This window comes from Nelumbo nucifera, chromosome 2 (genome assembly GCF_055504915.1).
Source record: "Nelumbo nucifera cultivar China Antique chromosome 2, China Antique-T2T, whole genome shotgun sequence".
Taxonomy (NCBI): Eukaryota; Viridiplantae; Streptophyta; class Magnoliopsida; order Proteales; family Nelumbonaceae; genus Nelumbo; species Nelumbo nucifera.
Window position 1 is genome coordinate 3,964,616 of NC_142650.1, and position 71,628 is coordinate 4,036,243.

Below are 71,628 nucleotides of genomic sequence, written 5' to 3' on the forward strand. Positions count from 1 at the left end.
CCGCTGGTGATGGCTACGAACAAAGGGATCCTGCTTGGAGTCTGTAGCCAGGATCTTGAGCTGGTTCTCAAGGAGCGGGGCTTCAAACTTTGACTGCCAAGGTGATGTAGACCTGCCGAGCTGGGGTCGTCCCGACCTGACCGCTCGCGACAAGACCGGGGTAGCCAGTCTCTCTTGTCTGCCGCGGGAGGAGGCCTGGCTTTTAGGAGGGTTTTGAGGGGCTTCTCCTTGGCAAGAGGAGCGTTCGTCCTAGCGGCGAGACCTAGCTCGCTGTGAGGTTGGGTGCCGAGGCGGAAGCTGCGGCTGCTAAAGCTGAGGTTGAGGCAGCTGGGGGAACTGCTGTTGGTAGTGGTACTGGGAGACATGGTGCAGCACTTGCTGCTGATAGAGCTGGTGTTGTTGGAGTTGCTGCATTTGGGCTTGCATGACCCGCATGCATTGCACCAGGTCGTCGAGCTGGCTCTGGCCGGTTGCCAGAGGAACAACAGTTGGTTCAGCAAAGGTTGTTTCCACAGAGGAAGGAAGGGGAACACCCACAGGCGCCGTTGCTCGTGGTATGTTCAGGCTGGGGACTCCGTCCACCGAGAGAGGAATGGTGAACTGTCCTATGCAGACCGTGGGAACCTGGGGTTGTTCTCTGGAGTTATCCATCTCCATGCTTCGTCCAACGTTGCTTGAGAAAGCCATGAGTGTTGAATTTTTTCAAGGAAGAAAAGAACTGTGAAAGTTTAGAGAAAGGCCATTTGAAACGTTTCCCACAGACGATGCCAAAAGATGGTGCGCAATCCGTTTACTCCTAGCTGGCAATCGCGTGGCTTCCCAAGAGGTACTTGAAATGAGGAAGAAGAAGAATCCCCAAGGGGTTTGTCCGGTGGGAACGCTTCGACGATCAAGTCAGTATTTTGCGCAAGAAGCAAAGAGAGTATAAAGGCTAAGAGTGAGATAGCGCAAGAGATTTTTTGAGATACCTATTTCCTGAGAACAAAATCCTTATAGCAGAGTTCTGTTGCACCAGGCCTACTGGCCTATGACAGGGCAGGTATAACCGCCATTGTCAGCCTGCCACAACCGTTACAGACAGGGCTGAGGTGGGATGCGCGGGATCATCACTGCAAGGTACGTTCCTGTCAGGTATAGGACACCTTCTAGAGGCGGCAGGCACGACACTATATGACAAGGGACATGGCGGCTATCCCAGATCTGTCGGGTACGGTGGTCGAGTAGGAAGCCTTCTTGTGGTATGCTGAACTACCCTTCCAAGAATTACCTTTCGCCGGGCTGTCTCTTGAGTGACGGGCTGCCTGTAGCAAGTTATGCCGAGCTGCCTGGCCCGAGGTGTCTATGCCTCGGGGTGTCCAGAGATGGATCGGTGCATTCCTATCTGGGAGTGGCCCGAGATCCATTGGGAGGAGCTCGGGCCTCAAGAGAGGTCAGGGTGCCCCGAACTCGGGGCGCCCCGAAGTGCCTTAACCCCCGGGGGGAGGTTCAGGTAAGGCGGCTTTCGACGAGTAGCTTATTCGCCCAGTTGCCGAGCTGAACTCGGTGGGACCTTCCCTCCGAGTTGTGGTTGCATCCGTTGCGCTGTCACGCTGAGTCACTGTTTGAGCAAGGTCACGCCCACGTGTACCCGTGCTGCAAGGTCGGGCCAAATCACCCTCCTTCAATTGCCCCCCACTCCCTGCGCTGGCGGTGATGGCCCAGCGCGGGGAGGTCATGACACTCCAAGTGGATTTGGCGTCGGTACTTATGCCACTCCACTGTGCACTCCTTCCAGTAGGACCAGTTTGGTGCCCAGTTTGATTAAGAGAGACCCGAGTCGCGTCCAGTTTACGCGCGGACCTTACGCGATTTGGACTTTGCGGACGTCAAAAATGCGCTAAACTGTTTTCGCCTCGAGGACCCCGCTGCTGTGGCTATAAATAGGGGGGACCGTTGGCCATTTCTTCGCCACAAAGCTTTCGCTGTTGGTGCTTGAGCTCGCACTAGAGGTCTCTTAGCACGGGTCTTCCAGTTCGTCCTGTTCTCCCAGTCCGGTCGCGTTCCTTTGGTGAGTCCTCCCGAGCTTTCTTTTCCCTTCCAGTTTGTTATGTCGTCTAACGTAGATAGCCTTGTCGATGAGCCCGAGGTGGGTACTTCGGCTCCACCTTCCACCGTGGTCGGGTGCTAGATTAGTTCGGCATTTGAGGCAGGCTCTAGAGGCTGAGAAGTCATCCCGCACCGCCTATACCGAACTGAGGGTAGTTCGTGGTCAGGTCCACCGCCTGGAGAGTGACGCCTTGGCTCCGAAGAGCTTCATCGAGGTGCTAATGGCAGAGAAGGGCGAGCTGGCCCGAGACAAGGACAGGTTGAGGGTTGAGGTGAATGGGCTTAAGGTCGGCCAAGAGGCCTTGGGGCTCGAGGTGGACAACCTCAAGGCTGAGCGGGACGCCTTGAAGCTCGAGATGCAGGGCCTCAAGGAGGCAAAGGGGAAGTTGGAACGCGAGGTGGAGTGCCTCCAAGAAGATATTAAAGAGAAGACCGCGATCTTCGAGGATGCTCTCAAGGAGGCCAAAGCTCAGGCCGTCATCGACTATGTCAGCTCTTCAAGGTTTGACGATGTGATGACCGAGGCCTACCGCAAAGGCTTCAAGCTCAGTCGGTGGCTAATCAGGCACCTCTACCCCGACCTGGATACGAGCGCCATCACCACTTCGCGGATCACTGACGATATCGTGCGTCAGTCAAAGGATGATCCAGATTCTGAGGTTGAGGGCGCTGAAGATGAAGCAGAAGATGCTGGCCCAATTACCGCCCCCAATGAGGTCTCTGGCAAAGACAACGAGCCCCTGATATAGCTCGAGGCTCTGTACTTACATGCTTAGTCTTTTCTCTGTTTTTCTTGTAACAAACTTTTGTAACGACATTTACGTAATAAAAACCTTACTTTGTAGAGTATCTGAGCGAGTCTTTCGTTTATTTTCCGAAGTAATCGCTTTGTTCCGAACCGTTAGGCTATTTGGCTAATTGTGCAAAGCGGGAGTTTCTCAACTGCTGTGTTCCCGAACTGTACTCCATTACTTTAGTAGGGGTAGCCTTGTGTACACCGAGGTTAGCGACATAGTAGGGTATACGCTCGACCTGTTTGAACCTTGGGCGCTGCAAGTACCTAGTTCATGCTGAAGGAGTGACTAAGTCTTGTACGCTGCCGAGGTTTCTTTATTGGCTCGACGTTTCAACCCTTAGGCTGGAGGAGTGGCTTGTGGCCCACTCTCGAAGTCTGTCCATGCCATAGAGGCGACTGGGTCCTGTTGTGCCGAGGTCATGTTAGCTCAGTATTCTGGCCCTTAAGCTTTGGGGGTGTCTCGTGGCCTACCCAATTCTTATAGATAGTATTGTCTTAAGTTGACAATCTTCCATGCCCGAGATACTTGTTTCCCATCGAGGGTCTCAAGCTCGTACGTTCCTTCCCCAAGAACTCGTTTCACTCGGTAAGGACCTTCCCAGTTGGACCCGAGCTTGCCAGCGCCGGGCTCTGGTACCATAATTTTACGAAGGACCAGGTCGCCCACGCGGAGGTTCCGCTTCTTGACCCTGGTGTTATAGTACCGAGCTACTCTCTACTGGTAGGCTGCGGTCCTGATGTGCGCGAGGTCCCTTACTTCGTTGAGTAGATCGAGGTTGGTACGTAGCTCATCTTTATTTGTTTGATCACTATATGCTTCTAGTCGCAGCGTAGGTACTTTGATCTTTGCAGGGATCACTGCTTCGGTGTCGTAGGTGAGATTGAAGGGTGTTTCTCCCGTGGTGGTCTTCTCCGTGGTCCGGTAGGCCCATAGAACACTAGGTAGTTCATCTACCCATAATCCTTTAGCTCGGTCCAGCCGTGCCTTTAATCCGCGGAAGATGGCTCTGTTCATGACTTATGCCTGGCCGTTTGCTTGAGGGTGTGCAACTGAAGTAAAATTCTGTCGGATTCCCATGTCTTGTTACCAGTCTTGAAATTTGATGTCCTCAAACTGCTTGCCGTTGTCAGAAATCAATACCCGAGGTAATCCGAAGCGGCACACGTTGTTTTTCCAAAAGAAGTTATGAACATTTCGGGCTGTGATCGTTACAAGGGGTTCGACTTCTACCCACTTGGTAAAGTAGTCCACTGCTACTACTAAGAAATTTCTTCCACCCGTTGCTGGCGGGAATGGCCCGAGTAGATCGATGCCCCACTGTGCAAAGGGCCATGGGCTGGTGAGATACTTGAGGTCGACAGCGGGTTGGTGGTGAAAATTGGCATGTCTTTGGCATTTGTCACATTTCCTAACGAGTTCGATGGCGTCTGCTTTCATTGTTGGCCAATAATACCCCTGTCAGAGTGCTTTCTGGGCGAGGGCCCTACCGCCCAAGTGTCCGCCGCACAATCCCTCATGAGTGTTGCGGAGTACGAGCTTGGGTTTGGTAGGTCGCAAGCAACGCAGGTAGGGGAGAGTGTAGGATCTCTGGTATAGCCGTTCATCTATCATGACGTATTTGGCTGCCTAGTGCTGCACCCTTCTGGCTGCATTGCGATCTGCAGGGAGGGTCCCATGTAGCAAGAAGCTCGCGAGCGGGTCAATCCAGCTCGGCTTTGCTTGAATGATGGGAGCGACCTCCTCTGCCCCCCCAAGAATGCTAGGCCGAGGCAGGTCCTCTATGTACATGGTTCTCATAGTGACGTCGCTGGTGCTGGCTAACCTGGATAGGGCGTCGCCCTTAGCGTTCTCCGACCTAGGGATTTGCCTGATAAAGTGTGACTAGAAGTTGAGCAAGGCCTCTCTGACTTTGGCTAAGTAGGCGATCATGATTGGCTCGCGAGCTTCGTACTCGCCAGTGACCTGGTTGACCACGAGCTAGGAGTCGCTGCAGATAATGATGTGCTTGGCTTTTACTTCTCTGGCTAGAGCTAGTCCAGCTATCAACGCCTCGTACTCCGCTTCATTGTTAGATGCCGCAAACTCGAAGCGTAGCGCGTATTCCAGTTTCGTGCCACTTAGGCCGTGTAGAACTATTCCGGCACCGCTGCCCTGTTGGTTTGAGGAGCCATCTACGTGAAGGATCCGGGGCTCCTCATCCCAGCTCGCGCTTGGTCGAACTAGGAGAGATGCCACACTGGCTGCAACCTCACGGGGCTCGGACTCGACCGGCCTGGGAGCTTCGGGCTCACCCGAGCTGGGAGCCTCGTGCTCAATCGGCCTGGGGACTTCGGAGCTGAATGTGCACTCGGCGATGAAATTTGCTAAGGCTTGGGCCTTAATGGTAGTTTGCGGCTTGTACTGGAGGTCGTACTCGCTGAGCTCAACAGCTCACTTCATCAACCGACCAGAGACCTCGAGCTTAAGTAAGACTTGCCTCAGAGGCTTGTCGGTGAGAACGATAACAGTGTGAGCCTGGAAGTACGGGCGGAGCTTCCGAGCTGCAATTACCAGTGTGTATGCTAGCTTTTCTATCTCCGGATATCTCATCCGCTCCCTACAATATTTTACTAACATAATATATGGGTCGTTGGACCCGATCTACTTCCTTTATTAGTACCGAACTGACCACTTCGTCACTTGCCGAGAGGTACAGTTCCAAAACATCGCCCTCCTTGGGCTGGGTTAAGATCGGTACACTAGCAACGTATTTTTTGAGCTCGTCAAACGCGAGCTGGCAGTCTTGGGTCCACTCGAACCCTTTGCTCTTAATTGCCTTAAAGAATGACAGACATCGGTCCGCCAATTTGGACATGAAGCGGCTCAGGGCGGCTATGCGGCCATTCAACCTCTGAACCTCCTTTAACTTCCGGGGTGGTTACATATCTAAGATGGCCTTAACCTTATCCGGGTTGGCCTCGATGCCGCGCCGGTTAACGATGTATCCTAGGAACTTGCCCGAGGTCACACCGAATACACACTTGTTTGGGTTCAGCCTCTTATTAAATTTACGCAAAATTTCAAAAATAGAATGCAGGTCTTGTATTAATTCATGTGAAAATTGAGTTTTGACGACTATGTCGTCTACATAGCACTCTACTTTTCCGCCAATTAGTGGAACAAACAACTTATTTACAAGCCATTGAAAGGTTGCCCCTGCATTTTTCAACCCGAAGGGCATAACCTTGTAACAGTACAGACCGAACTCCGTGATGAAGGCAGTCTTTTCTTCGTCCGCCGGGTCTATCTTGATTTGGTTATAGCCCGAATAAGCATGCAAGAAACTTAGCAACTCGTGCCCTGAGGTCGCATCCACCAAGCGGTCAATTCTGGGGAGCGGGAAGCAGTCTTTTGGGTAGGCCCGGTTTAGGTCGGTGTAGTCGACGCACATGCTCCACTTGCCATTGGCCTTCTTCACCAAGACGGGGTTGACTACCCAGCTAGGGTAGTGGACTTCTCTTATGAAGTCAGCTGCGAGGAGCTTCTCGACCTCCTCGTCGACCGCTTTTCACCGCTCTGGGGCTAGGTTGCGTTTCTTCTGTCTAACGGGCCTAACTACAGGATCAGTATTCAGCTTGTGAGTTATGAGGTCGGGGTCTATACCGGGCATCTCTGCCGCGGACTATGCAAAAATATCTAAATTTTGAAGTAAGAAGCTTACCAGTTCGGATCGTAGAGGCTCCTGGACGGAAGCGCTGATCTAAAGCGTCCGAGCTGGGTCTGCCGCTAAGGTCGGGACTGCGACTGTTTCTTCCGTGGGCGCGGCTTGTTCTTTGCCTTGCTCCGTAGGCCACTCCAGTTCGAGGTCGTCGGCCACCTTGGTCTTTCCCTTCAAGGCGGTGACATAGCACTTGCGCGACTCAAGCTGGTCGCCCCGTGCTACCCCCACACCGAAGTCTGTTGGGAACTTCATAGCCAAATGGTAAGTGGAGACCACCGCTCGTAAGACATGGGTGATCAGTCGACCTATTATGGCATTGTAGGGGGAGGGGGTCGCGACCACCAGGAAGCCGTGTTTGAATCTGACCACACAAGGCCATGTGCCGACTTCCACAGGTTCTGTTATTTTCCCAAGGGGACAAACTTCTTCTCCGCTGAAGCCCACCAAAGGAGTGTCCGTAGGCTTCCGGTCGCTTCTCTGCAACTAAAGCTGGTCGAACGCAGCTTTGAAGAGGATGTCGGCCGAGTTGCCTGAGTCAACGAGTACGGGCCTGACCTCGAAGTCGTTGATTCTCAGCTTTATTACGAGTGCGTCATCGTGGGGATAGTGGACCCCTCACGCATCATCTTCTGTGAAGAAAATTGGCTCTTCTGTCCTCGGCCGCTTTGGGGGATTCTACTCTTCCCGGGCGGCCTCACGAACTGACATCCGAGCTGCTGCTGAAGTGAAACCCGCAACGATCGAGCCTTCCACTATCATGTGGATGGTCCCCCGAACTGGCCTCTCCTCCGGAGGCTGCCTCTGCGGCTGTTTGGCTAGCCTGTTGCTGGACTCGGGAGCATCCTAACCGTGCTCCCCTTGCCGACTTGTTTTATTACTATTGTTATTATTACTTTGTACAGAGTTTCTCAAATATCCGCGACGGATGAGCTCCTCTATCTCGTCGTGGAGGTTTTTACAACTCTTAGTATTATGACTGTGATCTTTGTGAAAGCTGCAATACATATTCTTATTTCTCTCATTGGGATTCCCCCTCAGACAGGGTGGCCACTTCACGTACGGGGCGTCCTTGATCGCCATCAGGATTTCGGCCCGCTTCGCGTTCAGTGGGGTGTAACCAGCTCGGTCCGCTATAGGAGCTTGAAACAATTGACCCGACTTTGCCCCCCGAGCTGTATCCTTTTTCCTTCAGTTGTCCCCTTGACTGAAAGGCTCTCCTTCCCTCTTTCTTTTTTCGGGCGCACCCTCGCCCTTTTGGTTGATCTCCTCTTCGGTGGCAATGAACCTGTTCGCGAGCTTCAGAAACTCGGTTATAGTCGCTGGTTGGTTGACGACCATGTGTCATTTGAACTCTTTGTGTGTCACGCCTTTCTTGGCTACTGCAAGGCGTACGGCAGGGTCCAGGCGTGGTATCTGCATACAAGCATCGTTGAACCGCTTGATATATCCCCGGATGGACTCTCCCTCTCTCTGCACTATGCTGAGCAGGCTTTCTTCAGTTCGCGGGCACCGTTTGCTGGTGACGAAGTGGGACGTGAAGGCCTGCGCGAATTGCGCCCAACTTCTTATCGATCCAGTTGCCAAGTTTCCGTACCATGTACGAGCTACTCCTCTGAAAGTAGTGGAGAAGGCCACGCATATGCACGACTCACTGGCTCTCGCCAGGTGCATCTGTGACTGGAAGGCATCTACGTGATCATTCGAGTCAAACGACCCGTCATACTTGTCGAGAGGGGGGAGCTTGAAGTCTTTAGGCATTGGGACTGCCAGGAGTTCGGGAGACAGGGGGGATGGGACTGAGAGGAGGGGAGCTTTGGCTTCAGCCGAGCTTACCTCTTCTCTGCCCCCGAGCTTGGGCAAATTGCAGGTGACAGATCGGTGAGTTCGGCGGCGGCGTCTCTACTTCTTGGTGGGCTCGGCATTTGTGCTGCTCACCTCTGTGCTGTCCGGAATGGTTTGTGCCGGAAGTAGCTCGGGCCGCTAGTGATGGTTGCGGACAGAGGGATCCTACTTAGAGTCTGTAGCCAGGATCTCTAACCGGTTCTCAAGGAGCAGGGCTTCAAACTTTGACTGCCGAGGTGATGTAGACCTGGCGAGCTGGGGTCCTCCCGACCTGACCACCCACGGCGAGACCGGGGTAGCCAGTCTCTATTGTCTGCCGCGGGAGGAGGCCTGGCTTTTAGGAGGGTTTGAGGGGCTTCTCCTTGGAAAGAGGGGCGTTCGTCCTAGCGGCGAGACCTAGCTCGCTGTGAGGTTGGGTGTCGAGGCAGAAGCTGCGGCTGCTGAAGTTGAGGTTGAGGCAGCTGGGGGAATTGATGCTGGTAGTGGTACTGAGAGACGTGGTGCAACACTTGCTGCTGATAGAGCTGGTGTTGTTGGAGCTGCTGCATTTGGGCTTGCATGGCCTGCATGCATTGCACTAGGTCGTCGAGCTGGCTCTGGCCGGTTGCCAGAGGAACAACAGTTGGTTCAGCAAAGGTTGTTTCCACAGAGGAAGGAAGGGGAACACCCACAGAAGCCATTGCTCGTGGCACGTTCAAGCTGGGGACTTCGTCCACCGAGAGAGGAATGGTGAACTGTCCTATGCAGATCATGGGAACCTGGGGTTGTTCCCTTGAGTTATCCATCTCCATGCTTCGTCCAACGTTGCTTGAGGAAGCCATGAGTGTTGAATTTTTTCAAGGAAGAAAAGAACTGTGAAAGTTTAGAGAAAGGCCTTTTGAAGCATTTCCCACAGACGTCGCCAAATGATGGTGCGCAATCCGGTCACTCCTAACTGGCACTCGCATGGCTTCCCAAGAGGAACCTGAAATGAGGAAGAAGAAGAATCCCCGAGGGGTTTGCTCGGCGGGAACGCTCTGATGATCAAGTCAGTATTCTGCGCAAGAAGCAAAGAGAGGATAAAGGCTAAGAGTGAGATAGCGCAAGAGATTTTTTGAGATACCTATTTCCTGAGAACAAAATCCTTATAGCAGAGTTCTGTTGCACCAGGCCTACTGGCCTCTGACAGGGCAGGTATAACCGCCACTGTCAGTCTGCCACAGCCGTTACGGACAGGGCTGAGGTGGCACGCGTGGGATCGTGACTGCAAGGTACGTTCCTGTCAGGTACAAGACACCTTCTAGAGGCGGCAGGCACGACACTATCTGACAAGGGACATGGTGGCTATCCTAGATCTGTCGGGTATGGTGGTCGAGTAGGAAGCCTTCTTGTGGTATGCCGAACTACCCTTCCAAGAATTACCTTTCGCCGGGCTGTCTCTTGAGTGACGGGCTGCCTGTAGCAAGTTATGCCGAGTTGGCTGGCCCGAGGTGTCTATGCCTCGGGGTGTCCAGAGATGGAGGGGCGCCTCGAAGTGCCTTAACCCCCGGGGGGGTTCAGGTAAGGTGGGTTTCAGCGAGTAGCTTATATGCCCAGTTGCTGAGCTGAACTCGATGGGTCCTTCCCTCTGAGTTGTGGTTGCATCCGTTGCGCTGTCACGCTGAGTCACTGTTTGAGCAAGGTCACGCCCACGTGTACCCGTGCTGCAAGGTCGGGCCAAATCACCCTCCATCAATTTGTATAATATAATAATATATTAAAACATATAAGATAATATATAAATAATGTATAGAATACACATATATAATATGTAAATAATATATAATATACAACATTTCATAACTATTAGATTGGTTCATGGTGGATCAGATCAACCTATATTCAAATTCGATCCATTCAGGATTTTATTTGTCCAATGTTGGCATGTGCAGCATACTAAGGCCATGTTTGGGAGTGCTTATGTTAAAAATAAGTGCTTAAAAACAAGTGCATATTTGAATAAGCACTTATTTGCATTTGACACCCAACTTTTTCAAGTGCTTATTTTCACTTATTTCATATTATGAGTTTGATAGTCTTTTTCTCCATTAAGCACTTAAATAAGCATTTTTGACTATTTTGCCCTTCACTTTCTTTCAAATTGTACGAAAGCACTTCTATAAAAATACTTGTACGAAAGTATTTTTATAAAAGCACTTTTACAGAAGTACTTTTACGAAAGTACTTTTAAAATCAAGTAGGGATAGTTTTATAAGTGGTATTTTAAAATTCAACTAGGGATAATTTTGGAAGAGAAAAATTGAATAAGTGCTTATTGTATAAGCACTTAAAAGGAAGCTTTAAATTTGGGCTTAAAAAAATAAGCACTTATTTTGGGTTTATTTTCCAAACACTAATAAATACTTGGTGGTGTGGTCCCGGCCCAAATAAGCACTTATTTTTAAGCACTCCCAAACATGGCCTAAGATACATAGGCACTTATTATATAAGCATTTAAAAGAAAGCTAGAAATTTGGGTTTAAAAAATAAGCCCTTATTTTTAAATAAGCACTTATTTTGGGATTATTTCCCAAACACCAATAAGTGCTTAATGGTGTGGTCCCAACCTAAATAAGCACCCACAAACATGGCCTTAAAACAAGTGTTTATTTTAAAAATAAGGGCTTATTTTTTAAGCCCAAAATTTCAGCTTCTTTTTTAGTGCTTATACAATAATCACTTATTCAATTATTTTCTTCCAAAATTATCCCTAGTTGAATTTTAAAATACCACTTGTGAAACTATCCCTAGTTGAATTTTATAAAAGTACTTTTATAAAATTATTTCTATGAAACTACTTTCATAAAAGTACTTTTATAAAAATGTTTTCATACAATTTGAAAGAAAATGAAGGACGAAATAGTCAAAAAAATTTTATTGAAGTGCTTAATGGAGAAAAAGACTATCAAATGCAAAAGATGAAATAAGTGTTTATTTTTTAAAGTAAGCACTTGAAAAAGTTAAGTACTTATTCAAATAAGCAGTTGTTTTTAAACACTTATTCAATAAACACTCCCAAACATGGCCTAAGATACATAGACATGCTATTTTAGAGAAATACAATCTGCTACCTTTTCAACCTGGACTCTTTTCTTATTTTATTAATAAAGAAAACTACCAAAGATAACGTGTGGGAGAGAATCGAGAGAAACTTGAGGGAAATGGTGAGGAGTTGCAAGGGTAAAAGGATGTAGAAACACCATGTCCTTTAAGCTAAGAATACACCACATGTCAAACTTTAAGTACCCTCCGTACATCTTTTATAAATAAGGAAAATTCCTGATAAGTATCTTGTACTTTAGTACTTTAGGTCGAGTGCTAATTTAATACCTGAACGTTAAAACTCGACAATCTAGTACCGAAACTTTTATTTTTGTGACAATTTAGTACCCGGCGTTAATCAGCCGTTAAGTGACATGTAAACAGACAAAAATGCCCTTCAAGTTTCATCTAATTTTCTTTATCAATCATCTGGTAAAACCAAACCGGACGCCTATTCATCGTCTCGTCTCTCCTCACTCTTTCCTCCTCTCCGCCCCTCTAATTTGTTAGTCTAAGAATGCTGCCATGGATTCCTTGCTTGGGTTGCTCCATGAGGATGATAAGAAGAACATCCTAATCGCTGTTGCACAGGGTGTGGTTCCGGTTCTTGTTCAGTTACTTGATTCAAGCTCCTTGAAAATAAAGGAGAAATCCGTTGCGGCGATTCTGAGTATTTCGGTTGCAGATTCTAGCAAGCATGTTTTGATTCCCGAAGGGGTTCTACTACTGAATCATCTGATTTGGGTTCTTGAATCGAGAAGTGGGTTTGCAAAGGAGAAGGCTTGCATTACCCTCTAAGGTCTAAGTTTCTTCTAGAAGAATGCGAGAGCCATTGGTTCTAGAGGTGGGATTTCTTCTCTTCTAGAAATTTTTCTGGCCGGGACACTTGGTTTTCAGGCCTTCATTACTGGGGTGTTGAGAAATCTTGCTACACTGGCCGGAATCAAGCAAAATTTTATCGAAGAGACTGCAGTGCCGGTTCTGTTTCAAAGAGAATAACTATTTGTTACTTTATTTACTCAGGCAAACCCTGTGGTTTCAGTTCGTTCGTGCTCTCTTGGGCGCCTTGATTCCATCTTACCTGTCGGGTTTTGTACGACAAAAATGGCTACTGCTGTCCCACCCGTCGGAGCTGTTAATAGGGCACTGGTACAACTCAATCTCCGGTGTCCATACTACACCCACTCAGAAAAATCCCCATATCATCAATCGCCTGTACCGATTACCTACATTCCCTGGCCGAGCAGTAGCACTCGAATACCACAACTGGGGTTTTGGGCTAGGGTGGATATGAAAATGGTTCTTCACTCTTGGCTTGTATCTGGTGGCGTTGATGGAGCTTCTACTCGACGAGTTGTGGCTTTTGCAACTACTGCTTAAGCTGGTGAAACTACAAGAAGAACTATGCTCCAAGGACTCTGATCTCGAATCGTAACGACTAAAATTCCGACTATCTTGATGGAATCCGGCCAACCCACTACCAGAGCTAACCGAGAGTCGTAAAGGTAGGATCTGGCCTTGAAAGAACACATAGTCGGCTCACACATTTCTGATTCTATGAAAAGAGAGGCACCCATGAACCAAACTTGAAATCCTCTTTGGCTTCAAGAGCTTTAATTTACTCATCTGAATTCTTCTCTCTCTTGATTTCCATAATCGATAGATTAGAGAGCGATAAGTCTGCTTCGTCCTGTTCTTCTTCTTCTTCACGAGAATTGAAGGCCACCCATTTTACCTCGCTACCTCTATTCGCCATCTCTAGAGCTGGAATTCTTTCAGTAGAAACACTTGTAGTTTCCTGCGAATATGCAAGTGGAAAAAGATGGGAAGAAAGATTGAAGAAATAGGGGAATTGAAGAAGGTAAGTTTTGGGTTCAATCAGCCAAAGTTTTCATCGGGAAACTTCAAGGTGGTTGCGGAAGCCAATGAATCAAAGCAGACCAACAAAGACAAATGGAGGGCCCTTGCTTATGACATATTCGATGACCAGCACGACATCACTAGAGGAAAGGGTATGGTGGATTCTCTCCCTCTTGTTTTCTCGTTTTTCCCCCCTCCCTCAACTGCGTAAAGAGCTGGCTTTGGCTCTATTTAGTTTTCTTGAGAAAGAAGATGGTAGGTACTAATTTGTCACAAAATGAAAGTTCAGGTACTAAATTGTCGCATTTTAAAGTTCGGGTACTAAATTGGCACTTGACCTAAAGTACAAAGTACCTATGGGGAATTTTCCCTTATAGATATGGCCCTGATAAAGCGTCCTCACAAGTCACAACTATGAGTTTCAATGGATCCGTTTTGTATTGGACTTGGACCTGTTCAAATCAAAATCAATTTGGATGGATTGGACAGATATGACATACTGAATTGGGACAGTCCACACTTAATGGTATAAAATATTTATTTGATTGCACTGGACCTGATTCATCGATAATGGATTTATATTGGATTGGGTGAGATTGGACCAATATCAATTCCATTGATAGAAAATAAGAATATAGGTGCCAATGGACCAGGTTTGCATTGGAGCAAATCTAAATTAAAATTGAACGGTCTAGATATTGAATTGGACCGGTCCAAATTGGCACAAAGTATTCACCAGATTGCATTGAACTTTGTCCGTTTGTAATAGATTCAGATTGGACCGAATTCGTTCCAATTGATACCCCTACTCAACAACATATCCTAGCAGCACATCGGTAACATCTCCCATAGCATACCCCATCGCAATACACGATGGGGTATGCTATGAGGTTGATGTGAGAAACACAATCGAGAGGATCAAATCCTGGTTCCTTCCTTTCTTAATAGATTTACGATAATTCTGCCAAAGGGATACATATTATTCATCTGATCCGGAAGGGATCTATTACCAACAAAACGCTTCCAATACTGTCCCAAGGCCACTACAGCTGACACGGGCAACATCTCCCTTGTCATTCATAGGAAGATGTCCCAAAGGGTAACAGTAATGACTTGTTGAGACCAAAGCATTTGTTGGGAAAGCAGTTGTTCAGTGATACTATTTTTACACCAAACCTAACATATGAAGAAACTGAATGAACACTCTAAGGTCTACCCAACTGTGTTAAGTTTAGGTCAGATTGGTGGGCCTGGTATTGGGTTGGAGTTCACCTCCTAGGGTTGGGCCTTGGTTGGCCATAATCGCAGTCCGTCCAAGTTGTACGCCTATATATGCTTTTTCTTGCATTTGGAAATGGCCACAGGAACTAAAATAACCTGCCAAAGTATATGAAAGGGTAACCCATAAAATCATGATGAATGATGATTAAGGAAAAAAAAAAAAAAAAACTTGGCAAATCGACATTAGGGATAGAATAAAAAATGGAGAATGATATAAGAGAGGAAATAACAGGAAAACAAAAAAAAGGCAAAGCCCGCTTAAAGATGAGAATAGTATCCATCTTCTGATTTCTTGCTTAATTGCTCATACTGATTTTTATTCCAGTTTAAAACTTTGAATGCTCTTCTTGTTGTCAAAGACTTAAACTTTACATGTTTATTGTAAAAAGGTGAAAATTACATACAAACATGGACGTTTGGAAACACTCCTATTCTTCTCGAACTTGTCAATTGTAGTATTTATGTTTTAAGGGAAGTCCCACCCCAACCCGGCTCAGTTTTGCATCCATTTATTTGTGGCTACGATTTGTATTTTTACCTAATATATAAAATTTGTACATATTTTCTCATTTACACTTGCTGGCAGTACAAATTTTGCATTGGGTAAAATTTCCTGCTACCTCAATTCTCCCTCATATAACTTAGTCCCAAAATCTAGCTCGGGCCTGGGCCCAGGCTATAGCCATTGTCATCAATGCCAAGCCAAGACAAGTTCAAATCAGCACCCCGCAAAACTGTCCCCCACAACGTGGTACATCCCTGCCATGTATTAGAAACATCTCCCAATGATAATATCAAGAATGATAATATTATTATTGGGAGATATTCCCAATATACGGTGAAGAAGATGTGCTGTAGAACGTTGTGGGGGGCTGATTCGGTCTCAGCCAAGCCCGGCCCATGATCATTCCCGATCTCCAATGGTAATGTTAAATCCAAATAATTATAAAAAATGTCTTAACAGATTTCTTCAGATTAGCTGAACGCAATAACTGACCACACTTACAGTGTAGCAGACCACATAGATACCACCTGGTTTTAACGTTATACAGCCAGTCAGCCACCCTGTTGTAACGGTGGGCGAAAAGGGCAGAAATGCGAAAACACCGTCTCCAATAAACGCATTATATATAATAATATATGTAGCTTTTTCTCTCCCCAACACAAACACCACTACCACACCAGAGCTCCATCCACGCAAATGATGATGGTGACATGAAAATGTAATTGGAGTTGGGTGCTTCTACACAGAACTCAACCACAGACACAGTCAGATTCCACGTACGTAGGAACTACGAAATGGAGGGTCTTCTGGCGTTCCCAAGCTAGCACAACAATAATCATCAAATTTGAGTCTGAAACGGAAGCCATTGTTGTTAATTAATTGCTTACTATCATCCCTCGTAATTAGCTACTTAGTTTTGTTTCTCTCTCTCTCACACACACATACAATTTATAGGCACTAATTTGATCTGTAATTCGTTAGTCAAGCGGTGCTCTGACTTTGCTAAAGGCTAAAGCTAATGAAAATCGTATTAAATTATTAATTAATTAGGAATGGGAATGCATGGATGGCATCGGGATCATTAGTTGAAGCCTAAACATTCGCAGGCAGGCGGCAGTTGCCGTCTACGTTTCAGTCGATCATTTGGTTTGGTAGAAAGATGAGGTCAAAACTCAAAATGCATGTGGGATATCTGCTTAATTAATTAGAAATGATCCATCTTTTTGAATTCGCAACAACAAGCATTTAATTAAGAAGGTGGTTTATAATTTGTACAGGAATACATCTTCTTTCTGTGTTGAGCGTTGAGTCTGTTGACCACACGAAATACTACGTAATACCTTTCTGCCACCTCATGAGAACGGATATGGGCTGAACTTGAATGGAACCCAGATTTCCTACTCACTTTTCTTACCCTCTCTCTCCATTTATTCGATTTATGGCTGGCATGGGATGTAATGATTGGTATCACACCACAGTCCGTCCAAAAGTATCAAGTTCAGCGAATCCACTCGCAACAAGTTCGTATGTTGGCATAATAAGGGTGGCAGGATGAGTCAGGACGACTCGCCAACATCCTACGATATATCACACACAGACAGAACAGAATACAGGATGACTCATGTCCAAAGTGCAACCTTCATCCTGTTCGCCGCGAGGGGCGCGCACTACAGTTAAACTGCAACCTTTTTTTATTTTTCAAACCTGGATGACTCATCTCCAAAGCGTAACCTTCATCCTGTTCCTGTTCGCCGCGCGCAAACTGTAAATTAACTAAACTTTTTTTCTTTTTGTTTGGTTTTTCAAACCACAAGTTTATATCGATTCTATATATTTGGCAGTGTATATATATATATATATATATATGTTTGGGTTTATCTAAAACATGAGTGATGAGTCGAGTTGGGTGACTCGGTGATGGAATGAACTTTAGCACTCTAATCCACGGATTAGCTTTCTTTAAAGGGTTTTAATTAAAATTAATGAACAGACAAAAGATTTTTGGCTTTGAAGCGATATCTTACTCTTAGGGGGGAACCCCTAGTTATGTGTCAACGATGTTCTAACGTGTCAAACCGATGACGTTCCAAAAAACTAGACTGTAGACAGAATTGAGAAAGTAAATGAAGAACCATCTTAATTATTTCAAATAAGCAGCTGAATCGACAATAAAGTAGACCAGATGGTACATGAATGCTGTTTGGGCTTGGTTGGACCATCCAAATCGAATGGTTCTGTTTTGTTGTCCATTTTCTGGTCTTTTAGGTTTAAAACTATCAGAGGTACGTACCCCTCTTTAATTTGCAAATCGAATCCATTTTTTGTTCTTTAAGTTGTTTTAAAAAGGATTATTTCATAATCCATTCTTTTGAATTAAGAAATTAAAGAAAGACAGTGGTTACAAACAGATGTGACTTCATCAACGTTTTCACATTGATTATAACAAGTAGAAAAAGAATTTGCAGAGAAATGAACAGAAAAAAAAAAAATAAAACCAATAAAATGGACTAAACTCATAGAGGTTATAATAAAACAGAGTTAATAATCGATTTGTATATGAAGCATAAGTTCAAGTTGAGTCTCTTAAATATTGAATGGGCCGGGAGATAATAGGATTAATTTGGGCTTAGGGGACGACGACCTTTCAAGGGTGATCATGGCACGAACCATTTCCCATCTCTCTCCCAAAGTCAACTCGTACCTTACTGTAATAATTAAAAGAAATAAAGAAAAAGAATTTAAGGGTAGTAGTGGGAAGACAGTGTGTTAAAAGTCTATGCTTGGACAAGCAGAGAATTATATTAAATATACAAAGAGGTAGCGTCAGTTCAACATCAGCAAGATAAATGACACAAAACTATATATGAGTTGCAGCAAACTTACATATCCTGAAAAGTTGAAACAGGAACCGCACTAGCTCGATAATGCATGTTGCATAGGCGCTGAGACGTCCCTCCCTTGTAACATTTCAGAAAAAAAAAAAAAAAGTATCAATTAATAATGCAGAGAAGACATTGTTTTGGACTACAATTCCTCTGGCGCTTGCATGATTCTTCGTTCGTAGTGGACTTCAGATGCATAAGGCCACTTGTTTTAAGGTGTTTATGAATGACAAATTAATTAAAAGAGAGGTTAGACAAAACTAGCTAGTGGAGTCCCTAGATTTGGATATATGAAGAAAGATGCTGTGTTGGAAATGGTTTTTGGTGCATGAACAGACTCGTATATAAACAGGAGCCATGCTTCTGTTTGACTTGCACAGAAGCTTTCGCTAGCTACCAAGCTATCTAAGACAGAATTTCTGGTGTTTTTGTGTTTGTCACATATATACATTTCCCATACAAACTAGCTACAGAGCCTATTCCTACAGTAGTGTGTCTACCGTCTAGGTGTTGGGGTTGGTCAAGATGAAAGACCAAGTGTCAAGCCAGTCACTTTTCTGTCGCCTATTCAACAAGGCAAAGCCTTTCTTGGCGGTGATCTTCCTGCAGCTCGGCCTTGCAGGTATGGCTATCATTGCTAAGATTGCTTTGGACCAGGGGCTCAGCCACTACACATTTGTTGTCTATCGTAATGCTGTTGCTACTTGTGTCATTGCTCCTTTTGCTATCACCTTGGAGAGGTCCGTTGCTTTCTCTCTCTCTCTCTCTCTCTCTCTCTCTCTCTCTCTCTGTGCTGTGCATTTCTAGCTATATAAGTATATATAATAAATGTCCACTTAACTAATGGGTTTCTCGGTTTACAAATTTTAACAGGAAAGTGAGGCCCAAGATGACATACTCAGTCTTCGCCAAGATAGCATTGCTAGGCTTATTGGAGTAACTATCTGAAGCTCGATCGTCATTGATGAAAGATATATAGAGCTGCTAGTATTATCTATCTAACCACAAACTTTTTTATTTTGTCGTCTCTACAGGCCGGTGATCGACCAAAACCTGTATTACGCGGGAATGAGTTACACTACAGCAACATTCACAGCTGCCATGTGCAATATTCTTCCTGCGTTAACCTTCCTGTTGGCTTTCGTTCTGAGGTATCTCTCTTTGCTTCATTAGTTGCCAGCATCCTTAATTAATTTCCACCCAACGCTACTAGATTAAATATTTATTCTCTCCATTAATCAATCGTTTCATGACATGCACATTTCAACCGATGAGATTAAACCCAGCTGCTGCTTCTTTGGATTATTTCACAGGCTTGAGAAGGTGAACATTAAGAACGTGCGTAGCCAAGCAAAGGTGGTGGGAACTCTAGTAACGGTTGGGGGAGCCATGCTCATGACACTAATCAAAGGCCCAACGATGGACCTGCCTTGGACAAAAGGAACAGTTAATAATACAAGCCAAACAGGTCATCCAGTCCAACAAGATCCGATTAAGGGTGCTCTTATGATCGCAACCGGTTGCTTCTGCTGGTCTTGTTTCATAATTTTACAGGTATTAATTAATTAAAGTGCGATCTTTCACATCATCATTGATCACTTGATAATAATTCATTGTTCCTCTGTATTTTTCTTTTGTTAAGTACGCCATGCAAATATGTTTGTTACAGGCAATCACACTCAAGGCATACCCAGCCGGACTCTCTCTCACTGCGTTGCTGTGCTTCATGGGAACAATAGAGGGTGCTGCTGTGGCGCTTGCCATGCAATGGGGAAACACTTCTTCCTGGGCCATTCATTGGGATGCCAAATTCCTCGCTGCTGTCTATGGTGTAAGTGATGAATTCAAAGGAACCCATCACAAAACTGTTACCTGTTCAGCTTGATTTTGATTAGTGATCAAGATTTCAGCAGTTCAATCTCAACAATGAATATTAATGATTCGATTTCCTTTGTTGTTTATGGGTTAATTTGACTTAATATGTAGTTAATTGTATTGAACCCATGACTTTATGTGTGTCATAGAAAAAAAAAAGTATAACCATATTATTGACATTTCAGCTTTCTTTAATTTATATGCTCATGCAAGAATCTGGATTGGATGCAGGGAATAATGTGTTCTGGAGTTGCCTATTACGTTCAAGGAGTGATAATGAAGGAAAGAGGTCCGGTGTTTGTCACCGCTTTCAGTCCCCTTTGCATGATTATCGTTGCCATATTGGGTTCCTTCATCTTAGCAGAAGAGATGTATCTAGGAAGGTATATATATATACATATCTTATTAATTATCCCTCTACTCTCCATAATCAAGGAGGAAATTAAATAAATAAAATTCATGATTTAATTCATAGCTAGCTTGCCTAAATTAAAACATTAATTTTTATGATGCATGTGCATGGTTACAGTGTAATTGGAGCAACCGTCATAGTGGTTGGCCTTTACCTTGTTGTGTGGGGTAAGAGCAAGGATCACATCCCCTCCTCCCCGTCTACCAACCAACAGATTGCACCAGTTGAACTAAAAGCAAGTTCCATCGACACTGGGAAAGGCAACCCCGATGATGATGAGTTTGTGGGAATCGATGCTGCAGCTGCGCAAGTGTAGGAGAAGGGGTTTGTTGATTTGATTTGCTGCGGCATTGATATGATTTGCACCAATTTAATCGAGGCATCTCTTCTCTGAAGAGTTGGAGAAAGGGTTTGTTTTTTCTCTTTCTTCTACTCACCAAGTTTCATGTTATCCGTATAGAGTATCGTCTTCGTTATTTGTTTTCCCAAAATTCTCTGCAAGAGAATGCAAAAGCTTGGCCTCCTTTTTTGCTATTAATGTAGCGGATCTTGTAAGTTGTAACCGTACCAGTACAGTTCTAACTAATAAAGTTGGTGTTAAGCATGGCTAATTAAAGACTTCACTTTTGTAAGTTGTGCTCATGGATTTTAAAACTGACCCGATGACCGAACCGGTCAGGGTCCCTTACCGGGTCGAATAGTCCGGTTTGTTCTGACACAAAAATAAAATATTTTAAAAAAATTTGAAAAACGGTCAAAACCATTACAAGCTTCAAATGACACAATTTCCTCTAAGAAAAGGAACAGCATTCCTCCGAAAAGAGGTGGTGGAGATACTCAACGCAGTTTCGCCAATAAATGAGCCACCTGATTTATTTTTCTTGAGATGTGGTTGAGTTGGTATGATGAGAACAATAGGAGAGACCTGCAATCCGCCATTAGACTTGTTAATTGCCAGGGAGAGGATTCCACTTTATCCAATAGGTACTTACCAACATTAGCTGCATCTCCTTCAAGGGCAACATTCTCAAGCTTCTGCTTCCTCTGGATTCATCTCAGATGAAGGGATAGTTTTGGAAAGCTACCAGCCAAGTCCAACTGCCTCGAACCTAGCAATTCCCGCACTGCCGTCTATATTTGTGTTTTAAAACAACCCTAGACCCATAGGGGAATCGAACTGATCTCAGGGCAAATAGTATGAATTCATCATGGTTAAGATCTGGACTCCGACCTCTGAACTTCAATGCAGTGTGAATCTCTTGCAACTTAGTATTGGCTGTCCAAATGAATTACTGAGTCTCGGTGCTTCCACATATGTTCAGTGATTCGCCAAATAAATAAGCTTTTGAGTTTTGCCTACTGGTACTGGGTGATGCGGAGCTGCTGTGGCAGGTGCTGACGCTATTAATGCCGAAAGCCCTTGCACACTTAGGGCCGTGGGTAGAAGTAGAGACTAGAACCAGCATGATCACGTATTCATGCTTGAAGGGATCAAATTCTCAATGAAGCCTGGAGGCTGGAGGCTGAGATTGGTTGGTTGGTTGGAAACTTGGAATACTTGCAATGCAAGCATGCAAAATGGTTGGAACCGCTAACAAAACGTTTCTTTGTATATTCTTTTGAGTAATTTAAGGGAGCAAGAAGCATAAACAGTAAAACAGCGTCGTTACATCCATTCAACCATTCAGGTCTCTTGTATTTTCAACTCCTACGTACCCAACTTTCAACTACTTCATTCTGAAAGAGAAAGTAAGGGGTAAATTCCAGGAGAAACTAAAACCAGAGCATCCACGGAAGAGAAGCCAATAACTCATTCTATATGACCACTATAAACTATGCAAAACATACACATTCAGTGCCTTGGAAGAGAGACCAGACATCTCCCTCTGTAGCTACAAGTGCAGCACAAACGCTCTTTTTAATTACATTGATAGTTGAAACTGAAGCACGAGGACAATCCATGTCTCAGCAAAACTCTATATGCATTAAAAGTGTGAGAAACATCACAATATCCCAAACCATTTCAATTTCCACACTGATTCGATAATACTGCCGGAACAAATGTTTCCTTCTATTCACAAAATTTAAGGATTATCCTACCTTATACTTTTTGCATAACGCACACCTAAAAGACTTCACTTTGAGATTGCTGTGCTTCATCCTTTCCAAAGATTCGTTGAAGCTCACGCGTTGCTGCTTCAAATGATGCTGAAAATAAAGGCAAATGAGCATGTGACTAAGTGAGAACAATGAAGAAAGCCATCTTTCTTAAAATAAGTGACCATATAAAATTTCTTTTAAACCAACAATGTAATCAAATAGGAGTTTCCATCACCTTTCCAGATACGGAAAGACTTCTGATTGATTGGGGAACCCGTCACAGTTTGAATTGCATCAAACAACAAGTTCTGTGGCGTACTCCTTAGCTCTTGGACTATCCCATAAATAGTCTTCCCATTATCAAAAAATATGTGATTATTTGGGTGTTTCGTTTTGCAACCAGCATGGCGCTCAAATTCATATGCATTCAGCACCTGAATGATCATTAAATCTGTAAATAATTGGCTGATAAATTTGTTCAAGAGGAATGGTAAAAACTGCTGTTGTAATCCTTTGAAATGGAAGCTACAATTACTGGCTTTTACCTTAGAGAAATTACATGATTGACAGCTGCACAAATATCCCGAACCTTTTATAACTCCACGAAGCTCCTTCTGACAGGAAGTTAAACAAACAAGTTATTAAACACAAACTAACATTAAGTTAAAAGTACACAAGAGTCACATTTTACCTCCCGTGACCAGGAAATATACTTCACATGGACTCCATCAAGCATACCCGTTGAAAGCAAGCTTTTGACATTTGAAGGGAAGTTATTTGGAGCAACCTTCTTTGACATTTTTATCTCCATCTTGTTCTTAGTAACAGTTTCAGTTACCCCAGATGTATTTTGAGCATTATTTACAAATACATCTACACTTGTATCAACTAATTCTTTTTCATTGACGGTCTCTGTCTCTGATGTTTGAATGGAAGATTGACTCATTAGCAAGTCATAGCTGCTTATAAGCCTGCCTGAGGGGTTTGTGTCAGTTTCTTCATGAAAGCCAGTGAAAGATATAGTAGTGGAATCACCCTTATTATAAGGATGACCCATTGAGATTATATTGTTATCCCCCTTGTTGAAGATGTGACCCATTGTTATTGTACCGTCATCTGCTTTGTTGTAGATGTGACCCATTGTCATAGTATTTTCATCCCCCTTGTAGGCATGAGTCATTGACATAGTATTCTGATCCTCCTTATTGTAGGCGTGGCCCATAGATATGGTATTATCATCACCTTTATTATATGCATGACTCATTGATATGGTATTCTCATCCCCTTTATTGTAGGTATGACCAATTGATATTGTATTCTCATCCCTCTTATCATAGGTGTGACCCATTGATATGGGATTGTCATCCCTCTTATCATAGGTGTGACCAATTGATATAGCATCGCCATCCCTCTTGTCATATGCATGACCCATTGAAATGGTATGGTCATCCCTCTTATCATAGGCATCACCTATTGACATGATATTGTTGTCTCCCCTATTGTATGCATGTCCCATTGACACAGATATGCCATTGTCAGAGTCCTTGACCTGATTAATTTTGACCTTTCTGATACCACCATAGCTGAGGCACGATGCAGGATCTTCCATTGTATGAGAAATAGACAAGCCAACAGAAGGATCATGTCCAAATTGGTCCTCAAAAACCTTTCTTCCCATATTGAGGTGCCCTGTATTGACAGAAAGTATGTTCCTAGCACCAAAGTTGATAGCCCTTGCTGGCTCAGATCCAAATAACCGGTCACCAAACTGGCTCGGCACTGATTGGAAACTTAAAGTGTTATCCCATGGAGAAACATTTATGTTTGAAATTCCCGAAATTGACTTACTGTTTGAAGCATCTATTGCTTGCTTCTTGTTGGGAAACAGTTCCGGTTCCGTAGGATCTACAAACCAAGGGTGAGCACGCTTTGGTTCAATTCTGGAAGAATTATCGTAAGTCATCTCACCATCATTTAAACACCCAGGACCTTTTGCCATCCAAAAGCCCTTGCTCTGGAAAGACTGGTATAAACAATTAATTAATAAAGGACCCACAAAAGACAAGTCACTTGATTACGGAACATAGCTAGTTTAAAAGAATACTGATAAGTCAATTATGTGGTCTAGTATCAAAATCCATCCTTAATCACTCCACCGACAATCCTGTTCATCCAAATGGATGAAGTGTCGCATGGACTCTCCTAAATGGATGAAGTGACAATATCATACATTTGTTAGATTTCAACAATCCAATGGACTCTTAAAGGATACTTCTATGTGACATTTTTCTTTTTCTCCTTGCTCATTGGTCATAAATGAACAGCTAATGTACACAATCAATGCCATTTTTCCTATAAAATATTATTAAGTAGCAAAGCTAATCTTTAGACCTTTTCCTACAGGGTTATAACAATAAAATTCAAGTAAATATGATGAACTAACTTAATAGTTTGTACTTATCTATACATGTTCACAAGTTCTTGTTTATTCATCTTAAAGGATCATACTCCTTGGCATCAGAATTTGGTTCCTGCATCTGCGTCCAAATTTGAAATAAAATTAACAATCCATATACTCATTTGAGAGTGTGCGGGATGGGCCATCCTGGCATCCAAAACCAGGAAGTCTACGCTTTCATATTATCTCTTTCCAAACCAACAAGGAAACACATAGGATTGGCATTGACTCTGCTTTTAGAAACCACTCCACTATGTAGTTCAAACTAGAAACTCTAAAACACTAAAACCCTCATTGAGGAGGGTACTGGCAACACCTGGAGGCTGCAAGGTAAACCCTTTGCATTTGTTCCATTATGCAACAATAAGTATCATTGAGAATTATAGTGCTCAAAGAGCAGATAACGAAGTTACCCTTCAAAGCAATCAATTCTTCAAGATCCATCCAGCCCTGCAAAAGCTTGATGAAGTGTAGGAGTATGTAGCTATGGATATTTATGATGCATAAGGCATTGTTCAGAAACACTATCTCTAGGACAGAGACTAACAGTTTGTATTTCATATAGATCAATGTAAATACTGTGACACTTCAAAATGCGAAGATTACTTGTATGAGATGCATAGACTTGAACATTTAATCATTCTGGTCAAGCACCATGAAACATCTTACCATTTATCTTTTCATACTTCCAAAAGATGGTGGCTCAGTATAGAATTCATTATGTCCCACTATAATTCTATCAGTATAGAATAAGATCAGGAGGCATCCCACTTTTAATACAGTCGAACTCATTCTAACACTCTGTACCCATCTCTTGGCATTCATATCTCTATGTATGGTGGCTCTGGTAGTGAATCCTCTTCTTGCTTGACTCTTCAAAACTAATCTACTTCTGGCTTGGGAACTATTGCACATCACCGATTCCTTTTACACAATAGCTAAAGACTCTTCAGAACCCAGTGGCAGGACTAATACCCAATCTATAGGTTATTTGTAGGATCACACTCAAACAACTTAATAGAGAGCTTTATCCTAGCTTCTCCTAGACCATTATTTTATTTTATTTTAATTTTTGAGTCAGCAACAACTATCAGAAAGATGTTATTGACCAGGGTGAGATAGAAAACGCCAACACTTAACTATGTGGCTCAAGATATGGAGACAAAAACATCATGAATGCTGACCACACAGCAAAAATAAATATAATGATACAATCACTATTTAGGTTCACTCATACAGCCTTCTACAATATGGCAAAAATCCTTCTGCTTTCTTGTCCAAAAAGAAATGAAAACATGGAAAAGGGAAAAAAAAATACAGAACAAAAAGATGGAAAAAAGTAATGCTCCTTATTTCCTTTCCTGGTGCATCCATCTTTCTTTGAAAACTTATTTGTTGTAAATAGTTCACATTGTTATGCATGTAAAACCATATCTTCCAAAATGTGGCCAAAATCCCCTCATTTCATAAAAGAGTGCAGGCGCCTAATGCAGTCTCAATGGCCTTAACTAATTTCCTTGTTATGTATGATGCCTCATAGCAGTCATTGATAAGGACATATTTGAGGTATAGAAAGCCACACTCCCATAACATGATCAAATTTCTTGCTTATGCAAAATGCAAGCTCTTAAGTGAATCTCATAACCCTAGATAACAATGAATTTCCACGTTGCGCAAAATTCCTCAATACCAAGACAAATTTCCAAAGAAAAAAGCTCCCTTGTGAAGGCTATTCTGATTAATTCCTTCTTTTCAATGGGTTGAAGAATCTAGTAACTATAAAAGTCATTAAGAGGTATTGACAACAGCAATGTTTCCAATAAAGGAGCTCAGCAAATGGAAGAGGTCCATACATAATCCTAACATTTAACTCCATTTTGCTTCTATACCAACATGTTGTCCACATCATGCAATCCAAAGAAACTCAAGCCTCTACTCTGTAGTCACCTGGACAGGCGCCTTTTTTCATACAAGTCATGGCATTCACTTCATGCCTAGATGAGGTAATTGACAACTATGGCAACTTACCTTTTTAGATATATATGGGACAATTAATCATTAAACAATTGAAGAGAAAGGAGAAAGTTATTGCCATGAAAGATAAGGATTAGTGGATACATAATAAAGTATCTTAATTAGAAAGCAAAAAGAATTTATAATGAGAAAGATACATAACCAAAAATCATCACCACCACCATAAAAATTTATGGACAAACAATGGACGACAAAATTAAAAAGAAAAAGAAAAAAAATCCAGTCCCCTTATCCCAAATATTGGAAGTCATCCCCTGTGGAATGTACTTGGTAGTTATTTCCCCTTAAATTCATGAATGAACGTTCTCAATGAAAGAATGCCAACCAAATCCACAGATTAGGGCACTGAGTTAAAGACTACTTTTGGAATTAAAAACAGGCAAAGCCAATAATCCAATCCAACTGAGTATTGCTAATCATGCATGATGTCAAACATCACATTCCTCATCAGCTGCTCAAAGAATCCATCAGGGCAATATGGTAAGAACTATCCCCACCAAAGTCTCTGGGAAATCAATAGTAGCTTCAGTCACCTCCAATGGAACTAACAATATGGTATTCAACAAGAAGAAATTGTCCAAATATATGCTTGTATATTTGCAAGCTAAACCCAAACTCCAAAAATGCTGACAACTTCAAGAGATAATACCATAAGAAGTCTAGAAGATCTAGGAACTGCTGAAGCGATTGCCCCTTCATGACACATTTTCTAAACCCCATGGATTGTATCTGCATTTTGTACTCCATGATCTTGTAATAGCAAAGGAGAGTTACTAAATAAAATATATAATAAGACACTTGAGAAGGAAACAAAATGTCCATCGGATTTAGAATTCATATTAAGCTCTACAGTTGTGAGTAGAAAATTTTTGGGCCACATGCATGGTGCATTCCACATGGACATGATAACATCAAAAGAACCATCTGAACCTTAATATTGAGTACAAAAAACTCCCTTGATCTAGAATTTCATACAGACACCATAACTACAACACAACATTTTCAAGAAAGAAAGCTTTAATTGTGTTATACCATTTTCACTATTTTGCTTCAAAGCGTGATTGGAACTCCAAACGGCACGATCAAATCAAGTTATGAACCTGGAGCTTTCCTTCGCCAGTCTACGACAAGGATAAGCAGATAAGTAAACACAAGCCCTCGGGTCAACACAGTCGCACTCCAGGACGACCGATGGAAACTCGAAAAATGAATTCGTTTAAGCTGTGAAGTTTTGTTGTAGTATGGGTTGCGCTTCGATAGTGTAAGTGCGGCCTGATAACCGCTACAGCCTCTACTAGAAGTCACTTGGACATCAGGATCGGAGCTTATTCTCGTCGAGATCACTGTTGAGCTTAGAGAATTGATCGAACTAGTGCCCGATCTTCCTTACTATCTACCCGTCACCTGCAAAAGCTAATCCATGCATGTAAATTCACCATTCCATTTTCAACTCGAACCAACTCGTTTTACTTCATGGCAGTAAGTTTTGAAGGGTTTATCGAATCATAGATGTCAGACGGCAGAGGAATTTTTAAGGATTGATTTATTTTATTTTTATTTTTTTGGAATAAAGTGGCAAGAGTAGTGATGCCCTAACCCTAAACGTGGAGAAACGGTGATATAGAAGAAAGAGAGTTTGTCGACCAACTGTACCTTCGATACAGGGCGGGTAATTTGAATAAATAGATAGTCTCCGGTTAGAGATTGAAGAACTTTTCCCTCCGCTCTTCACCGGCGAATTTGAACCGGAGCAAGTAAGTATCCTTGGATGCGAAATTGGAATGTGGGTTTTATTTGGGAGGAAAAGATATAAGATGGCACTCTCCACGACTACAATTAAGAGTTTCTAATCCAGACCGTACACGTATGCAAGACATTGATTCATCCGGACCATCCATTAGTCGTAAACGTACTGAATGGTGCACAGCGTCATAGCCCAATTATCATGCAGCGGATGGTGCAGGAAGGCAAGACTTCAGACCAATCTGCTCTATTTGGAAACTGGGAAATTGAGGTTATGACTTAGTTACGACAGGGATTAGGAACTGTTGGATGGGAATATTTGATAAGGTCTATTATTTATGTGCGTTACTGAAATTCGAGTAGCGAGTAGGGAGTAGCGACTAGCGACACATGGGAGAATCAGAAAACATCAGGACCTTTTTTTTAGTTTTTATTCACCAAGACCAAAGAAATCCTCGGTTTATTGTCGTTTTCAGATGTCATTGACAAAAATGTCCGTGAGTATTTTCGTATTACTCACGTACCAACTAGTAAGTAGTAACTCTATCTTCTTGGACAAATGATCAGAAGCTTCATTAGCTTCCCAATCATATGATGGTCTACGGTTCTGCTTGTAAATACTGGGTCCACGTGACGTCAGTTCTATCGAGCATGAGTCCCCCACTCGTTGGGCCCACCTATTGGGCTGATGCGGCCCTTGATGAGCGGTCAGTCTCATCAGATTCAGAATCTGGAGTCTAATGTTAATGTGGATCGGATTGGATTCGGTAAGGGCATATCCTATTCGATCCGTTAAGAAAATCCGACTGATCCAAATTCAATAAGGATCCATCGGATTTTTAAAAACATGATTTGAATTCGAATTCAACTAGAATTATATTTATATATTGATGGAGCGCAATCCGGTGGATCCTAGCTGCTAATGATCTTGCCTCTGACTGGAGCAAAAGGTGCCTGAAACGGGAAAGGAAGCGAATACTCTCCGGGGAGGAATCCGGTGAGAGTGCTCCGAAGCTCAAGTTAATATTTTCTCAAAGGCAAGATAAAAAACCAGATGGTACAAAGTTATCACGTACCTTCATTCTTGGGGGGAAGAGGGCCTTTTATAACCACTTCGCGCACTCACTCCCAAACTCCTGTCAGGTCAGGTATCATTACCTCTGCACTTCTTCCAGTTCGGGTGTCATCACCTCTGCACTTCTGCCAGTTCGGGTGTCATCACCTTTGCTGGGGCAGACAACCGTCACTGCTCTCTTTGTTGGAGCCGTCTCTGTAACTGGAGGTGGCGGTGGCAGGTGGCCGTTGAAGTGCGACTGTCAAGCATCAGATCCTAAGTCAGTCAGGCGCGCCGCCTCAAGATACGGACTCCTTTGGTGTCAGGTACGGTTTTTCAGTTCGACGGCCTGGAGACGAAGTGCCGGAGTGGTGTGCGAGGTGAAGTCTTGAATTCGGGTAGAAGTGTGGCCTAAACTGCCCTGGGGTGGGCCAGTTCGGGTTGCTGCCCTTTGCATTCCTCGTAAGGCTCGGGGTCAAAGGGAGAGTTCGGGCTCTTTTTGGGGAGCTCGGACCACGGGTTCCTCTTCTCGGAGCTCGTGCCTTGAGCGTACTGTCGTGCCAAGCTATCGCTTCTGCCAAGTCACTCTCGGTTGCTTCCATGTGTTGGGTGGCCAAGAGGTCGGGCCAAATCTCCCTCCATCAATTGCCCCCCACTCCTCGTGCTAGGGCAAGACCCTTAGCGCGGGGAGTTCGCGAGGTGACGGGTGGATTTGACCCATACTTCAAACCGGTTGACTGATAGCGTGAAGTGTACGTACGTCAGGAGATTTTCGGATTCCTCGAGCGCCAAAAAGTCAGAAAACGCGTCAATCCGTCTTTAAATGCTGGGAGACGTGACGACGGACGTTATTTCAAATTCAAAAAACGTGCCACTGCTGCCTTTAATGCTGGGAGATGTGCGTCGGCGCCGCTTCAATTTCCAAAGATGTGCGGCCAGTCACATCTCGGTCTTAGGAGGTGTGTAGTCAGCTTGATCGTGAGCTGTTGGATTTGCCTCGATCAGAGCCGGTGGTTTTCGGTCACTGTGGGTATAAATAGTGGGGGACCCCCAGTCGCTTTCCATCGCCATTCTCCTGCGTTCGCTTCTTGAGCTCACGTCCAAGTTTTAGCTCGCGTCAACCTTCCGTAGTTCGTTAGCTTTTTTCGGGTGAGTCAGTACTTTCTTCCTGGTTTTCCTTTCCTCCCGATGTCTAGCTCGGACAGCTTAGATATCTTCTTGAGGGGGTCAGATGCAGGTTCCACGAACCGAGTTGCATCCCCCGACAGCCTTAGTGAGCCCGAGGTAGAGCTCGGGGAGAGCTTGAGGAAGAGTTCGAACCTGTAGGCCGAGTCGCCTCGGGTAGTTTGGTGTCCTCCTCCCGTTGAGGTCGGACGTTAGACAAGTTCGGGTCCTCAACCATGATGCCTGAAGGGCTTTACTCCCTTATCACCCAGTTCAACATGCCCGGGGAGTATACTTACTTTATACCCTCGGGTGACTTCCCTTGGGAACACGGTCCTGATGAGATCATGATATTCCCGGAGCAGCTCGTCGTCGGGCTGCGCCTACCTTTCCACCCTTTTATCGTCGAGGTTATGAACCACTTCGGCATCACCGTCGGTCAGCTCCACCCGAATTCTATCCGCAATTTGGTTGGGACTATCTCCCTCTTTTGCGAACACATTTTGCCTTTAGACCTAGAGATCTTCTCTTCTATTCTCATGCTTAAGAAGCAAGCGGGTCCCCTCCCGGGCATAGGTGGGCGCACTACTTGTCTCCTCGCCCGGGGTTCAAGATTTTACACGATCTTCCCAACAAGGTCCCGGCGTGGAAACAGGACTACTTCGGGGTACGAAGTGCAACGGGGTGGCCGTTCCAAACCGGGTGGGGGTTGGCTGCCCCTAACCCCGGTGTTACGCTAGATAGGGAGACGGCGAAGGGCCTCCGAGACTGGGCCCGGCTCAGGCTAAAATGCCACCATTATCTGACGGAGGACAAGCTCATCCAGGCCGGCCTGAGTTCGGGTAGGTTCTTTGCTCAAAGGCTTGCCTTTGTTTTGCTTTCTATTCTTTCGTTTTCCTGATGTCGAGCTCTTTTTGCAGGTGTGATGGACGCAGAAAAGACTCGTGGTGGAAACCTGTTTCATGCTATGAAGAGGAGGAAGCGAGTTGCCAAACGGACTCGTGCCGAACTGCCTCGAGATGCGGAGCCCGAGGTACCGAGCTCTCCGCCAATGGATCCACCTAGAGAGCCTGAGATGGCCCCTCCAGTACAAGAAGCGGCAAGGGCCCCTTACGCCGAGGCTGCTTATACCCGGGTTGGGCCTTCAAGCTCGGGAGGCCAAGGCGAGTTCAGGAGCGTGCTGTCGCCGAACCATGCTCTTCAAAAAAGTAGGGAGGCCGTTTATCCTGAGGAGGTCGCGGCATGGGCCGAGCTTCCTTTGAACCACGTAGCCAGGTGTGCTGCCTCTTATGCCATGGTGGTAAGTCAGCGACTTCTTGTCGGGCTCCTTGTCATTACCTTTCTCGCTATTACTCTTTTAACATTGTCGTTATTTTTCTTTTTGGCAGGTGAACTCCTCCATCCATGCTTTAGCGGCCCAAGCGGAAAGGAGCTCGAGGCGGGCACGAGCTACCGAAGAGGCTTCCCGCGCTACTGAAGCGGCTTCTCGCGCTGCACAGGCCAGGCTGGTGAGGTCTCAGAGAGACACCGAGGCCATGGGAGTGGTGGTGAAGCACATGGCGGACCTGAGGCTGAACTTGTAGCATCAGGTCGAATACCTTCAAAAGGATATTAGGGAGAGGACTAAGATCTTTTCTCAGGTTATCGAGGATGCCAAGAAGAAGGCCGTCGATGACTATATCGCCTCGTTGCGCTTTGACGACCTGATGGTGGGCTCGTACAGAAGGGGTTTTAGACTGAGCCGATGGATGATTAGGAACACGTACCCCAAGCTCGACATCAGCGCCATAACCACTTTGTGCATTACTCAGGAGATGGCCAACACGGCTGACGGTGAACCGGATTCTGAGGACGAGGCAGGACCCTCGGGTATCGTTGAAGTGCCTTCCGAGGGTGAGGAAGATGTACCTCCGGGCCTGTGAGCTCACTTTTGTTGTGTTTTTTTTTTTTTTGGAATGTGAACAAAGTAATTTGTAATGAAATGTTCTTTTGGTTAAGTGTTGTCGTTTTCTCCTTCTTTGCCGAACTGACTATATTGTTTTGTCGAGAACCATACTCAGCTCGTTGTTAGCGCTTTGCCTCGTCAACGCTGAAATGAGATACCGAGGACCCTATCAGCTCGCTGTTAGCGCTTTGCCTCGTCATCTTGGTGCTAGCATTTTGCCTTTGCTTGCCCACGCCGAGGTCCTTGGTAACGACTTAGTCCACCTTGCTCGGTGATTTATAGGTAGTATCGTCTCAAGTTAATGACGTTCCACGCTCGGGGTACTTGTTTGCCCTCTAAGGTTTCGAGCTCGTATGCTCCCCCGAGCGCTCTCTTTACTCGGTAGGGCCCTTCCCAATTCGGTCCAAGTTTGCCCATGCCGGGCTCGGGTGCCATGATCTTACGGAGAACCAGGTCGCCGACACGGAAGTTCCGCTTTTTTACCCTGACATTGTAGTACCGAGCTACTCTTTGCTAGTATTCTGCGGTCCGGATGTATGCGAGATCTCTTATCTCGTTGAGTAGATTGAGGTTGGTACGTAGCTCGTCTCCGTTTGTCTGATCACCGTATGCTTCTAGTCGCAGTGTAGGTACTTCGATCTCCACCGGGATTACCGTTTCAGTGCCGTAGGTGAGGTTAAAGGGGGTCTCTCCCGTGGCGATTTTTTTCGTAGTTCGGTGAGCCCATAGAACACTTGGTAGCTCGTCCGCCCACAACCCTTTAGCTCGGTCCATTCGTGCTTTCATCCCGCGGAGGATAGCTCTGTTCATAACTTCTGCTTGACCGTTTTGCCTGCGGGTGCGTGACCGATGTGAAGTTCTGTCGAATCCCCATATCTTGGCACCATTTCTGAAATTTGATGTCCTCGTACTGTTTGCCATTGTCGGAGATCAGTACCCAAGGTAACCCGAAGCGACATACTATGTTCTTCCAAAAGAAGTTCTGTACATTTCGAGTTGTGACTATTGCGAGAGGTTCAGCTTCTACCCACTTTGTGAAGTAATCTATCGCCATCACTAGGAACTTCCTCCCACCTGTTGCTGACGGGAATGGCCCCAGGAGGTCGATGTCCCATTGCGCAAAGGGCCATGGACTAGTGAAATACTTGAGGTCGGCGGCAGGCTGATGGTGGATATTGGCATGCTTCTGACACTTGTTGCATTTTCTGACAAGCTCGATGGCTTCTGCCTTCATCGTTGGCCAGTAGTACCCTTGTCAAAGTGCCTTCTAGGCGAGGGCCCTGCCCCCCAAGTGTCCGCCGCACAGTCCTTCATGAGTGTCACGGAGTACGAGCTCGGCTTCGGCAGGTCGCAAGCAACGTAGGTAGGGGAGCGTGTAGGATCGTCGGTACAGCCGTTCTTCTATTATGACATATTTGGCTGCCTGGCGTTGCACCCTTCTGGCTGCATTGCGATCCGCAGGGAGGGTTCCGTGTAGCAAGAAGCTCGCGAGTGGGTCGATCCAGCTTGGCTCTGCTTCAAGGACGGGAGCGACCTCCTCTACCCCCCCGAGAATGCTAGGCCGAGGTAAGTCCTCTATGTACACGGTTCTCATGGCGTTGTGACTGGTGCTCGCTAATCGAGATAGGGCGTCGGCCTCAGTGTTCTCTGACCTCGGGATTTTCTTGATGAAGTGTGACTGGAAGTTGAGCAGAGCCTCCTTTACCTTTGCCAAGTAGGCGATCATAGTTAGCTCGCGTGCTTCGTATTCTCCTATAACCTGGTTGACCACAAGCTGGGAATCGCTGCAAATAACTATGTGTTTCGCTCTTACCTCTTGCGCTAGGGCTAGCCCGGCTATCAATGCCTCGTACTCTGCCTCGTTGTTGGTTGCCGCGAACTCAAAGCGTAGTGCGTATTCCAATTTCGTGTCACCCGGGCCGCGCAGGACTATTCCAGCCCCGCTGCCCTGTTGGTTCGGGGAGCCATCTACATGAAGGATCCAGGGCTCCTCATCCCCGTTCGCGTTTGGCCTAACTAGGAGAGGTGACACCCTGGCTGCTACCTCACGGGGTTCAGACTTTATTGGCCTGGGAGCTCTGGACGCACCTGAACTGGGGATCTCGAGCTCGATCGGCCTGGGGACTTTGGAGTTGAACGTGCACTCGGTGATGAAATCTGCTAAGGCTGGGGCTTTAATAGCAGTTCGTGGCTTATACTGGTGGTTGTACTCGCTGAGCTTGATGGCCCACTTCGTCAGCCGACCGGAAACGTCGGGCTTGAGTAAGACTTGCCTCAGAGGTTTGTTAGTCAAGACAATGACAATGTGAGCCTGGAAATATGGGCAGAGTTTCCAAGCTGCAATTATCAGTGCGTAAGAACTTTTCTATCTGCGGGTATCTCGTCTCCGCTCCCTGCAAAATTTTACTAACATAATAGACGGGTCGTTGGACCCGATCTACTTCTTTTATTAGTACCGAACTTACCACCTCGTCGCTTGTCAAGAGGTACAGTTCTAAGACATCGCCCTCCTCGGACCTGGTTAAGACCGGCACACTAGCGAGGTATTTTCTTTAGCTCATCGAACGCGAGCTGGCAGTCTCGGGTCCATTCGAACGCTTTGCCTTTAATTGCCTTAAAGAAAGGCAGGCAGCGGTCTGCCGACTTGGACATAAAGTGGCCCAGGGTGGCTATGCGGCCATTTAACCTTTGGACCTCCTTCAATTTCCGGGGCGGTCTCATGTCTATGATTGCCTTAATCTTGTCCATGTTGGCCTCAATGCCGCGCCAGTTAATGATGTTCCCTAGGAACTTGCCCGAAATGACACCGAAGATACATTTGTTCGGATTTAGTCTCATGTTGAATTGTCTCAGGATTTGAAATACAAAACACAAATCGTGTATTAATTCGTGCGAGAACTGTGTCTTGACGACCATGTGGTCTACATAGCACCCTATCTTTGTGCCAATTAAGGGTTGAAACAGCTTATTCACAAGCCTTTGAAAGGTTGCCCCAACATTTTTTAATCCGAAGGGCATAACCTTGTAACAGTATAGGCCGAACTCTATGATGAACGAGGTCTTTTTCTCGTCGGCCAAATTCATTCTGATTTGGTTATACCCCGAATAAGAATCTAAGAAGCTCAACAACTCGTGCCCCGAGGTCGCGTCTACCAAAAGGTCGATTCTGGGCAGTGGGAAGCAGTCTTTTGGGCAGGCCCGGTTCAGGTCGGTGTAGTCGATGCACATGCGCCACTTGTCGTTGGCCTTCTTTACCAGAACGAGGTTGGCTACCCAGCTCGAGTAATGGACTTCTCTCATGAAGTCGGCTACGAGAAGCTTCGCGACCTTCTCGTCGACTGCTTTCCATTGCTCCGGGGCTAGGTTGCATTTCTTCTATCTAACGGGCCTAACTTCAGGATCGGTATTAAGTTTGTGAGTTATAAGGATGGGGTCAATACCGGGCATATCGACCGCGGACCAGGCAAAAATATCTAAATTTTGAAGTAAGAAACTTACCAGTTCGAACCGTAAAGGTTCCTGGACGGAAGCACCGATCTGGGTCCGCAGCTGAAGTTGGGATCGCAACCGTTTCTTCTATGGGCACAACTCGTTCTTCGCCTTGCTCTGTAGGCCGCTCTAGTTCGAGGTCGTCGGCCACCTTGGTTTTTCCCTTCAGGGCGGCAACATAGCACTTGCGGGACTCGAGCTGGTCACCCCGCGCTACTCCCACACCGAAGTTTGTAGGAAACTTCATTGCCAAGTAGTAGGTGGAGACCACTGCCCGTAGGACATGAGTGATTGGCCGCCCTATTATGGCGTGGTATGGGGAGGGGGTTGCGACCACTAGGAAATCGTGGTTGAATCTGACCGCACAAGGCCATGTGCCGACTTCCACAGGTACTGTCACTTTCCCGAGGGGCCTAACTTCCTCTCTGCTGAAGCCCACCAGAGGAGTGTTTGCAGGCTTCAACTCGCTTCCCCATAACTGAAGCTGGTCAAACGCCGACTTGAAGAGAATGTTCGTCGAGCTGCCTGAAGAAAATCGGGGGGTAGTGAACCCCTCATGCATCGTCTTCCGTGAAGAAAATCGGTTCCTCTGCCTTTGGCCTCTTTGGAGGGTTCTGCTCTTCTCGGGCAGCTTCGCGAACTAACGCCCGGGCCGCTGCCGAAGTACAACCCTCTACTACCGAACCTCCTACTATCACGTGGATGGTTCCCCGAACTGGCCTCTCTTCCGGAGGCTGTCTTTGCAACTGTTCGACCGGCCAGCTGCTGGACTCGGGAGCATCCTTACCATGCTCCCCTTGCCGACCTGTCTTATTATTATTATTATTATTATTATTATTATTATTATTATTATTATTATTATTATTATTATGTTGTACAAAATTTCTTAAGTACCCGCGACGGATGAGTTCCTCTATCTTGTCGTGGAGATTATTACAATGTTCGGTACTATGACCGTGGTCTCTATGGAAACTGCAGTACAAGTTCTTGTTCCTCTTGTTTGGGTTCCCTTTTAGGCGAGGTGGCCATTTTACGTACGGGGCGTCTTTCATCGTCATCAAGATCTCAGCCCGCTTCGTGTTCAAGGGTGTGTAGTCTGTCCGACTTGCCATGGGAGCTTGCATTGGCTGGCTCGATTTCGGCGCTCGAGCTGGATCCTTCCAGTTGTCTCCTTGATTGGGGAGTTCTTCTCTCTTTCTTTTCTCAAACCCACCCCCAGTCCTTTGGCTGATCTCCTCCTTCGTTCGCATGAAATTGTCTGCGAGCTTAAGGAACTCAGCAATGGTCGCGGGCTGGTTGGCCACTATGTGCCACTTGAACTCCTTGTGTGTCACCCCCATCTTGGTCGCCGCGAGCTGAACTGCGGGGTCCGGGCATGGGATCTGTAGGCATGCGTCGTTAAACCGCTTGATGTAGCTGCGGATGGGCTCCCCTTCCTTTTGGACCATGCCGAGGAGGCTCTCCTCGGTTCGGGGGCACCGCTTGCTAGTGACGAAGTGCACGGTGAAAACCTGCACGAACTGGGCCCAGCTCCTTATTGACCTGGGGGCTAGGTTCCTGTACCAGGTGCGAGCCACTCCTTTGAAGGTGGTAGTGAAGGCTATGCACATACAGGACTCGCTGTCCTTAGCCAGGTGCATCTGGGACTGGAAGGCATCGACATGGTTGCTGGGGTCAAAGGACCCATCATACTTGTCGAGTGGGGGGAGTTTGAAGTCTCCGGGCGTAGGAACTACAAGGAGTTCTGATGACAGGGGGGAAGGGACTGAGAGGATAGGGGCAGCCTTTACCCTGTCCGAGCTCGCTTCTTTACCTCGGAGCTTGGACAGGACGCGGGTTGCAGAGTGGCGGCTTCGTCGGCGGCGCCTCTGCTGCTTGGAAGGCCCGGCGTTGGCACTGCTTGCCTCGGTGTTCCCGAGCTCGATGTGCCCGGACTGTTGGAGGTAGTCCGCGGCTGAGGCGCTGAATCGGTTTTCGGTGTGCAGGGGCCCATCCTGAGAGCGCCGAGGTGATACTAACTTGATGGATCGGGTTCCTGGTCCACCGGCACGTGGCGAGGCGGGGGCAACCGCTCTCTCTCTCCTGCTAGGGGATGAGGCATGGCTTCTAGAGGGGCTCCGAGCCTGGGAGGCCTGAGCTTGGGAAGTCTCCTGATGGGGGCGCCCGCTTTGAGGGGAGGGCTTGGCTCGCCTAACGGCGGGGTGTCGAGGTGGGAGTTGCGACTGATTTTGAGGCAGTTGAGGGAACTACTGCTGGTAATGGTATTGGGATACATGGTGCAGCATCTGCTGCTGGTAGATTTGATGTTGTTGAAGCTGCTACATTTGGGCTTGGATGGCCCGCATGCCATGCACCAGGTCATCAAGCTGGTTCTGGATAGTTGCCGGGGGAACAATGGTTGGTTCAGTAAAGGTGGTTCCAACGGAGGGAGGAAGGGGGACGTTTATGGCAGGAAGATTCATGGGCACCACTGTTCGTGGCGCATTCAGGCTGGAGATCCCATCCACCGAAAGGGGGATGGTGAACTGTCCGATGCACACCACGGGAACTTGTACTTGTTCCCCAGTGGCGTTCATCTCCGTGCTACGTCCGGCATTGCTGGAAGAAGCCATGGGTGCTGGGGTTTCTTGGAAAAAAGGTGCTATGAAAGTTTTAGAGGGAGGCTTTTAGAAGCGTTCCCACAGACGACGCCAATTGATGGAGCGCAATCTGGCCGGTCTTAGCTGCCAGCGATCTTGCCTCTGACTGGAGCAAAAGGTGCTTGAAACGGGGAAGGAAGCGAGTACTCTCCGGGGAGGAACCCGGTGAGAGTGCTCCGAAGCTCAAGTTAGTATTTTCTCAAAGGCAAGATAAAAAACCAGATGGCGCAAAGTTATGACGTACCTTCATTCTTGGGGGGAAGAGGGCCTTTTATAACCACTTCGCACACTCACTCCCAAGCTCCTGTCAGGTCAGGTATCATTACCTCTGCACTTCTGCTAGTTCAGGTGTCATCACCTCTGCACTTCTGCCAGCTCGGGTATCATCACATCTGCTGGGGCAGACAACCGCCACTGCTCTCTTTGTCGGAGTCGTCTCTGTAACTGGAGGTGACGGTGGCAGGTGGTCATTGAAGTGCGGCTGTCAAGCGTCAGATCCTAAGTCAGTCAGGCGCGCCGCCTCAGGATACAGACTCCTTTGGTGCCTGGTACGGTTGTTCAGTTCGACGGCCTAGAGACGAAGTGCTGGAGTGGTGTGTGAGGCGAAGTCTTGAGTTCGGGTAGAAGTGTGGCCCGAACTGCCCTGGGGTGGGCCAGTTCGGGTTACTGCCCTTTGCGTTCCTCGTAAGGCTCAGGGTCAAAGAGAGAGTTTAGGCTCTTTTTGGGGAGCTTGGATTGCGGGTTCCTCTTTTCTGAGCTCATGCCTTGAGCGTACTGCCGTGCCGAGCTGTCGCTCCTACCAGGTCACCCTCGGTTGCTTCCACGTGTTGGGTGGCCAAGAGGTCGGGCCAAATCTCCCTCCATCATATATGTAATATAAAATATAGTAATATATAAATAATATATCGAATATGTATATATAATATGTAAATAATATAATATATAATATTTTATAATTAACGGATTGGATCGGGTCACGGTAAATTGAATCAATCAATATTCAAATTCGATCCATTAAATTAACATATCAGCTTTTTCAATCCAATCCAATTTTATTAGAATCAGAAGGGATATCTGAATCCGCCTCTTAACTATCCGATTCGGATCGCATGTGATCCGACTTATTTGCAGCCATAAATGTGGATAAGAAAAAAAAAAAAAAAACACTCTACAAAGCCACTGAAGTGTGTAGATAACGTCAAATACTGGCAACAGGCCTAGACAGTTTGGTCATAGTTGTTGGGTCACTTTCAACTTTCACTAAACGAACTTGTCATCTCCTGGCAAATTGAGAATGACTATATTTGGGCCATGGTCCACAATGTGTCTAGCCGAAATAGTAAAATTTTGTCCTCGAGGCTCAATTTGGAAAGAGTGTATATACCAGTGTGTACAGTACAAGATGTTTTTCAAAAATTGTATTTACGTTGTATAAAACCTCAGCTGTAATGGATTCATAGGCTGAATTTTATATTTTGGGAGGCAACTGGGCTACCCAACAGGGGTAGCTCCTCCAAACCCTTAAACCCCTCAACCCCCCTTTTACGGTAGGGAGTTCATATTAACTCCCCACTCAATACGCCCAACATATTTATTTCTAATGTTTTCAATCCGTCGTTGATTTAGTTGATCAAATTGTTTGAATTGTCATTTGGCTATGATTTCGGGTTTAGTTCAGTCAAGACCTGTTAGATAGTCAAAAATCATTCAACTCAACCAGTTTGACCCGGTAATCCGGTAGTGGGTTGCACAAGTTGATGCATGCAAAACTTTCAAAGGTCATAACTTTGTATTTTGATGTTTCACATGGGTGATTTTTTACTTTTTGATTTTGGGTAACTTTTCAAGATCTATATTATAGAAAATAATATATATATATATATATATATATATAATAAAAATATTATAATTCTTAATTTTTTAAATATCAAATAAAAATATTTTTTTTTATATATTTTTTTTTGAAATTGAACTCGAGCTTATGAGTTTTTTACTCGATTTGAGCTCGAGCTCAATGTTCTAGCTTGAACTGAGCTCAATCTCGAGCCTTGTACAACATTGGTGAGCCGAGCTCGAACCTTGTACTATTCAGCTTGGCTCGGCTCGAATCCACCAGTACCTATAACTAGGGGTGTCAATGGACTGGTTTTGGGTTGGATCCCATCCAAATAAAAATCAATTTGGATGGATTGGACAGGCCAACAAGACATTGAATTGGACTAGTCCAAACTTAGTGGTATAAAGTATTTATTGGATTGGATTGGACCTAGCCCATCCATAACCTACTTATATTGGATTGGGTTGGATTGAGCCAATATCTGGTCCATTGGTATAAGATAAGAATATAGGTATCAATGGACCAGTTTTAGATTAGAATTAATCTAATTAAACTAAAAACAAATTTGAATAGATTGGACGGTCCAGACATCGAATTGGACCAGTCCGAAATGGTCTAATATTCATTGGATTGGATTTGGACCTGGTCTATTTATAATGGAATCACATTGGACTGGAAAGGATTGGACCAAATCCAATCCAATTTCCCTAGCTACACCAGACATTACCAGCTAGCATACAGGCACCTTCAACAGGGTGATTTTGAATTTTAGCCAAGGCTTGCCCAGTCCATGTGCAAGTCATAGTTCTTTAACCTTTGTGAGATGAAAGCCAAAGGCTTACTGTACGTTATGTAATCGGTGTAAAATTATATTTTACCGTTGAATTACATCGATAATTGATATAATAAATACATCAAAATTTTCGATGTATTTATTACATCTCTCTTCTTCTTCTTCTTCTTCTTCTTCTTCTTCTCTCTCGTCGCTCTCTCTCTCTCTCTCTCTTCTCCTTCTCTTCTCTTCTCTTCCTCCTTTTTTTTTTTTTCTTCCCGTTACCGCCGCTGGGAAACATGTAACCAGTTGCAGCGGCATATTTGAACGCACCTACGTTTTCCATGGGAACCGGCTCCATGGAAACCATCACTGGCTCAACAGAAACAGTTCCATGAGAACAGAGGTAGAAGCTTCATCACCGGCTCCAGCAACCACCACTCTAGACATATGAACGCGCAGCTCGGCCCCGCCAATTGGAGAAGAGGCTCTCATCCAGTCAAGCACTCTCAGCTCGGCGTTGTTCACGTGGGCAGGTATAACCTCGTAGCCCACACGTACCCAACCAGGAACAGCAGTGCAAACAAGTCCGAAGCCACCGAAGCAATGGCGACGTCGGCTACCCCTATTTGGAGGTGATACACCAAGAGGAAGCCTGTGGGTACAAGGAAGATCGCCCCGGCCAATGACGCTAAGGTGAGTGGGTGGGTTAATCCTTGCGCCCGGAGATAAATGCAGACTAGATGCAGGAAGGATCTGGTGAGGAGGTTCGGAAGAGAGAATAGAAGATAGCTCTGAGTGAGATTTGTGATTTTAGGATTCTGGTGTAAACAAAGAAGCAACTTGGACATGCTGAGCCAGAGAGGAGATATGGGAATTGAGGAGAAGAGTAGAAAAATTACAGAGCGATGAAGGGTAAGGGCCAGAAGCTTGGGACACTGAGCTCCAAATGCTTGCGCACATAGAGGTTCCATGCCCAGTGATTGACCGAAAAGGACAGAGTAACCGGTGATGTTGGCGAAGGCTATGGCAAGGGAGCTAGCAGTAAGTTGTATATCACCGAGGTGGCCCAGGAAGAGCGTGAGTAGAGGAGGACAGGATGAGACTTGTTCAGTGTAGAGACGATGTCTCCATTGACGCTTACCAGATATACTCATACGCCAATGATTTTACACCGTTTTGCCAAACGCACAAGAGTATAAAACATGCATTTGGCCGCTTTAGTTTTTACCATCATACATTTGAGTGTTTAATGAAGTTTTGTATTTACACCGCTTCCAAACACAACCTTATAAAAGAGTGGTGCAACAACCTTCCTTTTTTTCAAATGAAGACTTTGTGAAGGATAATAATAGAGGAGTGACTAAAGGGGTGACCCATAGAAAAATAAAGGGATGACACCCGTCATTAATCATTACTCAAGAAGTACATGCCACAATTCACAAATTAAAGAATATATATATATATATATATATATATATATATATATATATATGCTATATATTCCCCTAATCACGTCCCATGGATATATGTTCTATAAGCCACAAAAAATATGCTATCGTCCAACGATCCCCAATGAACATAATAAAACATACCAGTGATGGACATGTTACAGCACTAGCAGCTCCCATTGCTAGCCTGTTCATGCAGCATTGAAGAGTCAGGGAGTGCTATGACACTAGTCGCAGCAACAGATGTGCCATCCTCCGCTACTAGATGCCTACTTTTTCTAATCATAGTAGTACTATTTATATTGGGTAGTTGCCTGAGTCATCTCTTTGCTACATGGAGAATTTTGTGGAATATAAACAAAAATCAAGTTTACAGAAACCAAATGAACATATGGTAAAAGATAAGCAAATAACTGGCATTACTATCTCAACCAAAGTTTTAAAGCATTACATGCAAATAAATCCATCTTTTCCTTTGAGTGGTGTGTCAACACTATTTATAGATGTTTTTCTGCTTAGGGTGAATTGTGTGGGTATTTTCTCCTACATGTGTTAATGGACCAGGTTTAGATTGGAACCAATCTAAATTAATACCAATTCCAACAGATTGGATAGTCCAAATAATGGATTGGGCCAAATTCAGTCCAATTGACTCCCTTATTTTCTCCTATGTGGTGCCAGCACCCAGCACTCATTTGTTAAAAAACAGGAATAAACAATATACTACCATGACTTTCTACCCAGCCCCTTTTTTCCTCATTTTTGATGTTCATATCAAGCACAAACATAATATCTATAAAATTTCATGATACCAAACACAACCGGAGTTATGTTGTAATTGGGCCAAGTTTAGGGTCAATCTAGGCCCAACACTGAAATATGAACCTTAAACGTTGGCCTCAGGCCTGGTCCAACAGTAGTTTTCTAGCCCAAGCTCAAAGTAACACAACTCAGCAATGCGCTCTTGCTTGTGTAGGCTTGAATAGGTTTCAAGCCCGGTTGGATTGAGATACCTACTTACTTGTGTTAGCATCTTTCGACTTTAGTCCAGGCTTTGTAGTCTAATTTAGAAGTAGAACAAAAGAAAAATATACACAAATATTAATACATATGCATGTTTCAAGTCTGTGAATGAGTACGGGCCCTAGAGCAAAATCCCTCATTTTCCTCTTCAGTTATACCATTTAGGGGTGTCAATAGACCGGTTTTGGGTTGAATCCCATCCAAATCAAAATCAATTTAGATGGAGCGGATGGGCCAACTAGACATTGAATTGGACCAGTCCCAATTTAATGGTCCAAAGTATTTATTGGATTGGGTTGGGTTGAATTGAACCAATATCAGGTCCATTGATAGAAGATAAGAATACCATTACATGTGTGCTAAATACCCAAGCTTATGAGAGCACCCATGTGGCGACAAATGCATCACAAAGAAGTGCTGCGTATTTTTTGAACTCTGGTCGATATGGCAGCTAATAATAACTGAATTATTTTTCACATATTGGGTCTGGTTCCAAGCGATTTGGAACAAACTGTTATCACATCCCTGACTATCTTCTCATGAATGACAAGGGAAATCTTCCCAATAATGTCAATGGGTAAGGATGTAGAAAGGAGGAAAACCTTGAGGTAGCAGATTTCTAACTAAACAACGTTACGAAATTAAAAAAAAAAAAAAAGTAAAACCATTCCTTTTCTAGAGGTTAGAGTCTGATCGGGGGAAAATATCTGCATAAAGTAACAATGACATCAAAATTAACGACGGGTGGATAAAATGTAACCAATCGGTTGTAACCGTAAACTTTGAGATAGCAAAGAATTTAAAAGAAGAGGTTGTTTTTAATTTTGGAAAAATATATAATGCCCGACCGGAAACACATGATACCGGGAAAGGATTCAAACAATTATGCAATAAAAAAAATGAAACTAAGATGTGGAGAAAAAAGAAAAAGGACCCCTGAATAACCAAAATGATCATCAACCCTAAATCAAATTTCCGTATACACTGCTGCCTGGTTCCTGCAAATCTTGTTCCCCCTCCCAAAGCTGAAAGCCCCATTTTAATAAACCTTTGTCATTTGATACTCTATACATTTGTTTTTTTCCTCCATCTGAAACATTCTCCTACTGTATACATTTTAATAAACACACTATTCAAAGCCAATCCAGATTCTTTAATTCGCAGCACGTTTAGAAACAGCGCGGGCGTGACGCAAAGTCCAAATAAAAGTTCAGACATTAAATTGTCTAATGTTTCCTTCCCAGTTCTCAATCATCTGATCTGCTGCAGGTTCAGGCTGGCATAGCGCTAGGACTTTGTTTAGGGGAAGAAAAAGCCTTAAAGCCCAGGCCCAGCACGCACGGCATCATTTGTTAGCAGGGACCTACTGAATCATATATTTACAAATGAACACCACTTTTCGTTCGTTCCACGTGTCCATCAGGCATCGCGCGTGCTTTGCTGCAGTGCAAGACGCATGCTCTTGCGCCTATTTTGCTTTTCTTGTTCCCCCACTTGAAACTTGAAAGTAGTTAGAAAGACTTCCAAATCCGCCGGCGGCCTTGGCCGTAGTTATCATCCTCCGAACGAACATTAAACATCGATCGCCATCATCTCTCATCCAGCATGCCCTTTCCAAACGGTTGGGAGACGAACAATTGGAAGTCAGCTCCATGCTTTCATTGTTGTCTTCTGGTGTTGGGTCTGATATCTTGAAATCTCGATATGTAAATGAGGAAATGATCAGAACCTGGAGGCGGTCTCTATGCAGCTCCGTGCCCTGGTTACAAGCAAAAGTTCTTCGGCCTGGACTCTGGCCACGCACGACGAAAGTGAAGCTGCTGGATTGCTGGTGACGTTGGGGCGGTGGAGTTGTAGGGAGAACAAAGAATAGACAGGACGGTGATCCGAGAACCTTGATTCCCCTCTCACGTACCACATCTGCTTCAGTCCCTCCCCTTTCCATAGAATCCGGTCGCACCTGTCCCCCACATTGCATGTGATGTGAGTGTTAGTGCTGGCTCCAATTTTCAACAACTAATATAATTTTGCTCACCACTTACAACCCTAATAACTGTTTATTTATCTAAATATATATGTTGTATATATTCTTTTATTAATCTACCGTCCACAAACGCCAGCCAACCAACTAGTACTAGTACTAGTTTAATTATCAGATGTGAAACCAAATGGGCGGTGATTAAAAACCCCAAGAGTCAAGAGAAGAGTTTTTTTTTTCTTTTATATTTTTTAACTATTAATTAAAAGAAAGGTAATGACTTCTCATTTCTCAAGGTCAAACTGCGACATGCGCGGGCTTGTAGAGTCCATCTGGTTTGCAGTAAGAATCAGAATGGAAATTCATTAGAATTGAAATCGGAATATTCTATTCTAATATCCCCCACCCCCGTAGTTTGTTTGGTTTAGACGAATTAACATTAGAATTATAGCTGGAATAGATTCTCATCCCCAAGAAGGGGGACCGAGGGAATTGGATTCCAATTCCAGACCCCCTATTCCCGAGAACCAATCGGTCCTTAAAATATGTGTGTGAGAGAGAAAGACAGATAGAGACTAACCAAGCAGGTGTGCGCCGCTTTTGTTTTGATTTGGACGTCAGGAGAACGTAATGGTCGGAATTGGCGATATATTTGTAGGTGGGAGCGAAATATATCTTCCCTTCTTCCCAACCTGCGAACACTCGCCCTGCTCTTTGCTCTATTCTCAGCTGTTCACCCCCCACACACACACAAGATGAAAGTTAGAATCATATATATATTTTCAAAAAGCGAACGAAATATAAATGCGGTTTGTTTGTGTGAGGAGGCCTATAATCAATCCTATTCGTATCAGAGTTGTTCTTCATCAGTCTCTCAGTCACATCGAATACTATATATCGAAAGATTCAGAACACACGTTGTTGGGAGGGTGGGAACCAAGACCCCACCATTAGTTTGTCCAGTCTATTGTAGGCAAAGGTAGCGGCCTTTTTTTTTTTTCTCTCTTTCCCTTAAACTACAAAACTATAACTTAACATTCATTCTTTTCTTCCACAAGTACAATGTGACATTGATTTGGGAAAGAATCGACGAGGCGCCTATTCTATCGGTCACGACTCACGGGTCGATCTCGATCGGTACTCATACAAACATACAATGAGGGAAAGCCTCTTATCAGTCTCACCTGGTCTTTCTCAAGCAATGCTTGCCAATCGTTATTCTTCAAAAGTTGGTGCATGTCAGCGCAGCTAGCCGCGAGCCGATAATTTAAATCACCGAGCCAAATAATTTTACTGTAAAAAGTAGAGAAACAATACACATATCAATTCATAAGTAGTAAAAATCTAAAACGAGGCAGGCATGAGAGTGAAAACTAAAACTTACTCATGGTCCAATATATTATCAGGATAGCAAAATCGGCGTCCACGGTGACTAGATTCAGGAAATCTTGTCTTCTTTAATATCTCCATGACATCTGCATTTCTGCGGACCTCGTCCCCTTCTTTCTCGCCCGACGTCAGGTGCGTGCAAACAAAGCACAAGGTTGTATGGTGTAGAGTCATACTTATGGATATAGAGCCCTGCAAGTGAAAACACCCAACTTTTTATTTATTTTTTTATAAATATAAGAACAAGGTATAAATTAAAAGGCATAATTTTGATTTCATATGTATGTCAACTAAAATTGGTGCAAGTGTTGCTCGTATAAATTTCAGTTGGTTTATGAATTTACTAACCTTATTTCCAAGATATCCCATGAGGCCTCTTCCAACGCAGGAGACCTTCAAATTTCTAATATGCCGGTTAAGATCAGAGCGCACCCACACGCTTAAGAAGATGCCCACCATCTGCTTGCTCGCGGCCAAGCAATATCTACCACGAATGGGACTGCTACGCCTTCTCGATGAAGATGAAGCTGAAGCTGAAGCTGAATCTGGTGGGCTGACCAATCCTTCCTCACTCGCGTTCGAAGCCCGGAATGAAGTGCATATTCTTTCAAAATCCTCTTGATCCAGTTCATCTTCCATGGATAGTAGATCCGAGAAACTAATTCTTGATTTTTGGTTCATTTGAGGTCGAGGGTACTGCTGGTCCACATCGACGGGGGTGGCAACTTTGACGTTTTGGCCAAATTCCTGGTCTTCTTTGTCGTTGCTGTTCAAAGCTTGCCGAATGAGGGACAGCCACTTAGATGCGGGACCGTTGTCCTCCACGCCTAGGACATTCCCTGCATTTAGAGGGACGATTTCCTGGAACCTGATATTACGGCAGGAATAGGATAGGATGGAAAGTATTAGGATTAGCATCTTTTTTCTTACAAATTACTACGCAAAAATATATGCGCACAAGTGGAAATTAAAGCAGATTTTCGCTTTCTAGTAGTTAGATAGTCAGTAGTCACTACTCACTTAGACGACGACTTGACCTTCTTTTCTAATAATCATTGATAATATCCCAAAGGGAAGGGTAAAGTAAAACACACACTCCGCAATTTGCTGGGGCCTGACCAGTGAGTGATTTGGGTAAAACTTAAAAAGTGAAATCTGGCCCCATTGACGAGTGAAGAGGCCGGCCGAGTCACATTCATCATTTAGAAAAGGAGGCAACTGGCAATCCCTTAAGAAAAGAAAAAGGAAACGACACGTTGCACATTGGATATGAAGCATTGAACCTTTGGGTTGGGGTAACAGGTCAGAAAGCGACAATGGTGTCTAGGGTCCCACAATTCTGGACTTTCCCGTGCATGTTGGGAGCATCCGGATAGGGACTGATTAGCTTAGCTAGGACCAAAATCTAAATCCTACCAAGTACCATGGGCAGACACAGCGCATAAGGTGGGTGGAAGGAGAAGCCTACCAACCAAAAACCGCTTGGCATGGTAAAGCCAGCCATTTTGGCAGGTTGGGAGGGACATATAGCCGGTTGTAGGGCTCTGATCAGTTTGCTTGCTGGTTCTACGGCGTCAGAAACAAAGATTCAATTATTTTATATTAGATAAAAGAAAAAGAAAGAAAGCTTGTCGATAATGAGCTGGAGCACGTTTTAGTCCGCTAAAGGAAATGAAGACAGTAGTAGCTGCCACTTATAGCAAAATTAAATATCAAAACTGTCCTTCCCACTTCCGAGTCATTTTATCAGACAATAAAAGCCAAGATTTTTTGCATAGTTATATTCTTAACTAGAAAGAAAATGTGCAATAATATGACAATTTGTCGAATGCCAAGAACCAAACAAGACGGGAAGGTTCTCTCTTCCCCGGCAGGGCTTCCGGGGGAGACGGAATCCCATGCCATGACATGAGCTATCCCCCAAAAACAAAATTAATAATAAATAAGGAAGGTTCACTACCCCGACCCCATGATCCAGACAAAAATCAGAATAGGAAGAAAGTGCAGGTAAGGGAAGAGGGAGGAAATTACCCAAAAACATAAATGTCTGCGGGATCAGGCGTCCGTAGCCAATTCCTCAAGTTCAAGCCGTCGTGAGGTGATCTTCCTCCTACGTTCCAAGTGCCCACAAACATCCTAAACCATCCCACCACCAGCAAGGACAATCACAGCTTAGAATTTGAAATGTTAAGAAGGAGGACATAATATTTAATGATAAAACGACCAGAAATCCATCCAAATTCCAAGTTACTCTCTTCATTAATGGGGTGGTTAATTTGTTCATTTTATGTAATCCCGGAACATACATGGAGCAGCTTCCAATTCCTTTTAAATGAAAAGAGCAGCGGTGCAATTTCTACGATTAATTTTCCTCGTCATAAAGTGGGACCCAATAAAAGATAAAGATACGAGTCCCACCGTGCAGTGTCTATAGGGCGAAGAATCGAAGAATTGCACCATCTCGTCGTTTACTAGAGTTCAACAATGAAAATTCTTTCAAGAAAGAAGAAACAAAGAAAGAGAGTAGGAAAGGTCAAAAACAGTATCGATTAGATACCTCAAGTCTAGAATATCAGTAGTAGAAACAGCTGGCGCTTCTTGCTCGAATCTCGGCCGTTTCAGATTTTCAGTACCCTCCATCACCCACCCTACCATTACCAATCGCGGCTTTTATTACTTTGATTTATTCAGCACCATAAACTGATAAATAAACACTTTTAAAACGGCAAAATCCCATTTCATATTTCGCACCGTCACTCTGCCGTGACGGGATCTGCTCCTCACAAACGGGCGCCTCACAGCCACATCCACCCTGCATTGCATTGGGAGCATCTCCCAACAATGCTCCCAATACCATGATAGGATGTGCGTGTGAGGAGCAGATCCGGTCTCCACTCTGCCAGTGCCAGAGAGATAATATATGCCCATCAATACTTATTCAGTTCCATCTTCCGTCCACGTGGCATATGCGATGGCATCTCGACCATCCAATCAACTGGTCCCACGAATATAATCATGGTCCAGTAATCACATAACCTGTGGAGTAGGGCTCTTCCTCTTGGCCTGGCCTTATAGAACAATCAGGAGGTAATGAGGCCCATGGAGGGAGGACTAGGAGGTTCCTCATCTGTGGATCACGTGGACGGGAATGGTTGAGGCTGACAGAAAGGATACGAATTTCTCAGATAGATAACTACTACCTGCGAACTCTTGTGGCAGGAAAACATATCGGTCCTCGTCTGAACAGCTCCTCCTTCTGTCGGTCGTGCCCCAGGCCCCTGCAATTCCAACGGAGAAAATTTCAAAGATCGGATACCTGAAATTATTCCGACACGAAACCGATAAAACCCGGTGCAAATACCACATTCTAGGAGCATACCTCCATAATCGGAATGAAACTCGTCACCTCTGCTCTTGATATTCAACCATTTCCTCACAACTACTTTCGGCCAGGAAGACTGCCATACATTTTAGGCTTGAAGTTCTCAAATCCTGAATGAATAATAATTTGAGAAAGAAAATAAAAGAAAAGAGTGGAGATTTCTCTCACCTTGTAATTCTTACGACACTCGGTTCTCATTTTGCTCCACCTTTCAGGTCACACAAAGGGACCAAATCCAGCGTACAACACCGGCAGTAGGTATCTTTAACCTGTAGAAGAATAAGAAGAAGACATGTTTCTCTTAAACACATGTTTTATTTAGATTGCAATCCTATATGCGACAGTGCCATAATTTCAATCAAAAATTAAAAAGGGGAGTTGAGGAAAAAATGGATAACCAATTTCAAGTTTTCGGCTAAATTTGTCGTTGCTTCGAACAGGGACTGCTTTTTTAAATTAGTGTCAGATAGTGCTTAATGAAGTCTAACTACCGATTTATAAAAGAGCAAGCTGAAACTTGAAAAAGTAGCGGAAACAGTTTCCGAAAGATCGTAAACAGGAAGACAAATATAAGGTAGGAGGGAAGCAAATAGAATAAGTTTTCCAATATAATAGTATATACAGAGAGAGAGAGAGAGAGAATAGGTCAAGTTCATCCTTTTCCTTCATAGATAGTTCTTTCAGAGTTTGAATATTTTCTTTTCAGCGAGAACATAGTGGAAGGTGAAGAGAAATCGAAAAGGTAAAACAGAAATCAACAAAAGCTTGGGAGCTTTCTGGAGCTTGAGATGGGGAATCTGGTGATGCAGTCAATAAAGTTCTTCGTTAAAAGAACGCTGCATAAAAGTTTAATTCGTTATACAGAGAAACGAGAGGAATCCGGAGGTATTAAATAAACAAGGTAAAGAATATGGTAAGGGACAGCAGGAGAATACCCTGTCAAGATCTGTCTTAATTTGGAAAAGAACAGAACTGGAGATCCAGTTTCCGGCAGAAGTGGATAAGAAATCAAAAGAACGACAAATCACTGGGGCATTTGAAAACAACCTTCTCACCTCAAGATCTCCAAGATTTCGCAGAAATCAACAAGTTGGAAACTCCATCACCATGATGGAAAAATAAAATACATAAACAAAAGACAAGACGATCAGAAAGAAACAAGAGGAACTTGAGTCCCGAAATTTCTTCGACGGCTCTAAAAATCGGAAACGAAACAGAGAGAGAGAGAGAGAGTATTCGCCTGGCACAAGGGAACTGAAACCAAGGAGAAAAATACATTCTTTATTCACAAAAACAAAAAATAACTGTTTAGCAAAGAGACAGATATTCGTCAAAATAAATGAAGTACCAGAAATGAGATTATAGCGATAGTCAAATAAATGGCAACCAAGAACAACATGGTGCAGAAAACGAAGAAACTGAACCAGAACACCAACCAGTTTCCCGGTCTGTGGCATGCAACATTGCTTGATAATCTCAGAAATCGAGAAAAGAGAAGGTAAAAACAACAGGAAATCCACTGAAGAAGATTGAAAGACAACGAAATAGGATTAAATCTGGTCAAAAGTAATAATCTTTAGTTGCAAGAAAGGACAGAGAGAGGGCAAAAGAAGAAGAAAGAATCAGAAACACTTACAGGAATCGAAGAAACAGAATCAACAACGCCTTCCAATCTTTCTTTGGGTTTGATGTTAGAACTCGTAAAGGAGACCTACTTCTGCTGCGCGGAAGACAAAAAAAAAAACTAAAGACGAGCGCTTTTGGTTGTCTTTAACTCTTTTTGCAGTTGTTTCCTTTTGGTTCAGTCATCAGTGACAGAGAGGGAGGGATGGTGAGAAATCGGCGCCTTCTCCGTCTCTTCTATGATATTTTGTATTGATATTGGCTCAGGGGGGTGGTGTTCGTTGTTAGTGGCGGAGAAGAGAATGCCAGAATGGACAGGACAGGAGGTTCGTAGTCGTAGGTGTTCCTCGGAAAAGCAAAAAAGGACCTCGTCTTTCTCCATTTATAACCTGATGAGAAAGGACCTGCCGCACACACACAGAGAGAAAAGCCAAACCACCATCTTAATTCCCAACATTAATTAATTGATTGAAGTTTTCTTCGATATTTAAGCTCTGCTTACATGTTAATTAAACAAAGCTCGGCCCAGGCACACTTGCGTCTTGCGAAGTTGCGAGGGTAGCGGTCCCCTCATGTGACAATTGTTTTAATCTCGGTCAAATCATTCCGATAATTCGTAGTAGTGTGAGGTTTTACCACTACGCCACCTCCCTCTCGAGTCGACGGACGTGGCTAATGGCTTCATCTCTCTCTTTCTCTCTCTCTCTCTCTCTATCTGGTCTGTCTCTACGCAACCTGGGCCAGTGGGCCCATCTTCCTCACCCCTGTTTTCAATTCAATTCAGCCATCCACTCTCCCATTCCAAATCCCACTCCTGGATTCCTTTCATAGGATGACGGAATTGCCTCTCACTTGTTTGACGAATTACCATCGTTACCCTTAATTACTTGTTGCCGTCAAATCAATAGAGTACTATGTTTGACTATGAACAACGAGCAAGGCTTGATGGAATTGAACTTGGAAGGGATATGATTGCAAGGGAAGGGACATGATAAGCCGGACAAAATAAAATAGACGTGGTCAAACTTCTAGCACTGTTAGATCGGTATATATACGAATCTACGCTCGCACTATTATAGAGTCGAGATCTGTACCGTCGATCCAAGTCCGTCATTCTCCCATGTTCTTTGTTCATATCATACTTCAGGAGCAGATCCGGTCTCACTTCGTGTTTGGAATATTGTCCGGGTCGGGTTTTGGTTTAGTAGTCCCACCCACCCACGGTCCCACGTTATTCGATTCGTCAACGTTTTGTATAACTTAAATAGTTTTCTGCTCACGGATATTTGTATACACTGCACAGTATAAAAATATCTCTGCAACTTTTGTTTATTTCAAACAAAAAGTTCCTTTCAGCCTTCTGCTTGTTCCGCAAAAGTTTTGACTGAATATACGAAATAATAAGTTGTGATTGGTGCATTCACAAATCTTAATTTAAGACATGACAACTATTTTAGTGGAATTTTGTTTATCTTAATTAGCTTAATAACCCACCGCACTATACGCACTATTCATTTAAATATAAATAAGTTTACTTTTATTTTTCTCTTATAAAAGGTATCAATCAACATTCCTATCAACAGTTTGATAGATACATATAATAGTCCTGTAAAAGTGTGGTTCTGGCTCTAATAATATAAAATACATTTGTGATTGGTCTTTCCTTTGTATGTGTTTCAAATTTCAACCAGTTCAAGACGGGGACAACCAGAGCACATCCTATTTTTGATAAAGGAGTGGTGACATCTCTACTTAGTAATATTATTTATTACTTGACAAAAATAACTACGTATATGGAAAGAAAAGCAAATCTACATATCACTAAACATTAGTAATATCAAACAGCGTTTTTTGAGACTTTTTCCACTAGGGATATTGATGACAATTTTTAACTACTAGGTAGATCATGCATTATTGAACACAAATTGTTGTTGTTGTTTCTGCTCTGCTCTGTTATTTTTTATATGGGTAATCCAAATTGGGTTTGTAGGCTTATTAATCAACATTCTGTGTGATTTATTTGTCCCAAAAAAAAAAAAAATCAACTTTGCATGTGATAGTCGTAGCCCCGACTTTTGGCCGATCAGTAGGGGGGTACAAAGCTTAAGAAAGAGGGAGTGAACTTCAAGGGCACGTTTGTTTTCCGGTAAATGGGGGACGGGGTGGATAAGTTGGTAGGTTTTACGGAAAAGAAAGAAATGTGTATTTGTATTTTGGTATTAGTGGATCCCACAAAAAATAATGACTTTGGAATAATTCATTTACCTGGATAAGTAATATAATACTTTATGTTCTGCATGTAAAATTGATAATACATCATGGAACAATATTATCCCTCCAATAATTACATTTTATTGATAAAACAAAAGAACACTTGGTAAATGTAATTATCTAACAAGTGTGTTTTTCAGAAAATATTTAATTAAATAAACATATTTACTCATACAAATGACTTACCGTGTTTTTAACAAATGAGGCTTTACTGATGTACAAATTTCATCATTTTTGGTTAGTACAAAGAGTCTTTAACTCTTACTCATCGAAAAGAAAAGAGTAAATTAAAATATTTATTAATGTTAACAAATACTTGAAAGCTAAAAAACCAGAGTCGCATACATGTAGGCAGTTGCAAAGGAAGAGATGAAAGAAGAGTCTTCATCATCGCGACTGACGATCAGTGTCAAAACTACAGCTAAGAGGTCAGTTACCAGGGGCGACATTGACATTTACAAGTCGATGATGACGATCAGCCAAATTATTTTACAATTCTCACCTCCACCTCTTTGCTTAAAACTTGAGTCTCTGGAGGTGATTAGAGATATATATTGATGTATTCAGAATTCAGTGATAGTTGTTAAATTAACTATGGTTAATAAGTAACGCATGTCGACTGCTGAGTAAGCGATAAGCTGTAATTGTAAATGTGCGAACTCAATTCAAATTCAGTTGTGCATTTGCTAAGCAGTAAGCACAATGATTTTTTCTTGTTTTTAATTAAGACTGTTTCAAGCACAAGGTTAAGTTATTAGGTTTTTCTTTTTCCTGACAGAGGCAGTTTGGATCTTGTGAATGCATTATTAATCATTTAATATCTCCATTTATCTCTATCTAGCTCATAAAGTCAACGTCGGTTTTCTAATTTCTTGTTGGGTTTTAATTCGGCGAAGGTCGGCATCTCTATATTCTTGTTTATTCTAAATATAGGATTATGGCATTGGTTTCTATTATTATTATTATTATTATTATTATTATTATTATTATTATTATTATGGATTCAAATTTCAAAAGACATGGGAACGACCTTCGGTGCTTCTCTTTAGTCATATATCTATATATAGTACCCGTTTGGAAAGTATTCAGGCGACAACTTTATTATTATTATTATTTTTTTCTGTTAGAGGCGAGGAGGTTTACTGGAACAGCAACTTATAAGCAACGATTGGTGAAAATTACAGAAAGCCCAACATTTTTCTTCAAAGAGCAGGTTCAGTGGAAACAGCTAAATCAAAGCTTTCATTAATTCCTCCCAGACGGGCCCTTAAGCTCTTGCTGCCTTATTCTGCCTAACCTAGCCAAGCCATTAGCCAGCCCATAGCCCATAGGGTCGAACAACTTGTGGAGGTGGACTTAGCAGTTACAGTTAGATACAAGGGCAATCCGGATCCAGGGGTCAATGCTTTAATTCCAAACCTCCATTATTCTCACTCCCACTAGACCGCCTTTCCTCGAGTCCCCCCCTTTGACTGTTTAGAGTTGTTAGTGTGCAAATTTTAGATTTAATCTCTCTGCCGGGCCTATGACAATGTTCATAAATAAAAGGGCATCCTCATTAAATGTTGGAGTTACTTCCAAGGTAGTGAGTGACGTTGATAGTGTGAAGATCTAGAAACATAGCTTAATTATTAGTATGCATAGAAATGGCTTCATCTAAGAAACACTCCAAAATATAAGGTTCATAAATTGGAGCACTGATGCAGTATGATCTTGACACTCTTATCTGGCTATTGGCTTCTAACTGTGACGGACGACACCTGAGAGGAAGAGGAAAGTGAAGGATTCTCGGGGAGCTCTCCCGGAGGGAATACTCCGATGGCTAAGTTAGAACTCTAAGGAAACTCAAGAAAAACACAGAGAGTTAAGAGTGTTGAAAGTGCTAGTTTTAATACCTTTGTTTCGTGAGGGTCGGGGTCTTCTTATGCCGGAGTTTAGTCACATCAGGCGTAACCGCCACTGCTCTAGCCGTTACTGCCAGGTCTGAGGTGGCAGGTGCAGGCTGCTGCTGCAGGGTACGGACTCGTCAAACATTCCATGCTTTTTAGAGACGGCAGCCACGACGCCGCCTGGCAAGAGATGTGGGCACTGCCACCAGATCCGGCAGGTATGGATGTCAGGCAGATCTTCCCTGCAGGCTGTCGAACTACTTTGCACTGAACCACCTAAGACTGGGTTGCCTTGCACCGAGGTGCTCGCACTGGAAGCGAGCCTTGAGAAAGTACGAACAGGAGTTTCGATGGTGCTGCCCCGAGGTGTTTCTCCCTCGGGACACTTAGCCAAAAAGCTGGGGTGGGGTGCTCCCTTCTTAGAAGGGAGAGCTCGGAGCCCCTTATGAGAAGCTCGGGTCTCAAGGGGAGCTCGGGGCGCTCCATCCTCAGGCTTGGGGTGAGCTGGGTCTCGCTTCTCGGCGAGTTGCCCCACCCGCTGAGTCGTTTGGTCGGGCTTCGGCGAGCTTGTTGCGCCAAGTTGCGGCCAGGCTATCGCTGAGTTGTCACTTATGCCAGGTCACATCCACATGTCCCCGTTCTACGAGGTCGGGCCAAAACATCCTACATCAAGTACCATACAAGTTCTGATCTATTAAGTCACCCTCTTTTTCATTTTTTTTCAGATTTCTACTTTTGTATTTTTAATAGTATGAAAGTATAAAGTATAAATACAACTTTTATTTTGATATTTTTGCTTTGAAAACCATTTAAATAAATTTTTGAAAAGAATGTTTTTTTAAAACAGAAGTACCATTTTTTGTTTGGTAAAATCACCCAATCAATCATGTGATTCATTTGATCTTATATGTGACAAAGGCCATATTATCCATGATTAGCCACCTGTATACACTAAAGATACACACATGCCACGTGTACACATCATGTACATGTGGCAACCACTTAGAATTGGCACCACGTGTACACATCATGTAATGCTATATATAATATTACAATAAACAAGCTATATAAACATTCCATTAAGCTTCATGAATTGTTTAGGAAATGAAGAATCGACAACAATGATTCTAGTGACAGTAAACACGCAATAAACATACCATTAAGCTTGAAGATATTGCATGAAATGGAGAAAAATACTAAAAGAAAAGGGAAAAATATGAAACCGGGATCCATACCTACAAGGCGAATTGGGGAATTTCAATCAAGGGGTTTTACCTGAAGGGTGGTAAAACCCTTCACATGTGACCACCCTTCACACGAAATGGAAGCAAAACTTCCCCAAAAACATGAAGTAATAAAAGTCGATTTTGTGCTTTTGGGAAGTTTCATACTTTTAAAAAATATGAAAGGCAAAGTAGGAAATATATCATTCAAACACGATTTGGTATTTTTTATACTTTGTTAAAAGTACTTTTGAAAAGTCTATCCAAACAGGGCATTAATCTCGCCATGCATTGAATTTGAATATTGTGGTTACTAGCCTACTGGGAGATAATATATAATGACATGTGCTGATTTTCATTTCTTACAATCTCAAGCATCACTCGTTTCAAAATATCAATTATACCCGTAAAAATCAAAATTAGATAGATTAAACTGAGAAATTAATAAAGTAGTTCACATATATATATATATATGGACCGCACACTTGACAGCTTCTCATCACTAGTTATAAATAACTAACTAACCGCCTCTCTTGGGTCTTTCCTCACTAACTCAAATGATATTAAATAATGTTAGTATCACTCTCCAACGAGCGGCTCTCATTGGATATAGGGTACCCTCTGAGTGTGTGTTGCTTATTTAGACCACATTTATATATAGATGACGTGCTTAATGTGGGCCTTCTTCTCTACCTCCAATCTCATGCACTATCAGAATTATATTAGAAGGAGATAGGCTAAAGCCTAAAGGAACATAAAAGGTTAAACAAATATGAATTGAAGACAGTTGTATTTATTAATTGGAGCTACCTTTCTGACTTCAAAAAAAAAAAAAAAAGGATCGAGCTACCTTTGGTTGTGCCTCTTGACCAGGCCAACTCCACCACAATTTATAACTTATACCAAATCACAATTTCATTACTAAATGGTGTTTAATTAAGGGAAATACAGGAATAAATAAAACACGTGCTACACCCACTTGAATTGTGAAATGTGAATCTGGCTCCAAGAATCTCACAGGTGGTTTAGATTATGTGAAAGATCCTAATTAGCTACCAAAGCCGACCATCAATTGTTTGTTATGGTAGTCTAGGATGACGTTATCCGAATCATGCACTCCATCAGGTTAAAATAAATTAACATAAGAGCTGTTCCTCAAACCTAACAATTTATTTGATGTACGAGTTCTGATTTAGACCAGTGCTGGGATCGATATTTGGAAATGGAGTTTGATTGAGTGTCCCAGTTCTCTAGTTAGAGAAGGCTGAGATTTTGTAAATCTTGCCTAATTTCGAATTTAGCCTAATCATAATTCATATCATACTGCTTGGCTGGATTAATTCAATGGTGGAATTCGAACTTAGTTAAAGTAAGTATATTCTCTCGACTCCACAGATACCAGACTGGAGGCTTTTTGTTTGCATTGCTGGAATTTTTGGTTGGTAATGGCGTTGTTGACATCACTTCTTTATATATATTTATAAAAATTAGTTAAAGGAGAAAGGAGTGGTCCCCCTGTTGCGCTCATATGTGACCTTGAGATTTTCTGTCACAGTCGTTACTATATGGGTTTATTATAAGCTTGATGATTAATTATTAGAACTCAACTGGGTAAGATGGTTTTATCCCTACAGTGGTCTGTGTTCATCACTCATGGGCCCCAAATCTGCTGCCATAATCCTTTCTCGTTATGACGTTATTTAATCTGTTAATACATAGATTAGTCCTAATGACGCAGTTCATCAAATGGAGTTGGGCGTATTATCCTTATTTGATGAAGTCATCCTTTTTCTTTTCATCTATATAATTCCTTATTTATTTATTTACATGGCAATGACATATTAAATCTGTTAAAAGATCAATACCCAATGTTGGTCATCCCAGTTATCTAAGATTTTTGGAGGGATAGATTGGTTATGGTTTTAACCTTTTGACATTTCTTCACAAAATGTCCACAACTCAAACTTAAACCTAAATTCTTACCCTTAATTACCAGCCTAAGAAAATAAACACTGCAGTAATAAAAATAGCTTAAAGTCTTCCTTAAGGCCCACAATGAATAAAAAGGGAGAGAAAGAGAGAGACAGAGAGAAGGGGGAAACGAACCTCTATGTTGTACTTGGTTTGATAGAAAATAAGAGACGAAACTGGAAGTTGATGAAAAGTTGTAAAGAAATTTCACAAAATTCCTAACAACTTTCCATCAACTTTCTTCTTTCTCTCTTGTTTTCTACCAAACCTAGCATGGAGGAATGGCTTAGAAGGGATAGAGGGAAAAAATTCAGATCGAAATATCGAATAAAGAATAAAAGGTATTGTGTATTCGTGATCTTTTCTCTCTCTCTTTTTTTTTTAACAAATAAAAATAACAACAAAATTGAATAATTTTGAGTTATGATACAGCATTTGTTAAAGTTATAAAACCATTCCAAGTTGGTAGAAGAAACTCGGGGAGGTCGTGTCTGTGAGTTAATTTTATAGCAAGGTTGACTTGTAAATAAAGAGTAACACTTTACTTCTTTTGACACCACAAAAACAAATCATTGATGTGATGTAGCTACGGGGAAGACGTGAAGTGAAGAGTCCGGCATCGGCCGGTAAAGGTGTCAATAGACCGGTTTTGGATTGGATTCGTCCGGTCCAAAATTAATTTGGATGAATTGGACGGACCAATAAGACATGTTAGATTGGACTAATCTGATCTAAAATATTTATTAGATTGAATTGGACCTGGTCCATTCATAAAATAATTATATTGAATTAAGCCAGTATCTGGTCCACTGATATAAAATAAGAATATATGTGTCAATGGATCAGGTTTGAATTAAAACCGTTCTAAATCAAAATGAATTTGAACAGATTGAACGGTCCAAACATTGAATTGGACCAATCCAAATTAAACAAAAACATTTATTGAATTAAATTGGAACTGATCCATTTATAATAAACTCACATTGAACTGGATCGAATTGGACCAAATCCAGTCCTACCGGCCGGTGATCTTGCTGCACTGGTCGTGCTCGTGCACATCCATTCATTATTGATTATTATTTATTATTCAGTTTCTAGACGGGGGATATATTATATTATATGTATATGATAGTGATTACACCTTTACTGTGTATTACACTCATAGTTGTTTTGCTTTCACGTTCAGACCACATGGCAGATGCTATAACTAAAAGTCTAATACGTACATTTATTTTGCAACAATTATTGCTTCGATCTCTCTATTCCAACTTGTTGATTTCGTTGCTGATAGCGGGATACCAGACAAGTACTAACTCAAAGTGCTTCTCCTTTCGCATGTGCATTTGCACTTTGTCACTCAACTAATTATGGGTGTAAAAGTTGAAACATGACACTCCCCAGTCCCCCCACACACAAATGCACTTACACCACTAAGAATATATATATTAATGTAGGAATTAATTATGCTTTTTCTAAATTTCTGTAAAATTCAAATCACACGTACTTCTTAAATATTAGGTGTGTGTGTGAGAGAGATCTATCTCTATTCCTTCAAATTCTTGTTTTCTTGACCTTACCCTATTTTCCACCATATGAATATGATCAATCACTAACAATGAATCCAACCCTCTTTTGACTTTTGCACTTGTAAATTCCCTTCCACATTTCTCATTCACTTTCCAAAATCAAAACCGCTTGTCCTTTTGTGAGTCCCACAATGAAATCATCTGCTATTAATCAAATATCTGTGCAGTGAGTTTGATGGGTCAAGGTTTTTATCTCATCAAATATTTTTGGCATCATAAATCCTGCAGCAAAAGACGTAGTGGACCAACCATATTCCAAGTATACAAAAGAAGCCGACCACTAAAGGCAAAAGCAAAGTACCTACATCGGGAAAAATAAACTGAAACCATTACTACAAAGTCCACAATATATCAAAACTCTATCTATACCAAATCTTTCCGGTATCATAGATTTTTCCAGAGAAAATAGCATGTACAGGTTTTTTTTATTGACCACGATACCGCATATTATCAACGTCGTTTTGGCTATTAAAGCGTATAATTCTCTTGGAATTATATATTCAATTAAGAAGCAGAGCCTTGAAATTAAGTTAAATTCAATTCCCCACCCCACCCTTATGGGGTTCATACTTGATAGATAGACGGATCTCTTACCGAGGCCCGTCGCTTGCAATTGGGAAGGGGCCAGGGTGGAAAGACTGCAAACAAGATGAGAGCAAGATTGGTACATGAAAGATTGAGACTGGGACAAGCATGCAAATTGGGTCATTTGATTAATAGCATGTGATCAATGGTGGGTGGTGTACAATTAGTCAAAGTACTTTTCCTCCTTTCATTTTCTGCCATATATATCCATGGGATCTTACTCTTTTTATTTTTCTCTTTAACAATCGTATTCAACTGGGTCAAACCAAACTATGATTCTCTTATATCTATAAACTAATATGCAAAAGAAAAAAAATTTGAAAAACCTACTTATGGAACACCTTCTTTATTAAATACTTATAATTTTTCATAATAATAATAATAATAATAAAACCCTTTTTACCAAATTATATATGCTTCATTCTCTATTACCAAAAAAAAGAAGAAAGTACATGATTTACCAATCCGTCATCATATTATTCAATATTAATAAATCTTGGGAACTAGCTTTTGACTCTTGGTGTGCCTTTTATTAGACCCAACAACTAACTATTACAATATTAATAAATCTTGATTTAATCGTATTTGGCATTGATGGAATGAATCAATGTCGCAAGATTGTCAAAAAAAGGAATGGGTTTTATTTAGATTCATGATCCAAATTAAAACCGACCCAAGTACCATTTGGTTTATACTGACGTCGATATGATATGATGGTGGCTCAATCATGCATGCATGTGCGGTATGGCCCCTTCACATGAACCAAAATGGGACCTTAGATTTCCCTAACCACATACTTTTTTGTTTTAATATTGTTATATATGGACCAGCTCTTGTGAGATTTGATTGCGTATCTCGCTTCCATTAATAATGCTAGAGAAGAGTATGAGACGAGCCTTCTGCCTGATTAGTTAAACTTTTTATTCCGAGAACCACTACCATTGTTAATTGATTACACTATATGTTAACACCTGTATATATGAATTAATGACGCATCAAGTTTGGAAAGACAAAAGTCTATCGTCTTCATTTCATTGGTGTTGCGCATGCAGATCACAGATGGGTATATATCAATATATCAATAGAGAGAGAGAAAAAAAGCTTATAATTAACGGGGACACTTAAAAAGCCAAATTTACATCTGTGCCCCGCATACGCCCTAAACTTCTTCCACTGACAATTTCGAAAGACAATCGGATGATGTTGAACTGATATTACTAGCAAGCATTAAATATAAATAGTTTTGGCTCTTATACTAAAACAATAAACTGCGCGCCCACCACCATGCATCGAATGAACATCCATGTATGTATGATGATCATGTTTTAACATTCATCTCGAAATTGATCGGGTATTGTTTGCTGGGCACTTGCATACACACTGCGAATAGTGATTAGTGAGTGCTATTTGAGTACAATATTAAACGTTGACATTCATGAAATTAAGAAGGGAATTTCTATAACAAAGACGACTAATAATAGACCATGCATCCAGAAGGGGGCGGTGAACACTGAACACTGAACAATAGTACAAAAAGGTATGACTTTGAGTTTGTCTCGTTAATTGCACCAAACGTACTCTACACATTAAATCATTGAAACGTGAGGCTCCAGATTGCTGGAGGGGAGAGAGAAGAAGGAGCGGTTGACTTTGGGAAGCATTGTTTGGCATGCGAGCGAGAAGAAGAGAAAAGAGGAAGAGGGAGGGAGTAGTTATTTGTTTTGTTATGGTAAGCAAGACAAAATGGATGAGTTGGTTTGATTGAGGAAGTTGCAAGTAGCAAGTAGGAACTATATGCATACTTGCATTGCAGAAATGGGAAGATACACAGAGAGAGAGAGAGACTACTGTGGTCGGACGTCCAGGTGATGCGACTCATGAATCCGGATATTCGTTGCAACAAAGCAGATATTCCAATGTTGGGTGGGGTCCAGATTAAATGGTTGACCAACGTGTGACATGTATCCCAACTATTGTGGTCATAGCTAGGCTAAGGGTATATTATATATTATCATCTGGGCCGTATATACTATTGTTTACTAAACACGTGGTAGATAAGATTATTGATCAGGAAGAGCTAACCACTTTCGACTTACACTTAGCTCACAGTCACAGGCCACACAGCACTTATATGGCAGGAGGGGCGCAAAATAAGTTGAGTAGATGCATGGTTGATCAATCCACCACCATCATCCTTCATTTATTCAAAATTGACCACTTTTGAGGTTGGATCCTATTATCCTGTTTTCCTACTTACTGGCTGCCATAGACATGGGTAGAGTTTGTATGGATAGGAGATCGGGACTCGTTAAAACGTGTTTGATTGGGTAAGAGATCCCAATTCCTTACTCTTGGATATTGTTTATAGAAAGATGCTGTGCTTGGGTCTGTATTATGGAATGGTAGGCGTTTTTATCTTAGCCGCACATTCCAAATCAGTCCTCCAGCCCCACCCCAAAAAATATATTATTAATTTAATATTTACACATACAATTAAATGACTAAGCACTGACGCTATGTGAAAGAATTCAAACATCGACATGATTCGCCTCGCAGACTCGCAGCAGTGGAATACGTACGTGGAAAAAAAATAAAAATGAAGTGGTGCTACAATTACAAATGGTATGGCTTCACCTAAAATGGCATTTCGCATTTCAAATTTGCATTATTGATGCTGAGTTCAATTGCACAGGCACAAAACTTGTTGCTACTTGGGGTGGGATGGTGGAATCCCACACAAACCAATTCCCATGTGATATGATTTTGCCTACAAGCACTCAATCAACCAAGACATGTCTTGAGGCTATCAAATGAACTTTGTTAGAGTTGAGAAACCTCAACTAATAATAGCAGTTTTTATCTGAATTCCAATAATAGCAGTTTGGATCGTGAAGATGAACAGGTCATGGTCATGGTCAAGATTCAACACCCCAAGCTTAGATGCAGGAAAACCACCATTATCAACCAGGGGGTATACATCTTGATGCTTATACATACATATATATATATATATATATATATATAGTTAGTTAGTTAGTTAGTGTTGAAACTCACAAATGGTCAAATTAACTTGGCACTATATGGCTTTACATTGTGGGTCACCATTGATAAGCTGGACAAAAAGATAGCAAGAAACAAAAGTAAACTAATAAACTACGGGGCATAGATACCGACCATGGGCTCTAGCTAATACCATATTAAAGAACCGTTAAATCTAAAAGCTTAAGCTATGAAGTGATCTCGTTGAATAAGTTTTTTATCTCTAACAAATCTGATTCAGAATAAGATGACTGCAGCTATATATCAAATTTATTTCACAATTGGTAAGGTTGTTTAGGTTCAGACTTGAGAGGATCTGTTCATAGTTATATAGTCTGTCCAGGTTCATTCTCAATGGTGAATTTAGACATGAAGAATTGTTGGTCTGAATCTGATACCCACTCTTTTCTTTTTTCAAATCTTGGGGGATCCATTAATTGGCATACCAATGTATGACATTTGTCCAAAATTTGTAGTATTGGTGTTGGTGGGAATAATATACTAGCATGTCCTCAGTGTTGTAGTCCAAAACGTAGAAAAGTGGAATCAGTGATCTCGACTGTCCAACCACTCTTGGTCTTGTGTGTGGCACATACCATATACCATATACTCGTATAGCAAGGAAAGAAGAAATTTAAAGGGTGTCCATAACATTCTCCTATCAGATTCGAGATATGTGACCTCATAATATCGCCTGTCTCTCTGTCTTATCTTTCCAGCTGTTAGGTTTGAGTTATCTTAGCTCAGCCAGCTCTAACTCGATCGGGAATGCTTTGCTGTGGTGCTTGGGGTTTTTCCGTCCAACTTCAAATGAACAATTCCATCCCTGGCCAGGCCTCTCAAGCTGACAGCTTTCCGTTTTTCCTTCCGATACTAAATTTTTTTACTTCCTCCTTCCTGCTTGCCAAACGAACCCAGATTTCCTACCCACTCTCTACCCGCCTAGAATCGCAGTCACATATCTCTCAATTCATAATAGAGATGTGTGGCTGTAATTCACAGCGGGTTGAATGGATAGGAAAAGTGAGTAGGAAATCCTGTGTTTGTGAGCAACAAGCCTTCTTTTTTGTCGGTGCCAGACTGGGCCATTAGATGTAGCCCATTTTAAATATGTTGGATTTTAATGGGCCTAGGCATATGTTAGATCATGTGACTCGCAAATGGCCCAGTCAGAGTGGAGTTCCTCTATGCCCAACTAGAAAACACCCAAACAAGAACAAACCCAATGGGGACTAGAAGTAATTGCTCCACAACTGACCCCATTTTATCAATCAAGCATATCGGGTCTCAACTCTCAACAGATGAGACCGTCCACAAAGTATCAGCCTCAGCCCTACCCCTACGTCCCACCTTTTCTTTAAATCTAATTGTCAGAATTCCAAGTAAAAAATAAAAGAACACTTACTACTTGTGCTTGGTTGATTCTAGCTTGATAGCAGACTGCCCAATTAGGTCAAAAGGTGAGAACCGAACCCGGATTTGTGTGGATAAACGAATAATACTTAGGTCAGGATCGCAGTTCATATTATTGCATAAGTTTGAGGGTGTCCAAGACTTCTCCCAGAAAGCTCTGATTGAAGACAAAATGCATAAATAAGAGGTTGGAACTTGGAAAAGGATGGGTATGGAGCGGAACAACTTTGGTTGGTTATCAGGCTGATGCATACACTGTAAAATGGATCCCATCCCCACCCCACCCATTTGAACATCCATATGATGAGATTGAGTCGGGATCACCTGTCAATAAAACAAGTTTCAACCCTCCCTCTACCAATATAATCTCATACATAAGGGTGTCAATGGACCGGTTTTGGATTGGACTCCGTCCAAACCAAAATCAATTTTTTCGGATTGGACGGACCAACGAGCCATACTGAATTGGACCAGACCAGTTCAGACTTAGTGGTCCAAAGTGTTTATTAGATTGGATTGGACCTGGCTCATCCATAATGAATTCATATTGGATTGGGTTGGAATGAGCCAATCAAGGTTTTTAAAAACGAACCGGAAATAGAACCGGCCAGGGGACCAGTTTCCGATTAAGCGGTTCAACCACCTAGGTTGAACAGTTCGACCCGTGATGCCATAAATAAATTAAAAATAAATATATTTATAAATAATAAAAAATAGCATAAAATTAAATAAAAAACAGAAAATTACAGGAAATAAAACTATCTAAATACAAAAATAATACAGTACAAAACACATATAAAATATAAAAATAAAATACCAAAAAAATCTAAAAAGTACAGAAAAAAATTCAAAAAATATAGAAAAATGAAACTATCTAAATACAAAAATTGCTTGCAGAAAATACAAAAACCATATGTTTGCAGAATCACCGTCGGTCGTTGTGTGTTGTCGTCCGACATCATAGGTCGTGGCCACCGCAAGTGGTCGGTTGGGTGTGACGACTAAGAGGAGGGAAGAGTTAGAACGAAAATGGGGTCGTTCTATCCCTAAACATAAGAGATGGGATCAGGGATATGGGGGTCATTTTGTTTTTTGTTTTTTATTTATTTTAATCAGCAAAAAATAAAAATGATAACCCACGAACTGCTGGCCGGGTCGAACGATTTAGCGGTTTGAGCCCGGGTCAGCGGTTTTCTGACTTTTTCAATGGATTTTAAAGACTTACCGATTTATAGTATAACCAGACCGAGGGGCTGAACGGTTATTGGTTTTTCTGGTTTGGTCCGGTTTTGAAAACCATGTAGCCAATATCTAATCCATTGATAGAAAATAAGAATATAGTTATCAATGCACCAGGTTTGGATTAGAATCAATCTAAATTAAAACAAGTTTGAACATATTGGACAATCTAGATGGGACCAAATCAGCCCCCCACAAGATTGCCCCATAGCACATTCACACTGTGTATTGGGAACATCTTCGTATGATAGTCCCAAAAATGATGATGGCATCATTGGGAGATGTTCCCAATACACAGTAGAGATATTTCTGTGGGATGCTGTGGGGGGCTGATTTGAACTCGGTCTAGATATTGAATTGGATAGGTCCAAAATATTTATTGGATTAGATTAGGCATGATCCATTTGTAATGGCCTCACATTGGATTAGATTGGATTGTACCAAATCTAATCCAATTGACATTTCTACTCATACATGGCGGGTCTTACTTTTATAGTGGGTCTCAGTCTCATAGTGAGATGTAAAGTGTTAGATCAAATTGGTAGAGGGTTGGAACATGTTTGATTGTCACGATAAAAAAAAAAAACGTAGCATATTCTTGAATCTCAACTACCCACCGCATGTCAGCTTTAAAATTCATTGGCCCTACGCGAGGCGGACTTCAACATTGAAGTTGAAGCACATAGTTGATTTTCGGCGGGTCCAGAGTGAGGCTGGCGAAATATTTGATAATGAAAGAAATGGAGGAGGTATCCAGTCTGTTTGGAACTTTATTTTTGGGTATGATATCCATCGTGAGGCTACCCTACCCATAGTGGAGAATATGGGTCACCAACCTCATATTCGGAACTTTATTTACTAATTTTCTACTGTTTTGATAAACTTTGAGAAACTTCTCCGACACAAATCTTGGTATCAAGTCTTCACCTCAACAACAACAATTCCTAGGCCGGCCGCTTAGACTTTTTCACTTGGAGCTACTAGGTCAAGTTAGGGTGCCTCTGAATTTGACTGTATGTATTTCTGATATCCAGCTTAAGACCTATTCGAAATCTGAGAACACAAAACTCTGGCCCTCTCTCACCCACCTCTAAGTTCTAAAGATTGCCAGCAAAATAGACCGTGAGTCCGTGACCCTTTTGTTTCGTGGAAACACTAATTAATAATGGGGGAAGGCTCCGCTGCTAGTTTAGACCAACACATAGAAAGACCATTATTTTCTTTGGCCCCAACCCTAGACTGATGTATATGACCCACCTATTTTTGCTTTTCTTACTCGTTTTCCCCTTTATCTCAGCCTGTTTTTGTGTCATTATATTGTTGCAACTTCCAAGTTAGAACATGTTTTTTTATTTTCTTTTTGAAAAATACACTATTACATTATATTATTAAGAAAAAGGTTTATTATTTGGCCAAAGTAAGAAGATTCCCCGAACCAAGTTATGTTATTTCTGCTGCATAGAGAGATCTTGTGGCTGATCTAGACTGCTTACTTGGGGGCCTAATACTAGATTGCCCATAGCTCATTCTTATAGTACTCCAATATGCCCCCCCCCCCCCCCCCCACACCACCACTACCACCTAATCTTCTTCATTTTTTGTATTTAGGCCATATTTGGGAGTGCTTAAATTAATAATAAGTGTTTATTCAAATAAGCACTTATTTGTTTCTTTTTTTAAAATATGCATTTATTTTATATTGGGTGTTTGGTAGTAGTTTTTTTCTCTAATAAGCACTTATTTGTTTCTTTTTTTAAAATACGCATTTATTTTATATTGGGTGTTTGGTAGTAGTCTTTTTCTCTAATAAGCACTTAAATAGACATTTGTGACTATTTTATCATTTATTTTTTTTTCAAATTTTCAAAATATATCGTTTGAAAGCACTTTTATTAAATTACTTTTGTAAAAGTTGAAGTACTTTTACAAAAGCAATTTTGTGAAAGTGCTCTCAGAAAAGTACTTTCGCAAGTGCTTTCATAAAAATATTTTCGTAAAAGTACTTTCTTAAAAGTATTTTTTTAAAGTACTTTTATAAAAAATGCTTACTTTTATAAAAGTACTTTCATAAAAGTGCTTTTATAAAATTCAATGAGGGATAATTTTATAAGTGGTATTTTAAAATTAAATTAGGGATAATTTTGGAAGAAAAAATTCAATAAGTGCTTATCATATATGATAAGCACTTAAAAAAAAGATGAAAATTTGGCCGTTATGCAGTTAAGTTGCCTGACTAAACTAGGGCAATTATGAACCACACTGGTTTGTGGATCAATAATTGGTTGCTTCATTTTCTTCAGAACAAACATTGCTTCCAGACCAAACCTGGCCCTATTCTTATCTGAAAGATAAAGTTGGTTCAATATGTTCATGCGTGAGTCTGCAGTCTGTTCCATACCAAACTATGCTCCTAAGAAACCCTCTTTCACACAAGCTTATTAGCATTCTTAGGCCCCGTTTGGTTGATGGGAACAGGGGTTTGGAACGGAATCAGAATAGGTTATTCCGATTCCAACTGTTTGATTGGATAGAATCAGAATAGGCTATTCCGATTCCAACTGTTTGATTGGATAGAATCAGAATAGGCTATTCCGATTCCAATTCCCATTCCTGTCTGAACGAAACAGGCTATGGGAATTGGCCATTCCGATTCCAACTGCGAACCAAAAGAATCCTTAGTTTTACCGAATTTTAAATAACCAAAAACGATACAAAGAAGAAGAAAAAGAAGAAGGGCATTAATGTGAAAGGGGTATTCATCTACCGCTGCTCGTGTCACTCTAGATTTAGATATGCTCCGCTGCTATCCTCAAGAAGAATTCAAACAAAACATAGAATCATTATATGTAGCTGCAGCGCAAGCCAATTGACTGAGAATATATAGGAAGAAATAACCCCTTTCCTACGAGCTAGCTAACGATTCATATCTTACTGGTTGGAGTTGGAAACCCCAATTTTCCTGATGTGAGCAGCTCAACAACCCATTTGGAACCAACTCCTGGAAACGTGCCACCATTTTCCTACTCTCCTGGGGTAGATCGTTTACGTTTAGAAATGATATCACGTCAATTAACCTTCAAATTAAAACGTCAGGGGGATTACCTAAAAAAATGATCCATCAATCTTGTTGAGGATTGCTCGAATAGACCATTTATTAGAAGAAACTAAGCTCTTATAATATCGTTAAAACCCTTCATTCCCAATCGTGCACTGTGCCCACAGAAGAAATTCTGTACTACCAACAACTACCAAGGTGCTGTTTATCAATGTGAATTATTTGTGTTTCTTGATGTAAATTATATTCTAGAAAACAAATCGAAAACTAAAAGGTTATTAAAACAAAAATACAGAAAGAAACCATCTTCTTAATTGGTTGTATATAAACAATATGTCTTCATCTAGTGATTTGATATCATGTTTTCATCTGGTGTTTTACTTCTCTAACCAAAAAACACAGTTCGGAAATGTGTTTCAATTTCTTTTCTTTTGCTCAACTCCCCCTAAATGAAAATAAAAATAAAAATACCCCCTCAATAAAAACAAATCACCAGATGAAAAGACTCATGTTGAACACCCACTAAATTATTCCACACTCATGTTGAACACCCACTAAATTATTCCACAGTTTTTCTTGGATCTAAATGAATATTTGGCATTAACTATCCTATCTATATATACAACATGCCATGTTAAACCATTGTTTAGTCTGCTGATTTATCAAATTATGACTGATGAATAAATCTAATATATCGTGATGATGTTCGATCTGGTCGATTCATGTTGGTGGACAGTTTAGACGTCGGGCTAGTGATGTAGCCTGGTCGAGCTGCAAAATAAGGCAGTCAGAGTGTTTGGGGTGTTTTACTCTGTGTGGACAATTCGATGCTTAAGTCAGTGATGTGGAGATTTGAGAGAGATAAGAGCATGACTGTAAGGGAATTCGAGAGCTAAATCGCGTGTACCTTTTGGGGATGGAGGCGGGGCCTTTATATAGGTAAGTTGTCGTAGGCCTCACGATGTGTGTCCAAGATC

At 42.7% G+C, this 71,628-nt stretch overlaps 3 protein-coding genes across 7 annotated transcripts; 1 reads left to right on the forward strand and 2 right to left on the reverse strand.

Moving 5' to 3' along the window:
* Positions 1-18,377: 18,377 nt before the first annotated feature.
* LOC104594610 (WAT1-related protein At2g39510-like) lies at positions 18,378-20,907 on the forward strand. Its single transcript, XM_010254980.3, has 7 exons — positions 18,378-18,752; positions 18,886-18,948; positions 19,047-19,163; positions 19,326-19,566; positions 19,682-19,843; positions 20,119-20,270; positions 20,417-20,907. The coding sequence occupies exons 1-7, from the start codon at positions 18,538-18,540 to the stop codon at positions 20,613-20,615; spliced, it is 1,149 nt and encodes a 382-aa protein (XP_010253282.1). The 5' UTR covers positions 18,378-18,537; the 3' UTR covers positions 20,616-20,907.
* Positions 20,908-22,086: 1,179 nt separating this feature from the next.
* LOC104594611 (uncharacterized) lies at positions 22,087-28,702 on the reverse strand. Of its 3 annotated transcripts, XM_010254984.3 has the most exons (7): positions 28,545-28,702; positions 27,924-28,295; positions 24,248-24,422; positions 23,091-24,178; positions 22,945-23,013; positions 22,635-22,833; positions 22,087-22,507 (listed from the first exon to the last, which is right to left on the reverse strand). In XM_010254984.3, exons 2-7 carry the CDS (start codon positions 27,924-27,926, stop codon positions 22,425-22,427), a joined length of 1,617 nt encoding a protein of 538 aa, XP_010253286.2. In that variant the 5' UTR covers positions 27,927-28,295; positions 28,545-28,702; the 3' UTR covers positions 22,087-22,424. The 3 variants fall into 3 exon arrangements, with proteins under 3 accessions (XP_010253286.2, XP_010253285.2, XP_010253284.2); XM_010254983.3 differs by having other exon boundaries at positions 22,945-23,010; positions 23,091-24,422; XM_010254982.3 differs by having other exon boundaries at positions 23,091-24,422.
* A 16,121-nt stretch (positions 28,703-44,823) lies between these two features.
* LOC104594612 (DNAse I-like superfamily protein) lies at positions 44,824-52,783 on the reverse strand. Of its 3 annotated transcripts, none has more exons than XM_010254985.3 (11): positions 52,394-52,783; positions 50,926-51,026; positions 50,755-50,833; positions 50,576-50,653; positions 49,933-50,023; positions 49,407-49,511; positions 47,724-48,243; positions 47,371-47,567; positions 47,171-47,279; positions 46,567-46,715; positions 44,824-45,968 (listed from the first exon to the last, which is right to left on the reverse strand). In XM_010254985.3, the coding sequence occupies exons 2-11, from the start codon at positions 50,953-50,955 to the stop codon at positions 45,731-45,733; spliced, it is 1,596 nt and encodes a 531-aa protein (XP_010253287.1). In that variant the 5' UTR covers positions 50,956-51,026; positions 52,394-52,783; the 3' UTR covers positions 44,824-45,730. The 3 variants fall into 3 exon arrangements, with proteins under 3 accessions (XP_010253287.1, XP_088753241.1, XP_010253290.1); XM_088897115.1 differs by having other exon boundaries at positions 50,573-50,653; XM_010254988.3 differs by lacking the exons at positions 49,933-50,023; positions 50,755-50,833; positions 50,926-51,026; positions 52,394-52,783 and having other exon boundaries at positions 50,576-50,648.
* Between the last annotated feature and the right edge of the window lie 18,845 nt (positions 52,784-71,628).

Coding starts and splice junctions, on each gene's coding strand:
- LOC104594610 (XM_010254980.3), top strand. CDS start 18,538: ATGAAAGACCAAGTGTCAAGCCAGTCACTTTTCTGTCGCCTATTCAAC. Junction 18,753..18,885: donor TTTGCTATCACCTTGGAGAG/GTCCGTTGCTTT, acceptor AAATTTTAACAG/GAAAGTGAGGCCCAAGATGA. Junction 18,949..19,046: donor GCATTGCTAGGCTTATTGGA/GTAACTATCTGA, acceptor TCGTCTCTACAG/GCCGGTGATCGACCAAAACC.
- LOC104594611 (XM_010254982.3), bottom strand. Junction 23,014..23,090: donor ATATTTCCTGGTCACGGGAG/GTAAAATGTGAC, acceptor ACTTCCTGTCAG/AAGGAGCTTCGTGGAGTTAT. Junction 22,508..22,634: donor GTCTTTCCGTATCTGGAAAG/GTGATGGAAACT, acceptor CTTTATTTTCAG/CATCATTTGAAGCAGCAACG.
- LOC104594612 (XM_088897115.1), bottom strand. CDS start 50,955: ATGAGAACCGAGTGTCGTAAGAATTACAAG. Junction 50,834..50,925: donor AGTGTCGTAAGAATTACAAG/GTGAGAGAAATC, acceptor AATGTATGGCAG/TCTTCCTGGCCGAAAGTAGT. Junction 50,024..50,572: donor GCCACAAGAGTTCGCAGGTA/GTAGTTATCTAT, acceptor TGGTAATGGTAG/GGTGGGTGATGGAGGGTACT.